Source organism: Macaca nemestrina, chromosome 10 (assembly GCF_043159975.1).
Source record: "Macaca nemestrina isolate mMacNem1 chromosome 10, mMacNem.hap1, whole genome shotgun sequence".
Lineage (NCBI taxonomy): Eukaryota > Metazoa > Chordata > Mammalia > Primates > Cercopithecidae > Macaca > Macaca nemestrina.
This window is the reverse complement of record NC_092134.1, coordinates 87,171,848-87,243,936: the sequence shown is the minus strand read 5'-3', so window position 1 is coordinate 87,243,936 and position 72,089 is coordinate 87,171,848. Positions and strand designations below refer to the sequence as shown.

General features: G+C 40.1%; 1 protein-coding gene and 1 long non-coding RNA gene across 4 annotated transcripts; one reads left to right on the top strand and one right to left on the bottom strand.

Moving 5' to 3' along the window:
- Nucleotides 1–34,553: 34,553 nt before the first annotated feature.
- LOC105470085 (solute carrier family 38 member 2) lies at nt 34,554–46,435 on the bottom strand. 2 transcript variants are annotated; one of them, XM_011721826.2, is made up of 16 exons: nt 46,132–46,435; nt 44,796–44,996; nt 44,390–44,471; nt 44,126–44,241; nt 40,895–40,968; nt 40,699–40,791; nt 40,483–40,564; nt 38,721–38,803; nt 38,265–38,323; nt 38,011–38,178; nt 37,526–37,605; nt 37,328–37,428; nt 36,639–36,763; nt 36,106–36,250; nt 35,898–35,995; nt 34,554–34,820 (listed from the first exon to the last, which is right to left on the bottom strand). In XM_011721826.2, exons 2-16 carry the CDS (start codon nt 44,909–44,911, stop codon nt 34,722–34,724), a joined length of 1,521 nt encoding a protein of 506 aa, XP_011720128.1. In that variant the 5' UTR covers nt 44,912–44,996; nt 46,132–46,435; the 3' UTR covers nt 34,554–34,721. The 2 variants fall into 2 exon arrangements, with proteins under 2 accessions (XP_011720128.1, XP_070927929.1); XM_071071828.1 differs by lacking the exons at nt 44,126–44,241; nt 46,132–46,435 and having other exon boundaries at nt 44,796–44,927.
- A 10,894-nt stretch (nt 46,436–57,329) lies between these two features.
- LOC139356786 (uncharacterized) lies at nt 57,330–66,358 on the top strand. 2 transcript variants are annotated; one of them, XR_011609214.1, is made up of 2 exons: nt 57,330–57,557; nt 62,056–66,358. It is a non-coding gene; the product is annotated as an uncharacterized lncRNA (long non-coding RNA). The 2 variants fall into 2 exon arrangements; XR_011609213.1 differs by lacking the exon at nt 57,330–57,557 and adding an exon at nt 57,567–58,537.
- Nucleotides 66,359–72,089: the final 5,731 nt, after the last annotated feature.

Sequence of the window (72,089 nt, the reverse complement as noted above, 5' to 3'; positions counted from 1 at the left end):
CGGGCAGGGGCAGGGGTCACAATGTGCTCAGTGAGCTTTTGAGCCAAGATGAGCCAGGAGAAGAAATTTCACAAGGTAATATCATCAGTTAAGGCAGGGACCAGCCATTTTCACTTCTTTTGTGGTGGAATGTCATCAGTTAAGGCAGGAAGTAGCCATTTTCAATTCTTTTGTGATTCTTCACTTGCTTCAGGCCATCTGGACCTATACATGCAGGTCACAGGGGATATCATGGCTTAGCTTGGGCTCAGAGGCCTGACATTCCTGCCTTCTTATATTAATAAGAAAAATAACATAAAATAGTATTGAAGTGTTGGGGTAGCATGGAGAAATAATGGACAATGTTTCTCAGGGCTGCTTCAAGCAGAATTAGGGATGGCATGGGAACCTAGAGTGGGAGAGGTCAAGTTGAAGGAGGATTTTGTGGTAAGGGGTGATATTGTGGGGTTGTTAGAAGGAGCATTTGTCATATAGAATGACTGTTGATGGCCTGTATATGGTTTTGGATGAATTGGGCAACTAAACGGAAGATACAAGGTCCAAATAAAAGAAGGAGGAAAAATAGGTATTAAAGGGCTAAGAATTGGGAGGGCCCGGGACATCCAATTAGAGAGTGCCCAAGGGGGTTCAGCATGATTACTTTCTTGGAGTTTTTGGGCTCTATCCTTGAGTTTTTTTATGTTGTCATACACCAGGTCAGATTGATTTAGGTTAAAACAACGCTCTTCATTTAAAAATATACAGAGTCCTCCTTTTTCAGCAGTGAGTAAGTCAAGGCTTCGGTAGTTTTGGAGGAAAACTGCAGCTAAAGAGTCAACTTGGGCCTGGAGGACTGATAAAGTTTGTGATATGTCTGTGATGCTAGCAGAGAAGTCATTAGAGAGGCTACAGAAGGTTGTAACAGAGGTTGAAATGCCTGCTATTCCAGTACCCAGAGCAATAGTGGAGGCAGAAAGTCCCAAACTGACAAGCAAGGAAATTAGTGGAATAACTCTTTTTTGTCGTGTCCGTGTTATTAGGGGAACAGAGAGCTCTTCAGTCCCATTTGCAAATTGAATTTTGGGAGTAAGGAAAACTAGTATGCATGTGCCTGTCCAATAGCAGGTAGACACATGTAGGTAGGTAGAGAGGAAGAATAGACCTTGTGCAAGGCAAAACTGGAGATGCAAAGTAAAAAGATGAGAAGGAGTGCTGAAAGGGGTGTCTTGTACTCGGACTCCTAGGGATCCAGCCAGGGAGGCAGCCATCAGAGGTTGTAATGGGGACTGATGGGGTAACTGCGTAGAGGGGGAGGTTCGATTTTCATGGTGTATGAGAAAACGTTGAGTGTCTATGAGCAACTCTTCACTGTTATTTATGGGGCTGGGTATAAGTAAACAAGAAGAGGGCCTGCGGGGAGAGTCTGACGAGCAACGGGAAGGTAGCCAAGGATGGAGTGAAATACAGGGTAAGTGTCTTCCTAAGCAATAATTACTGCGAATGTTTTTAAGTTTGCCAGTATTGATAGAGGGCTTATCTGTAATACAGAGCTGGAAATCTCCAATTGTTTCAGTGATGTGTGAGTTTGGCTTTGGTGATGAAGAGTGAAGGAACATTGAGAAGGTGAAAAGTTACCCAGGGGAATTCCAGTGGGTCTTTGCCGAGAGATACATAAAGGAGCAGCCACAGGAATAGTAGTTTGATTGTGAGGGCTCCAAATATGGGGAGAGTAGAGTTGATACAAAGAGAAAGGTTTTTTAAGTAAGTGCAGAGGAGGGCGGCAGCTTGCTGATGTGAAATGTCTGGGGAGGTCTTGCTGGACCTGTCTAGAAAGTAAAGAAGTTCTTCAGGAGGGTAAAGGTGAGGGCTGTTAAAAGAAGTTCGGAGGTGTAGGGAGACAGGAGATGTTGCCCAGTCTGTATGTGAGGTGGGGACAGCTGTGTAGGTGCTGGAAGAAAGGGAAATGCAAAGCCAGTGATTGTTCACTAGGGAGGGATTAGAAATGGCTAGGAGAGAGAGAGTGAGTAAGATTGACAGCGTGCTGGAGATAGCTGGGGAGAGGTAGAGTGTGGCATAGGAGTGGGAATGAGAATAAGAGTGAGTATAAAAGTAAAGAATACAACTTCATCAGGGTGGAAGTATTGGAGGGTGCCCTGCCAGAAGAGATCATCTATCCACTCTAAGAGGGAGTTAATAGTGATGGTTTGGGGATAACACAAAGCGATATCAGCTGTGGTGGCTTGGATAAACAGTGTAAACCAGCGGAGGGCATTTATGAGTAGTTGAGAACGATGAATAAGAGTATGACTAGACAGAAGATAGTAGGGATGACTAGTTTTTAGGGCTCAGTCCAAGTAGTGGGGGTGACTGCGTAAAGCCCTGTTGCAAAAAGTAGGGTAAGGACGAACAGACCTAATAGAACGAAGGGATGTATTAGGCTCATAAGGGTTATTACTATTCTTCAGAAATGTGAGTGAGTTTAAGGGAAGTGACTCCCAGGAGGAAGAGGAGAGATTAGGCTGGCTGTCTGATGGACACAGCTTTATTCTGGAATGGTGAACCCAGTGGGGAGAATCCTGCAGGCGATGGCAGTTGAGGTACTATAGATGACTAAGTAGGGTCTGGTCCATCAAGGTTGTAGAGTTTGAGGGGTCGGATTCTTAACAAGAACTGATTGTCCAGCTAGGGTGTCTTCAAATGGCTGGGAATCTGGAGTAGTCAAGAGAAGATTAGCAGCCTGAAGAATTTCCTGTCTAGCCTGCTGGAAGACTGGAAGATAGTCACTTAGAGGGCTGGTGTCTGGGATGAGGTTGGGATCAAGCAAGAAAGTGCGTCCATATAAAAATTTGAATGGACTGTACCCTGTAGCATTTCGAGGACAGTCTCTAATTCTGAGAAGGGTAAGAGGTAAAAGTACTGTCCAGTCCTTTTTAAGTTGGAGGCTGAGCTTGGTGAGGTGTGTTTTTAAAAGACCATTAGTCCATTCTACCTTTCCTGAAGACTGAGAATGGTAATGGATATGAAGGTTGCACTGAATACCAAGAGCCTGAGAAACTGCTTGGGTGATTTGATTAGTAAAGGCCAGTCTGTTATCAGACTGTATAGAGGTGGGAAGGCCAAACCAAGGAATTATGTCTGACAGAAGGGAAAAAATGACTGTGGTGGCCTTCTCAGACCCTGTAAGAAAGGCCTCTACCTATCCAGTGAAAGTGTCTACCTAGACCAAGAGGTATTTTAGTTTTCTGACTTGGGGTATATGAATAAAGTCAATTTGCCAGTCCTGGGCAGGGGCAAATCCCTGACCCTGAAATGTAGGAAAGGGAGGGGGCCTGAACAATCCCTGAGGAGTAGTAGAATATCAGATGGAACACTGAGAAGTGATTTCCTTGAGGACAGATTTCCATGATGGAAAGGAAATGAGAGGTTTTAAGAGACGGGCCAGTGACTTGTAACCTACATGGAAGAGGTTATGAAATGATGACAGAATAGAATGGGCCTGTGAGGCTGGAAGGAGATATTTTCCTTGGTCTAAGAACCATTTGCCTTGTGTAGGAAGAGATTGATAGGAGGAAGTTTCATTGGAGGAGTAGGTGGGAGTGACCAATGAGGAGAAAAACTGGCCATGAGGGACAGAAGTTGGAACACTAGCTGCTTCTTTAGCCACCTTATCAGCATAAGCATTGCCTAGAGCAATGGGATCTGACTCCTTTTGATGACCCTTGCAGTGAATGACTCCAGCTTCCTTTGGAAGTAAAGCGGCCTTGAGAAGAGTTTTTGTTAAAGAGGCATTAATGATAGAGGACCCTTGTGTAGGGAGGAAACCTCTTTCTGCCCATATAACAGCATGGTGGTGCAGGATATGGAAGGCATATTTAGAGTGAGTATAAATACTGACGCATAGTCCCTTTGCAAGAGTGAGGGCCTGAGTTAAGGCAATGAGTTTGGCTTGCTGAGAGGTAGTGGAGGTAGGGCAGAGTGGTGGCCTCAATGATAGATGTGGAAGACACTATAGCATAGCCTGCCTTTGCTGGTGAGTGGTAATTAGGCATGGTGGAACTGCCATCAATAAACCAAATGTGATCAGGGTGAGGAACAGGAAAGAAGGAAATATGGGGAAATGGAGTGAATGCCAGGTGGATCAGAGAGATACAGTCATGGGGGTCAAGTGTGGTATCTGGAATAATGTGGGAGGCCACATTGAAGTCTGGGCCAGGAACAATGGTAATTGTGGGAGATTCGACAAAGAGTGAGTGTAGCTGGAGGAGCCAGGGAGCACAAAGTATATGCATCAGGTGTGAGCAAGAAAATAGATTTTGGAAGTTATGAGAGCTGTAGAGAGTGAATTGAGCATAGTTTGTGATTTTGAGGGCCTCTAAAAGTATTAGGGCAGCAGCAGGTGCTGTATGGAGACATGATGGCCAGTCTAAAACAGTAAGGTCAAATTGTTTGGACAAAAAGGCTACAGGGCGTGGTCCCAGTCCTTGTGTAAGAATTCTGACTGCACAGCCCTGCACTTCGGCTGTGTGTAATGAAAAGGGTTGGGATGAGTCAAGGAGAGCTAGGGTGGTGGCAGTCTCTAAAGCTGTCTTCAAGGAATGGAAAGAGGAGTGGAGAAAGGATTTAGGATCTATGGGGTCAGCTAGGTTTCCTTTTATGAGTTTATATGATGGTTGTGTTAGAATGGCAAAACCAGGTATCCAAAGGCAAAAGTATCCAACCGTGCCTAGGAAGGAAAGGAGTTGTTGTTTGTAGAAGGTGTTGGGGTTTGAGAGATCAGTCGGACACAATCAGCAGGGAGAGCACATGTGTTTTTATGAATAATTATGCCAAGGTAGGTAACGGACAGAGAAGAAATTTGAGCTTTGGTGGGGGATACCTGATAGCCTTTGGAGAATAAATGTTGAAGGAGCAGCAGGGTGTCTTGTTGAGAATTCCTCAAAAAGTTAAAAATAGAGTGCCATATGACCCAGCAATTCCACTTTTAGGTGTATGTCCCATATGGCACATGGAAAATTATACATGGATATTCCCTGTAGCATTATTTGTAATAGACAAAAAGTGGAAACAACCCAAATATTTACCAGCTGATGAATGGATGAACAAAATACAGCATATCAATACAAGGAATATTATTCAGCCTTAAAAAGGAGTGAAGTATTGAGATATGCTACAACATAGATGGAACTTAAAAATGTTAGGCTAAGTGAAAGAAGCCAGTAACAAAAGGCCACATATTGTATAATTTCACTGATACAAAATATTCAGAATAGGCAAATTTATAGAGACAGGAACTAGATTAGTGGTTGCCTAGGGCTGGGGAAAGAAAGGAATGGGAAATGACTGCTAATGGGTATGAGTTTTATTTTTAAGGTGATAAATGCTCTTAAAATTAGATAGTGGTAATGGTTGTAGAACCTTATGAATATGCTAAAAATTACATAATTTTATACTTTAAAAGAATGAATCTACGCTGAGTTACATATCAATTATTTTTAAAAGATGTTAGATTCCTGGTGACATGTTGTTTAGCTCTAGCACCTGATTCACTGAGAAGAATTTGGGCCAGAAGGAAAAATGGAGCTACCTCCAACTGCAGGAAAGTTTTGGAATGCATTAATCTTAGAATAAATTAAGACTGTCCATCCATGATCTGATGAACCGGAAAAGTACCAGCCTAGACTGACGGAAGTTGCATCCATGTAAAAGTCAGCTATGGATGACAGTTCCTGTCTCATGTATTTGCTCACCTACCTTCCCCTTTTTCTCCTCAACCCACCTGTGCTGATTAGTCTCCATTTTCCCTACTCCCAATCTTTGTCCATTATGTTCTCTTTTCCACCTTGAACTATGATTCCAGAGAATAACTTTCACCAGTGCATCTCCTGGGCTCTCCTACCTTTTGGAATCCATTTGGGTTTGGCCAGTGGAAGGCACCAAATGTTTAATTGGAGGGTGAAAGCAAAGAGGTTGAGATATTTATTCTTCTCTCTTCTCCCCACTCCCCTACTCCCAGTGCTTGCCTCCTTACCACCCTGGCAGTAGCCTCATTCCTCTGCAGTTGTGGCTCCTGTCAGGCGATCCCTCTTCCACATCTCCAGTGTTCACCAGGCTCTACTTTTCCCCTCCTTTGCCTTTTCAGATCAAAGAGTGATAAGGCTTCCTCCTTGTCATTTACTTTCCTGCCCACATCAGTTTCTTGTTGTAACAAAGGTTGATATCCTACTCTAACTCTAACTCTAACTCTAACTCTAACTCTAACTCTAACTCTAACTCTAAGGCTTCTTGAGAAAACTGCTGATACCCACTTCTGAGCTCCTTGTTTATTCTCTAGGAATAACCACATTGATGGATGGGGGAGTGAGGAAAGGATTTCATATTTATAATTCTTTTCCCTCTATTTTATTCTTCAAATATTATTGAGAGATAGCAGCTACCTGGGACACAGTGTAGGATTTGCTCTATCCAGGGTCTTAGTGTCTTAAAGATATGGAGACAGGAAAGGGCTCACTGGGCAGCTTGGCCATGCACCAAAGGGATTTTTAGAGATGGCCTGGTGCCCAAGTTGCCCTGAAGCACTGAAGACTTCATCTTTCAGCCATTGTTATTTCTAAACACCATAGCTTTTGTGAGTGAGAATTCATGTTATATAGACCAGCTGGTTTCAAGCTAGAATAGTTTAGGGTCAAGGCAGAGCCTGAAAAGAAACTATAATTATTTTATTATATAGAATACAGAACTTCTGACATCAAAAGTTTATAATGAGTTCAGTCTGTCTGAGTCTGTTCAGGCCAAAACCACTAAAAATGAACCTTTTGTCAGGCAAAATCAGATATATTGACCCATTGCAATAAGGGAGACACACATACTAGAGGAACCATGAATCATCTCACCAAAGGGATAGATAGAGTTAGGATAGACAGAATTGGGGAGAAGAGTAGAATTTAGGTGAATTTCAATGCAGGAGTGTTTTTGTAGGCTCAAAGCAAAACAGGGCTGTGTAAAGTGGTCAACATCACATCCAACCTGCAAACTAGACCCAGGGTTTTGTTGCTTTGGAAGAAAAGAAAGTTAAGATAGATGTGGAATTTTGCATGCAGAAACCTCTTATCTGAAGCTCTGCACCTGGGTTGTAAATGGAGACTATTTCTATGTGTCAGAGTAACTTAGATCTCCAAGGCAGCATGGGTTGTTTCATTTTTGCTGATTATACTTTCAAACAACAATTTTAATCAAATCATTTAAATTTCTGAAAGTCTCAGATTTTAGAGAACAAAGTTTCTCAGTGCCTAAGAAAATAGTAGACACTTAAAGAGGGGAGTTGTTATGACAGCTTCAATGTGTCCTTGGGTGAAAATATTGTTTCCTGTTAACTTTGAAGCTCATTTTATCTGTGTTTTTTATTCCAATCTGAAGAACAGTAGGGCAGATTTTTATAGTCTGAGCTAATTTTTACTTTCTTATTACCTTGATGAATTGCACTAGACATGTAGCATAAGTAAAAAAGAAGCTTTTGTGAAATTAAGATGCTGAGTTTCTGAGGTGTTTTTTTTTTTCATTTGTTTTTGTTTTGTTTTGTTTTATCATAGCATAACCAAGCCTACCCTGGATGTCACACAAATTTCTCTTTTATTTAAATTTCCATAAAATGAAGTACTGGCTTAAGAGCTGGTAGCATGTGGCAGAAAACTGTTATTGGAGGATGAAAAGATGTATATCCATTATTATACAGTGGCCAAACATTTGGTAAAACTTGGAGGACACATCATGTTCCTCATAAATTTATAGCCTTAGAAGAAGAGGTTGAAAAATAGAATGTTGGTAGCCTGTGTTGGCTACTGATGACTATACTTGGCAAGGTAATATAAGAAATAGATGGACTCAGAAAAGAATTGGCTAATTTAAAAGCAGGAAAGAGAATAGAAAATGTCTACAAACTTGGAAATTTATCGAGTTGCAAAAGGCAACCATTTCTGAGCCCCAAGCAATAAAAAGCAGCATTAAGAAATGCCCTGATTACAAAGTTTGATTAAAACTTATTCTGTAATCCCAGCACTTTGGGAGACTGAGGCGGGCGGATCAAGAGGTCAGGAGATTGAGACCACAGCGAAACTCCGTCCCTACTAAAAATACAAAAAATTAGCCAGGCGTGGTGATGGGCGCTTGTAGTCCCAGCTACTCCGGAGGCTGAGGCAGGAGAATAGTGTGAACCCAGGAGGCGGAGCCTGCAGTGAGCCGAGATCGCACCACTGCACTCCAGCCTGGGCGACAGAGCGAGACTCCGTCTCAAAAAAAAAAACAAAAAAAAACTTGTTGCTGAAGCAAGGATCAAATCAAGGTAAAATCAGTGGACATATTGTTAAAACTTCCGTATGGAGTAAGACAGTACCTGTGATATCTTTTTAATTGGCTGAAATAGTTCAGGGTAAAAAACTAAAGATGCAGCCCTCCCACCAAAGACATTCCCAAAGTAACTGCAACTGAGAGAGGGAGAGGAAGAGGCAAAAATAAAGCAAAGAAATATAGCAAATTGCAAAGAGAAAGGAAAACGTATGTTCATACAAAAACTTGTACACAAGTGTTTATAGCAGCATTATTTATAATAGCCAAAATGTAGAAAGAACCCAAACATCCATGAACTGATGGATAAATATAATGTGGTATATGTGTACAATGGAATAATATTTGACAGTATAAAAAATATTAAGTACAGATATGTGCTACAACATGGATGAACCTTAAAAACATTGTGACTAAGTGAAAGAAGCCAGTCACAAAGGCCATATACAGTATTGTATGATTCACTTTATATGACATGTCCAGAATAGGCAAATCCATAACAGGAAGCAGATTGGTGGTTGCCTAGGCCTGGGGATAGAATGGGGTGAGGTGGGAGAAGGTGGGGAGAAAGGGAGAGTGATTGCTAGTGAATATGTTGTTTCTTTTCGGGGTGACAAAACTGTTCTGTAATTGGTGGTGATAGTTACACAATTATATAGTCATATATCACTTAGCAATGGGGATACATTCTGAGAAATATGTCACTAGGTGATTTGTTCTTTTGGGAACATCATAGAGTGTAATTACACAAACCTGGATTATATTCCCTACCGCCCACCTACACTGTATTACATACCCTGTTGCTCCTAGGCTACTACAAATCTGTATAGCATGTTTCTGTACTGAATACTGTAGGCAATTATAACACAGTGGTAAGTATTTGTGTATCTAAACATATCTAAACATAGAAATGCTACAATGAAAATACAGTATAAAAGATTTAAAATGGCACATCTACACGGGACATTGTATTAGTCCGTTCTCATGCTGCTAAAAAGAACTGCCTGAGACTGGATAATTTCTAAAGAAAAGAGGTTTAATTGACTCACAGTTCTGCAGGTCTGTGGAGGCCTCAGGAAACTTACCATCATGGTGGAAGGGAAAGCAAACATGTCCTTCTTCACATGGCAGCAGGGAGGGGAAGAATGAGAGCTGAACAAAGGAATAAGCCCCTTATAAAACTATCGGATCTCATGAGAACTTACTATCATGAGAATAGCACGGGGGAAATCACCCCCATGATTCAATTACCTTTCACTAGGTCCTATGACATGTGGGGATTATGGGAACTACAAATCAATATGAGATTTGAGTAAGGACACAGCCAGACCATATTAGGCATTTACCATGTTGGAGCTTGCAGAACTGGAAGTTGCTCTGGGTAAGTCAGTCAGTGTGTGGTGAGTGATTGTGAAGGCCTAGGACATTACCGTGCACTACTGTAGACTTTACAAACACTGTACACTTAGGCTACATGAAATTTATTTAAAAACTCTTTTCCTTCAAAAATAAATTAACTTACTGTAACCATTTTACTATATAAACTTTATTTTTTATTTCTTGAGACAGAGTCTTGCTCTGTCGCCAGGCTGGAGTGCAGCGGCACAATTTCGACTCACTGCAACCTCCGACTCCCTGGTTCAAGCAATTCTCCTGCTTCAGCCTACCAAGTAGCTGGGATTACAGGCACGTGCCACCACGCCCAGCTAATTTTTATGTTTTTAGTAGAGACAGGGTTTCACCATGCTGGCTGGGATGGTCTTGATCTCCTGACCTCACGATCCGCCCGCCTCAGCCTCCCCAAGTGCTGGGATTATAAGTGTATGCCACCACACTCAGCCTAAACTTTAAAATTTTTTAACTTTTGACTCTTTTATAATACAATTTAGCTTAAAACACAAACACATTGTACAGCAATACAAAAATATCTTCTTTCTTTATACCTGTATTTGGTAAGCTTTTCTCTATTTTTAAATGTTTTAATTTTGTTTTACTTTTTATGCTTTTTTGTTGAAAACTAAGATACAAACACATTAACATAGGCCTACACAGGGTAAGGATCATAAGTGTCACTGGTCTTACACCTCCACATCTTGTCCCACTGGAGGGTCTTCAGGGACAGTAGCACATAGAGCTGTTACACCTATGGTAACAATAACTTTCTCTGGAAGACCACCTGAATGACCTGGCTGAGGCCATTTTGCAATTAACTTTTTATTTTCATAAGTAGAAGCAGACTCTAAAACAATAAAAAAGTATAGTATAGTAAGTGCATAAACCAGTGACATAGCATTTATTAAGTCTTATGTATTTTATATGCTAAACTTTAATACAACTGGAAGCTCAATAGGTTTGTTTATACAAGTATCACCACAAATATGTGAGTAATGCATTGTGCCAAGACTTCATGACAGCTATGATGACACCAGGCGATAGTAATTTTTCAGCTCCATTATAATCTTATGGGGCTACTGTCCTACATGACGTCTGTTGTTGACTGACACCATTACGTGGCACATGGCTGTACTAAAAACCACTGAATTGTACACTCTAAATAGATGCATTGTGTGTTTTATGAATTATATCTAAAAAAATAAATGGATAAAATTACGTCTAGAAAAGAACTGTAGATGTGACTATTGGCATATGGAACTGACTGGAATCAGATGAGAAGATTACTGAATTTTTGAGAGAGTTAAACTGCTAAAGGGATCGCTAGCTTAGAAAAAAAAGAAGCTGACTGCACAGAATTTTACACAAGCCTTAGCCCCAACCTTCTGAGTAGGAAGTGGGCTAAGATATCTTTCTAACCTCTAAAGAAGACATATTCATTAATTCCCACTTCTGATGAGGCCAAACATGATATCAGAAAAAGAAGGTACGTGCAAGGGCTATGGAGATAGGTGGGTTGAGGAATCCCTTGTGGTGGAGGGGGCAGAATTGGAGCCTAATTAAGGAGCTTATCCCTCTTCAGTGTAGGAAGTCCTTCTAAAGTTGGCCCAAAAGGGTTTTAGAATTGCTACAGACCCTGACTTCCAAATGGCAGCATTTAGGGCACATATCCTGCCCTGATCCACTATTGTATGATATATTGAGGGCTGGTAACTTGTCTTTTTAGTTTGTAGGACTTGGAGCAAAAGGCGTCACATCCAGACTTTATGTGGACATAATGGTGTGTCAGCCCATGATGCAGAGACTACCACACATCTCCTAGGGGAGCTAGACTTTAAGTTTAATACTGAAGAGGAGACTTTTGGGTTGTCTCCCTCAGGAAGAGTGTATTTTAAGTGCAGGTGGGAGAGGGAACCAAATATTTGGTGACTAGAAAGGTGGACCATGATGTCATCAGTGATTTTCAACAAATACTCTGGTTCTCCCTGCTTCCGGCCACATGTTGCGATCACAGTTCTCAGGTACATTGTATAAGACCATATAACTTATCTCATTGCCAATGTAATGCAAGCAGAAGATACTCGTGTATTTCCCAAGAGAAATTTTAAGAACCAGTGCACAATTCACTTCATTCTCTTCCTTTTTCTAAGGGGAGAAGCATGAGCTGAGACGGAGCTTCAGTAAGCCTGAGTCCACCCTATTGTCACACATTGGATATATCACATGAAGGAGAAAGAAACCTTAATTGTGTTAAGCCACTGAGATTTGGAGTGTTTTGTTACACAGCATAACTTATTCTGTCTGATATACATAGTAAGATCAATGCCTCAGGTAAGCAAAGTGCATGCTGCCAGGTGTACCTTATATTATTAACTAGATATAAATAATTAAACTGTCTCCAAGAGAGGTTATTTATTTTCTTTCATTCCATCACAAAGTCATCTAAGCTTTCCTCTAAGCAGAACCAGTAGAAACAAGAGTATCCATACTCATTAAACTACTCACATACATACGTAAAAAGACTCATTGATGTTTGATTCCTTAATCTTTGATACATTGTGCTGCCATACGACTGTGACTTCGGGTAGTCCAGGAATGCTCTTCTCCACTTGCACCAATGCCTATAGAATTCATTTGCACATTAAAATTTTGAAAGTGGAGATAGGGCATGAAGTATTGATTTAACTATTTATCATTTAGTTCTGGAGATTAATTCACTCATTCATTTAATAAATATTTATTGAACATATGATATGGGCTGCTCCAGAGATATTTCTAAATATGAATTTCTTATTGTCAGCCTCCTTTTTAAACCCCTTTTGATGATTTTCCAAGTACTGCAGCAAGATGTATTTTATTAGCAGCACAGGATTTTGCAGCCTGGAATCCAATTATAAAAGTACATGCAAAATGTAGTGTATTTGGATTGTTCTGGGAAGAAGATATATAGCACATCAGATTGTCAGCTCAGACGTCTCTGTGGGCTGCCTCTCCAGACACTCTTGCTGAGTTAGCTAACCCTCTTTCACATTCCCTGGGAGCCCGGTGCTTTTCTCTACTGCAGCTTCTATCACACTGTATGGTAGTTGATGGCCCACTTATCTGTTAGCCTCACCAGAGTGTGAGTTCTTTAATTTTAAATTTTTGTGGGTACATAGTAGGTATATCTATTCATGAGGTATATGGGATATTTTGATACAGGCGTATAATGTGTAATAGTAACCTCAGGGTAAATGGTGTATCTGTTACCTCAAGCCTTTGTCCTTTGTGTTATTAACTATACAGTTATATTATTTTAGTTACTTAAAAATGTACAATGAAATTATTATTGACTACAGTCACCCCGTTGTGGTATCAAATACTAGATATTATTCATTCTTTCTAATGATTTTTGTACGCATTAACCATCTCCAATTCCCCCCATGCCCACTACTCTTCCCAGCCTCTGGTAACCATCATTCTACTCTGTATTTCCGTGAGTTACACTGTTTTAATTTTTTAGCTCCCACAAATAAGTGAGAACGTGTGATATTTGTCTTTCTGTGCCTTGCTTATTTCACTTATCATAATGACCTCCCGTTCCATCCATGTTGTTGCAAATGACAGGATCTCCTTCTTCTTCATGACTGAATAGTACTCCATTGTGTATATACATCATGTTTTCTTTATCCATTCATCTGTTGACGGACACTTAGTTGCTTCCAAATCTTGGCCATTGTGACTAGTGCTGCAATAAACATGGGAGTGCAGATATCTCTTTGATATACTGATTTTCTTTCTTTTGGGTATATACCTAGCAGTGGGATTGCTGGATCATATGGTAGCTCTATTTTTAGTTTTTAAAGAACCTGCAAACTGTTCTCCATAACGCTTATACTGATTTACATACCCACCAATGGCATACAAGGGTTCCCTTTTATCCACATCCTCACCAGCTTTCACTGTTGCTTGTCTTTTGGATAAGCCATTTTAACTGGGGTGAGATAATATCTCATTGTAGTTTTGACTTGCATATCTTTGATAATGAATGATGTTGAGCGCCTTTTATATGTGTTTACCATTTATGTGTCTTCTTTTGGAAAATGTCTACTCAGGGCTGGGCGCAGTGGCTCATGCCTGTAATCCCAGCACTTTGGGAGGCTGAGGCGGATGGATCACCTGAGGTCACGATTTCGAGACCAGTCTGGCCAACATGGTGAAACCCTGTATCTACTAAAAATACAAAAAATTAGCCAGATGTTGTGGTGCAAGCCTGTAATCCCAGCTCCTTGGGAGGCTGAGGCTGGAGAATCGCTTGAACCTGGGAGGTGCAGGTTGCAGTGATCTGAGATAGCGCGATTGTACTCCAGCCTGGGCAACAAGAGCAAAACTCTGTCTCAAAAAGAAAAAAAAAAAAGTCTATTCAGATATTTTGCCCATTTTAAAATAAGATTATTAAATGTTTTCCTATAGAATTGTTTGAACTCGTTGTATATTCTGGTTATTAATCCCTTGTCAGATGAATAGTTTGCAAATATTTTCTCCCATTCTGTGGGCTGTCTCTTCACTTTGTTGATTGCTTCCTTTGCTGTGCAGAAGCTTGTTAGCTTGGTGTGATCCTATTTGTCCATTTTTGCTTTGCTGTGGGGTATCACTCAAAAAATCTTTACCCACTGTAACGTCCTGGAGAATTTCTCCAATATTTTCTTTTAGTAGTTTAATAGTTTGAGTTCTTGGATTTAAGTCTTTAATCTGTTTTGATTTGATTTTTGTATATGGCAAGAGATAGGAATCGTTTCATTCTTCTGTGTACGGATATCTAGTTTTCCCAACATCATTTATTGAAAAGACTATCTTTCCCCCAGTGTATATTCTCGGCACCTTTGTTGATAATGAGTTCATTGTAGATGTATGGATTTGTTTCTGGATTTTCAATTCTGTCCCATTGGTCTATATATCTGTTTTTATGCCAGTAACATGCTGTTTGGGTAACTAGCTCTGTAGTACAATTTGAAGTCAAGTAATGTGATTCCTCCAGTTTTGTTCTTTTTGCTCACGATAACTTTGGCTTTTCTGGTCTTTTGTGATTCTGTATATGTATTAGGATTATTTTTTCTATTTCTGTGAACAATGTCATTGGTAGGTTGATAGGGATTTCATTGAATCTGTAAATTGCTTTGGGTAGTATGGACATTTTAACAATATTGATTCTTCCAATCCATGAACATGAAATATTTTTAATTTTTTTTTGTATCCTCTTCAATGTCTTTCACCATTGTTTTACAGTTTTCCTTGTAGAGATCTTTCACTTCTTTCCTTAATTCCTAGGTATTTCATTTTATTTGTAGCTATTATAAATGGGATAACTTTCTTAATTTCTTTTTCAGATTGCTCTCGATTGGCATATAGAAATGCTACTGATTTTCATATGTTAATTTTGTATCCCACAATTTCAGTGAATTTCTTTGTCAGTTCTAACTGTTTTCTAGTGGAGTTTTTAGGTTTTTCCAAATAAAAAATCATATCATCTGTAAACAAGGATAATTTGATTTCTTCCTTTCCAATTTAGATGCCCTTTCTTTCTTTCTCTTGTCTAATTGCTCCAGCTAGGACTTCCAGTACTATGTTGAATAACAATAGTGAAAATGACCATTCTTGTCATGATCCAGATCCTAGAGGAAAGTCTTTCAGTGTTTCCAATTCACTATGATACTACCTGTAGGTGTGTGGTATATGCCTTTTATTATATTGAAGTATGTTCCTTCTATACCTAGTTTTTTAAAGGGTTTTTACTTGAAGGGATGTTCAACTTTATCAAATGCTTTTTTGGCATCAATTGAAATGATCATAGGGTTTTTGTTATTCATTCTGTTGATATGATATATCATATTGATTGATTTGGATATGTTGAACCATTCTTGTATCTATAGAATAAATCTCACTTAGTCATGATGAATAATCTTTTTAATATAGTGTTGAATTCTGTTTGCTAGTATTTTATTGAAGATTATGCATCAATATTCATCAGAAATATTGGCTTGTAGTTTCCTTTTTTTGATATGTCTTGGTCTGGTTTTGGTATCAGGGTAACACTGGCCTCATAGAATAAGTTTGGCTATATTACCTCCCCCACAATTTTTTAGAATAGTTTTAGTATGATTAGTATTAGTTTTTCTTTAAATGTTTGATAAAATTCAGCACTGAAGCCATTGGGTCCCGGACTTTCCTTTGCTGGGACACTTTTTACTACAACTTTGATCTTGCTACTTGTTATTGATCTGTTCAGGTTTTGGATTTCTTTGTGGTTCAATCTTATATAAAAATTTATCCATTTCTGGCCAGGCACTGTGACTCACTCTTGTAATCCCAGCACTTTGGGAGGCCGAGGCGGGCGGATCACCTGAGGTCAGGAGCTTGAGACTAGCCTGGCCAACATGAGGAAACCCCACCTCTACTAAAATACAGAAAAGTTAGCCAGGCATGGTGGTAGGTGCCTGTAATCCCAGCTACTCTGCAGGCTGAGGCAGAAGAATTGCTTGAACCCAGGAGGCAGAGGTTGCAGTGAGCAGTGATCATGCCACTGCACTCTAGCCTGGGTGGCAAGAGCAAGACTCCATAAAAAAAAAAAAAAAAAAAAAAAAAAAAAAAAATTGTTCTAGGTTTCTCATCTTATTGGCATATAATTGCTCATAGTAGCCTCTAATGATCCTTTGAATTTCTGCAATATCAGTTGTAATGTTTCCTTTTTCATCTCCGATTTTATTTATTTGAGCCTTCTCTCTCTTTTTCTTAGTTTGGCCAAAGTTTGTCAGTTTTGTTTATGTTTTCAAAAAAACCCAACTTTTTGTTTTATTGATCTTTTATATCATTCCTTGTTTCAAATTAGTTATTTCTGCTCTGATTTTTATTATTTCTTTTCTTCTACTAACTTTGGATCTGATTTGCTCTTGTTCTTCTAGTTCTTTTTTTTTTTTTTGAGACAAGTCTCGCTCTGAGGCCCAGGCTGGAGTGCAGTGGTGCAATTTTGGCTCACTGCAACCTCCGCCTCCTGGGTTCAAGCGATTCTCATTCCTCAGCCTCCCAAGTAACTAGGATTACAGGTGTGCACCACCACGCCTGGCTAATTTTTTTGTATTTTCAGTAGAGACGGGGTTTCACCATGTTGGCCAGGGCTGGTCTCGAACTCCTGACCTTAAGTTAACCACCCACCCACCTCGGCCTCCCAAAGTGCTGGGAGTACAGGCGTGAGCCACCACGCCTGGTCCACCCTTCTAGTTATTTAAGATGCATCGTTAGTTTTTTTATTTCCAGTGTTTTCTTCTTTTTTGATGTAGGCACTTATAGCTATAAACTTCCCACTTAGTACTACTTTTGCTGTATTCCACAGATTTTGGTATGCTGTGTTTCCAGTGTCATTTGTTTCAAGAAATTTAAATTTTTTTAATTAGTTTATTCATTGACACACTGCTCATTCAGGAGTATATTGTCTGATTTCCATGTGTTTGTATAGTTTCCAAAATTCCTCTTGTTATTGATTCTTAGTTTTATTCTATTGTGGTTAGAGAAGACACTTGATATTATTTCAATTTTTTGAACTTTTTAAGACTTTTCTGTGACCCAACATATGGTCTATCCTTTAGAATGATCCCTGTGCTGAGGAGAAGAATGTGTATTCTGCAGCTATTGGATGAAATGTCTGTGAATATGGATTTGGTCCATTTGGTCTATAGTTCAGATTAAGTCTGATGTTTCTTTGTTTATTTTCTGTCTGTAAGATCTGTCCAGTGCTGAAAGTGGGGTGTTGATGTCTCCAGCTATTCCTATATTGGGGTCTATCTCTCTCTAATAATATTTGGTTCATATATCTGGGTGCTCCAGTATTGGGTGCATATGTATTTACAATTGTACACTCTCTTGCTGAATTGACCCCTTTGTCATTGTATAATGACTATCTTTGTCTGTTTTTATAGTTTTTGTCTTAAAATTTATTTTGTTTTATATATGTATAGCTACTCTTGTGCTTTTTTGGTTTCCGTTTGCATGGAATGTGTTTTTCCATCCCTTTATTTTCATGTGTGTCTTTTTTGTATTTTGTTTTTATTTTTGTATTTGTTATTTCCATAGGTTTTGGGGGGAATGGGTGGTATTTGGTTACATGAGTGAGTTCTTTAGTGGTGATTTGTGAGATTTTGGCGCACCCATCACTCAAGCAGTATACAATGAACCCAATTTGTAGTCTTTTGTCTCTCACCCCCTTCCCCCCACCCAGTCCCCAAATCATTTGTATCATTCTTATGCCTTTGCATCCTCATATATTGGCTCCCACATGTGAAGTGAGAACATATGATGTTCGTTTTTCCATTCCTGAGTTGCTTCATTTAGAATGGTAGTCTCCAATCCCGTTCAGGTTACTGCGAATGCCACTGATTCATTCCTTTTTGTGGCTGAGTAGTGGGTGTGTATATATATACCACAGTTTACTTATTCACTCATTGATGGATGGGCATTTGTGTTGGTTCCATATTTTTGCAGTTGGGAACTGTGCTGCTATAAACATGTGTGTGCAAGTACCTTTTTTGTATAATGATTTCTTTTCCTATGGGTAGAATACCCAGTAGTGGGATTACTGGATCAAATGGTAATTCTAGTTTTAGTTCTTTAAGGAATCTCCACACTCTTTTCCGTAGTGGTTGTACTAGTTTACATTTCCACCATCAGTGTAGAAGTGTTCTCTTTTCACTGCATCCATTCCAATATCTATTATTTTTTGATTTTTTGATTATTGCCATTCTTGTGGGATTAAAGTGGTATCACTTTGTGATTTTGATTTGCATTTCCTTAATCATTAGTGATGTGGAGCATTTTTTCATATGTTTTTTGGCCATTTGTATACCTTATTTTGAGAATTGTCTATTTATGTCCTTAGCCCACTTTTTGATGGGATTGTTTGTTTTTTTCTTGCTGATTTGTTGGAGCTTCTTGTAGATTCTGGATATTAGTCTTTTGTCGGATGTACAGATTGTGAACATTTCCTCCCACTCTATGAGTTGCCTGTTTACTCTGCTGACTGTTCCTTTTGCCATGCAAAAGCTCTTTAGTTTAATAAAGCTCTTTAGTTTAATTAAGTCCCACCTATTTATCTTTGTTTTTGCTTTGTTTGCATTTGGGTTCTTGGTCATGAATTCTTTGCCTAAGCCAACGTCTAGAGGGTTTTTCTGACGTTATGTTCAATAATTTGTATAGTCTCAGGTCTTAGATTTAAGTCCTTGATCCATCTTGAGTTGATTTTTGTTTAAGATGAGAGATGAGGATCCAGATTTAAGTCCTTGATCCATCTTGAGTTGATTTTTGTTTAAGATGAGAGATGAAGATCCAGTTTTATTCTCTTACATGTGGCTTGCCAGTTATGCCAGCACCATGTGTTAAATAGGGTGTCCTTTCCCCACTTTATGTTTTTGTTTGCTTTGTCAATGATCAGTTGACTGTAAGTATTTGGCTTTATTTCTGGGTTCTCTATTCTGTTCCATTGGTCTATGTGCTTATTTTTATACCAGTGCCATACTGTTTTGGTGGCTGTGGTCTTATAGTATAGTTTGAAATCTGGTAATGTGATGCCTCCAGATTTCTTCTTTTTGCTTAATCTTGGTTTGGCTATGTGGGCTCTCTTTTTGGTTTCATATGGATTTTAGAATTGTTTTTTCTAGTTCTGTGAAGAATGATGGTTGTATTTTGATGGGAATTGCATTGAATTTGTAGATTTTTTTTTTAATTTTTGTGCATCTCTTGTATGCTTTTATATTTGAGGTTACCATGAGGCTTACAAATAATATCTACAACCCATTACTTTAAACCAATGAAAACTTAACATTGATTGCATAAACAAAGAAACTAACAAGTAAGCAAAAAGAAAACTAATAAAAACTCTCTCCTTCAACTTTGTCTCCACACCTTCAAACTCTTTGTCGTTTCTACTTATATCTTACTGTACTACGTCTTAAAAAGTTATAGTTATTATTTTGATCAGTTCATCTTTTCATCTTTCTACTTAAGATATGAGTAGTTTATATACTACAATTACAGTGTTTTACTATTCTGTGTTTTTCTCTGTACTTCATATTACTAGTGAGTTTTGTATCTTCAAATGATTTCTTACTGATCGTTAATGTCCTTTTCTTTCAGATTGAAGAACTCACTTTAGCATTTCTTGTAGGACAGGACTGGTGTTGATAAAATCTCTCCGCTTTTGTTTGGGAAAGGCTTTATTTCTCTTTCTTGATTGAAGGATATTTTTGCTGGCTATCCTTTTGTAGGATAAAAGTTTTTTGCCTCCTTCAGTACTTTCAATATGTCCTGCCACTCTCTCTTGGCCTGTAAGTGTTCTACTGAAAAGTCTGCTGCCAGATGTATAGGAGCTCCATTGCATGCTATATATTTCCTTTCTGTTGATGCTTTTATGATCCTTTCTTTGTCCTTGATTTTTGGGAGTTGAATTATTAAATGCCTTGACATAGTTTTCCTTGGGTTAAATCTCCTTGGTGTTCTGTAACCTTCTTGTACTTGGATATTGATATCTTTCTCTAGGCTTGGGAAGACCACTGTTCTTTTCCCTTTGAGTAAACTTTCTGCCTTTATCTATCAACCTCCTTGTTAAGGCCAATAACTCTTAGATTTGCCCTTTTGAGGCTAGTTTCTAGATCTTGTAAGTGTGCTTTATTCTTTTTTCTTTTTTCTCTTCTGACTTTGTATTTTCAAATAGGCTATCTTCAAGCTAACTAATTCTTTCTTCTGCTTGATCAGTTCTGCTATTAAGAGACTCTGGTGTATTCTAGAGTATGTTAGTAGCATTTTTCAACTCCAGAGTTTCTTCTTCTTGTTTTTAAAAAATTATTCTATTTCTTTATTAAATTTATTTGATAGGATTATGAATTCCTTCTCTGCATTATCTTGAATTTCTTTGAGTTTCCTCAAAGTAGCTACTTTGAATTCTCTGTCTGAAAGGTCACATATCTCTGTCTCTCTGGTATTGGCCCTGGGTACCTTATTTAGTTTGCTTGATGAGGTCATGTTTTTCTGGATGGTCTTGGTGCTTATGGATGTTTGTCGGTGTCTAGGCATTGAAGAGTTGTGTATTTATTGTAGTCTTTTCATTCTGGACTTGTCTGTACCTGTCCTTCTTGGGAAGGCTTTCCAGGTATTTGAAGCGAATTGGGCATTGTGATCTAAGTTTTTGGTCACTGCAACCATATCTGCATTAGGGGGCACTCCAAGCCCAGTAATGCTATAATTCTTGTAGCCTAATAGAGGTACTGCCTTAGTGGTCTTAGATAAGATCTGCAAGGATTATCTGGATTACCAGGCAGAGATTCTTGTTATCTTCCCTTGCTTTCTCCCAAACAGAATCTCTCACTCTCTATGCTGAGCTGCCTGGAGCTGGGAGTGGTTGTAGTGACACAAGCACCCCTGTGGCCTCTGCCACTGGGACTGTGCTGAGTCAGAACTGAAGCCAGCACAGAGCTGGATCTTGCCCAAGGCCCACTGTAATCACAACCTGACTACCACCTATATTTGCTCAAGGCCTCAAGGCTCTACATTCAGCAGGTGGTGAAATCAACAAGTCTTATGTACTTCTCTGCAGTGCAGCAAGTTCCCCCTGGGCCCTGGGTGAGTCCAGAGATGATGTCCAGGAACTAGAGCCTACTGTCAAAAACCTTAGAGATCTACCTGGTGTTCTATTCTACTGTGGCTAAGCTGACACTGAAACTACAAGACAAAGCCCTTTCCACTCTTTTCTTCCCTTTCCCCAAGCAGAGGAGTCTCTCCCTGTGTCCACCAGCACTACCAAAAGCCCAGGGAGTACTGCCATGGTGCCACCAATGTTTACTTAAGGCCCATGTGGTCTTTAGTCAGCTCTTATGATGAATGCTGCCAGGCCTGTGACTCACCCTTCAGGGCAGTAAACTCCCCTCTGGCCCAGGGTAGGTCCAAAAATGTGATCCAAGAGCAACACCTGAAATTGGGGACCCCAGCACCCCACTTGGTGCTCTTCTCCACTCTGGCCTATCTGGTACCTAAGATGCAAGACAAAGTCCCCTTTATCTTTTCTCTCCTTTTCTCAAACAGAAAGTGTCTCTTCTTGTAACCACAACAGCTGTGAGTGTGCTGCATCATACCCGAAGCCAGTACATCTCAGAGCTTCGCCCATGGGCCACAGTGAGTACTACCTGTTACCACTGCTGATTATTCAGGGGCAAAGGGCTCGCAGTCAGCAGGTGATGAATTCTTCCAGGACTCAGTCTTTCCCTTCAAGGCAGCAGGCTCCTTTCTGGCCTGGTCTAGAAATGACATCCAGGAGCTAGGGCCTGTAATGGGGCCTTACAACTCTGCCTGGTGCCCTATCCTACTATGGGTGAGTTGGCATCCAAGTTGCAAACATGAAACACAGGCCTTTTTGACTAAGGTCTTTAACGTTACCAAGCATCATCAGCATGAAGCAATTAAAATGACCAAATTTCCACACAAATCTGAAGGGAAACAAGCAGTAGGTTGCTTGCAGAACAACAAACAACATCAAATTCAGCATTAACCAGAATATCTCTGAGAGAATAATTTAAAACTGTCAATAGTAGTTGCCTCTGGAGAACGGAACTAGAGGTTGGGGGATTAGGAGTAAAAGGTGGGCTTTTAATTTATACATGAGCTTATATTGCTTTTCTCAAGTAAACAAAATACAATTTTAAAAATTGTTTTAAAAGTATTACTAAAGTTTGTTCTTCTTAAAAGTTCCTTGACCAATCTTATACTCTAAAACATTCCTCTGGCTGCCTCTTGTAGTATCTCTTACAGTAAGTGTCTCAGTTTCCTGCTGTGTAGCTGGGCCTTCTCCTTCCCTCCTACTACCTCTGCCCTCAACTGTCATTTTTTTTCTTTCTTTTTGAGATGGAGTCTCGCTTTGTTGCCCAGACTGGAGTGTAGTGTCATGATCTCGGCTCACTGCAGCCTCTTCCTCCCTGGTTCCAGCAATTCTCCTGCCTCAGCTTCCCGAGTAGCTGGGATTACAGGCACATGCCACCACATCCGGCTAATTTTTGTATTTTTAGTAGAGATGGGGTTTCACCATGTTGACCAGGCTGGTCCTGAACTCCTGACCTCAGGTGATCAGCCTGCCTCAGCCTCCCAAAGCGCTGGGATTACAGACATGAGCCACTGCTCCTGGCCTCCTCAACTCTTTATTGTCCACAACCCCCACCTCTTTTTTTATTCTTTCTTAATTTTATCCTCTTCTCCAGCTTTCCAAACCATGCCCAATAGGGGGCAAAAAGGGAAGCTTTATCTTTTATGTCCAAAGAGGTCATCCTATAATTCTTCTCCATGAATTATACCATCAAATTTAGGAAGGTTCAGTTAGTTATTATTTTAAATCACACCTCCTAGGATGTCTGTCTGTAATTAAAAAATAAAAAACAAGTGCTGGCAAGGAGGTGGAAAATTGAAATCCTTGTGCCTTGCTGGTAGCAATGCAAAATGATGCAGTGGCTATGGAAAATAGTTCAGCAGTTTCTCAAAAAGGTAAACACAGAATTACTATATGTCCTGGAAATTCCTCTCCTAGGTATATATCCCAGAAATCGATAGCAGGGACTCAAACAGGTATTTGTATACCAATGTTCATAGCAGCATTATTTATAATAAAGTGGAAACAGCTCAGTGTCCATCAACAGATGAATGGATAAACAAAATATAACTTATACATACAACAGAATATTATTCAATCATATAAAGGAATGGAATTTTGAAATATGTTACCGCATGGATGGACCTGGAAAACACTGCTTAGTGAAATAAGTCAGACACAGAAGGACAAATATTACATGATCCCATTTATACGAGGTACCTAGAAGAGGAAAATTTATAGAGACAGAAAGTAGAATAGAGGTTATCGGGGCTGAAGGGAAGGGGTAAGAGGAGCTACTTTTTAATGAGTACAGAGTTTTTGTTGAGGATACTGAAAAACTTTTGAATATGGATAGTGGTGATAGTTATGTGACGTTGTGAATGTATTTAATGCCACTGAACTATATATTTTGGAATGATTAGAAAATGATAAATATGATATGAGATATATTTTACTATAATACTCCCTTCCCCAAAAATACCATGTTTTTTCTAATTGCTGTGTATTATTTCCCTTATGCAGAGTTTTAAACTCTAGGAAAGTAATATTCTCAAGTCCGCACTGCAAGGGCAGCACCGCAATTCAAATCCAGGTATGGATTCAAGCCTTCTCTCTTAATCCTATACTACCCTAAATCATTATTCTATCATTTACTGTACTGCTTTATGATAGCACTTCTAATTTTTAAGTTATAGTTAACTATTTTTCCCCTACCTTGATTGTGAACTTCTTAAAGGACAAAAAAAGCCTTCTCCGTTTTTGGGTGCTTAATGTTTATTTCAGGGTCTGACACGTAGAGTCATCTGAAGGCATTGCTAAGGGTTAGGCCAAGACTCAGCTGAAGGCTTGGTCTGAAATGGGGCTGTAATGGATTCCATCTAGTAACTCAGCAAACATTCGTGTGGCAGCTATTCCTAGCACTGTTAGGTGCTGGGGTGCAGGAAAAAAGAGCACACAGTCTCTGACCTAGCTTCAGTCTACTGGGTTAGGTGGACGGGGATAGTCTACCACTAGCTTTAGTCTAGTGGGTCAGGTGGACAGGAAGACAAAGTCAGACATGTGCTTGGCTAGAGCACAGGAAACCCTGGGAGCCCACGAGGAAAAACACAGGCGGGAAGTTAGGGGAGGCTTTTTGCAGGAGGTGGTGCTTGATTTGTGTCTTGACTAAAAATGGGTATTACCCAGCAGAAGAGCAGGAAACAGCATTCCAGGCAGAAGACAAAGCATGTACAAAGGCATGGAGGTGTAAGAGGATGGTGGGTCCAGAGATCTGCAAATAATTCTTTGTGATTGGGACATGAAGTAAGAGGTGAGAAAATGCTACGATGCAGAGCTGGGGAGGAGAGAAGAGTTCGGGTCATGAAGTGCTGTGAAGATTTGAAAGTTTGTACTGAGAGATACGGGAAGCCACTTTAAGATTTTAATGGAACTGACATGATCACATTTGTTCCATGGAAAAAATCAGCCTGACTGCCATAAGGGAAATGAATTGGAAGGTGGCAAGGCTGAAAGTCAAGAGTAGATTGTAGAAATGCCAGTGGCCTGAAACTAACTGAACAGGGTTGCAAGCCAAGGGCTACAGGAAGGGTCCTGTCTACAGATGCCAGAAATGGAAACAGCCTCAGAGGTCAAATATAAGGTCTAGGAGTAAGGCTGACTAGGAAGGCAGAAGTGGATGCTAGCATGGGGTATGGATTTCAAGATTAGGTCCTTGGAGGACCTGCAGAGCCTTTAGCATCTTAGAGGAAACCTCAAAGCAGCAAGGCATATCTCCTTGTCACAAGGGACACGACTAGAAGGCGCCAACTATTTAGGCCTGTGATCTTTTCTAATATATTTCTCTGTGCCTAGACTTCTGAACCTATTCTGTATCTAATGTAATCTTTTTCTTCTCTCATTGAACTACTTTGAGATTTTGAGTGATCATTGATTCAATAATTATTCAGCATCCTAGATGAACCTGTCCCTTTGACGGAACCTTTGGGACTCAGGCCAGTAATTAGTATTGGGATTGGACATCACCTATCTGACTCGTAGCCCACATTGGGGAAGCTGATGCGTTCAGGGCACTGTGGAATTATGTAGGCACCTCATTATGTCAAGCAAGCTAGAGAAAGGGTTAGTAGAGGAAACCAATATTTATTAATACATATCAGGTCAAACCATATAAAATTTCCAGTTTCATAGGTCAAAAAATGATAGAAAATTGGAAATTTCTTATGATGCAGCCTGAATAAAAGTCACCTTTTTGTCAACTTCAAAAATATGTAATTGGAGTAATCAGTCTGCTTCACAGCACACTCATGATTGGTCCATATGGGTTCTCTTTTGTGCGTCTGTTTTTTCTCCATCTTTCCCCTAGGAATACCAACAAACTACAACATTGACAGTAACTTGCATCTGCCTATGCACTCTCCCACCATACACTTTCTCCCCCTCTCCAAACTAACCACTATCTTGAATGCTGTGTACACCTTTCCTTTGCTTTTTTCTCTAATTGTTGTATCAAATATGTAAGTATGCTAATAAAGATATCATTTCATTTTAGTTGTTTTGAACTTTACAAAAAGGACATAATACTAGATGTTTGTGTTATTGTGGGACTTGATTTTTTTTTTTAATTTTGTTTATTACAAAAGTGAACTGTAGTTCACTCATTTTCGGTGCTGTATAATACTCCATTGTGTGGTATACACAGTGAAAGCCACTTTCTGGGTTGCTTCATTTAATATCCAAAATAACCCTGAAAATGGCTGTTTAATATTCATACTTACTTTTATTTTCTGATAATTTCTTTTTTTTTTTTTGAGACGGAGTCTCGCTCTGCCGCCCAGGCTGGAGTGCAGTGGCCGGATCTCAGCTCACTGCAAGCTCCGCCTCCCGGGTTCACGCCATTCTCCTGCCTCAGCCTCCCGAGTAGTTGGGACTACAGGCGCCCGCCACCTCGCCCGGCTAGTTTTTTGTATTTTTTAGTAGAGACGGGGTTTCACCGTGTTAGCCAGGATGGTCTCGATCTCCTGACCTCGTGATCCGCCCGTCTCGGCCTCCCAAAGTGCTGGGATTACAGGCTTGAGCCACCGCGCCCGGCTAATTTCTTATTTTTATTTTTATTTTTAAAAATCTGTAGTCTTTTATTCCTCACTCCCCTCCCACGGTTTCCCCCAAGTCCCCAAAGACCATTGTATCATTCTTATGCCTTTGCATCCTCATAGCTTAGCTCCCACTTATAAATGAGAACATACGATGTTTGGCTTTCCATTCCTGAGATACTTCACTTAGAATAATAGTCTCCAATTCCATCCAGGTTGTTGTGAAAGCCATTATTTTTTTTCCTTTATATGACTAAGTAGTATTCCATGGTATATATATATATATATCTCCACTCACTGATTGATGGGCGGTTGAGCTGGTTCCGTATTTTTGCAATTGTGAATTGTGAAGTGAGTGGATTAAGAGCGTGGGATAAGGACTAGGGCTTTAGTTTCAGCTGTACCACTTTCTAGGCAAGTTACCTAACCTGTTAAGGTTGAGGCCTAAACTAAAAGCTTTAGTTTCTTCTTCAGTAAAATGTTGATTAAAAAAGTACCTGCCTTAGGGGATTAAGGTGATTACCTTCTGTGCAGTACCTGAAGCACTAAATCATGTGAGTTACATTAAATTTTATTACAAAGTGAAGCAACTGAAGCATGAGTAGGTTAAGGAACTTGCTGGAGATCACACAACTAATAATTGCAAACCAGAACTTGAATCCATCTCTGCACAACTACAGATCATTCTCTTTCCCCACGACCAGGAGAGCTTTCCAGAAATAGTGTGGTACTGTGAAAACTAGTGTGGAGCAATTACTGGCATTGTGGATAATTAACTCCTTTACCGTAAATATTACAGTAAAATCTGTGATAGTTTATTGGGAAATATAGGCTTCTAAGTGTATTATTGTTTACATGTTTTTTTTTAAAGAAAAGAAGAAAGAATGCTTGTTTAAAATATTTCATTGTCTCTCCCCCACAAGAAAGAAGCAATGTTCTGTTGCTTCATTGCCTTCAATATAGGCTGTAAGTACTAAACATTTCTTTTTGGAGCAGTTTATGAGAGAAGAATGTTTCCAAATTTATGAGGCTCTCATGCATTTTGAGAAGAGATTTTCATATTCCACATATTTCCTTCTTTGGATCTTTCTATTTAGGGATCAGTTTAAAAATACAATTTCTCTATCTGAAGCAGAAGGGTTGTGAACCATGAGTTCCACATCTCTTGAGACTTTCAGTCACTTTAAAGGGAAATACAGAGAAAATGAAAGGAAATAAAAAGAAATACAGCTTATTTTTGGTTTAGAACATACCATGATACCATGATAAGATATAAACTGGTGACACTGGAAGAAAATTTATCACTTACCAAAACTTAAGGGGCATATTTCCCTTTTAGAAAAATAAATAGGTCATGCATGGTGGCTCATGCCTGTAATACCAGCACTTTGGGAGGCTAAGGAGGGCAGATCACTTGAGCCCAGGAGTTCAAGAACAGCCTGGGCAACATGGCAACATGGCAAAAAAGAAAAAAAAACCAACTCATCTTTACAAAATTACAATAATTAACTGGCCGTAGTGGCATGGGCCTGTGGTTCCAGATACTTGGGAGACTAAGGTGGGAGGATTGCTTGAGCCTAGGTGGTCCAGGCTGCAGTGAGTCGTGACTGTGCCACTGCACTCCAGCCTGAGTAACAGAGTGAAACTCTGTTTAAAAAAAAAAGGAGAAAATAAAAATAAATAGTTGCTTGTTGGAATTGTATCCTCAAAATGGGCATCCTTGATATATTATTTGGCTTCTTTCATTGCCTTATTGACCAGATATCTCTCATTTTAAAAATGATTGGTGTGCAATTTTGCTACATTTTCAGGAAGAATATACAGGAAAGGATACAGAGTAACAGGAAAAATATATGAAACAGTGGAGTCTAGCTTTAATACAGGCTTTAATACCTTTCTTGTCCAAGATCACACAGGTGTGCTCTTTTTCTAGCAGTGAACTATGAGGACATGTGTGGATTTTCTCTGCTCAGGTAAGACCAAATGGCTCAGGGATCCATGGCTTTTGGAAGGGTAGGGGGGTGGGGTGCTAGTTAACATAGGCATATCCAGCTGTGCAACCATCCTTGGCCACCCAAAATCAGGACCCCAACAATGAAACCATGTGCACATGATTAACCTTGGTGTTTGTGCAAAGCAACCTGACAAACCAGTTCAGCATGGTCCATTGCTCCAGGTGAATATAACAAAATCATCAGTCACTAACATAAAGAACCTTCTGAGGGCCACATTCCCAGGAGTTAGTCAAGGGTCACTCATGGTTCCCTTGAAGACATAGGAGGGAGCCACTAGACTTGCTGTGTTAACTCTTTCCTCACAATATGTAGGGGAGAACCAAATCTAGCTAGAATTTGAAAAAGAATTTCACTGCCACAAAATCACTTATGTGGTAGAGGTTAAAGAATGGCTTTGCCACCTGGAGGCCGATCACACGTGAACTAAGAAAGCCTTCCTGTTGTGGGCCTCTGGTTGAAGGTAAGTGAGCTATATTATATCTTTTAAGTCAAAGTGTCTAATTTCATGGCACAAGCAGTATTTATCTTGCAAGCGTTTAGTAAATTCTTGCTTAAAAGTTGGAGCCTCACCTCCACTATACTATAAGAAACTGTAAGAAATCAAGGGTACGTTTATTCATTCAACAATTATATTGAGTACCTGTGTAGCATTTGCTAGATACTGTTCTGAGTGTCTGAGTGTTGGGGATTCTTTTTTTTTTTTTTTTTTTTTTTTTTTTTTTTTGAGATGAGTCTTGCTCTGTCACCCAGGCTGGAGTGCAGTGGTGCGATCTCGGCTCACTGCAAGCTCCACCTCCCAGATTCATGCCATTCTCCTGCCTCAGGCTCCCAAGTAGCTGGGCCTACAGGCGCCGGCCACCACACCCAGCTAATTTTTTGTATTTTTAGTAGAGATAGGGTTTCACAGCGTTAGCCAGGATGTTCTCAATCTCCTGACCTTGTGATCTGCCCACCTCAGCCTCCCACAGTGCTGGGATTAGAGGCGTGAGCCCCTGTGCCTGGCTGTGTTGGGGATAAATTGATGAAATGATAGACAGATGTCTGTTCCTATGAAGCTTATAGTTCTTATGGTGGGGAAGTCAGAAAAAATGTGATTTGAGGAAGCAATCAATCATTGAGTGGGGGCGAAGTCATAAAAGAAGGTTGGTGTCCTGCATGGAAGCCTAGAAAAAAGAAATTCAAAGAAAATAAATGTATCGATATCTCTGTACTGCTTCATTAAACATTTTGGTGGTTGCCTTCTTAGCTAGGGTTACCAACCATTCCCAGTTTGCCTGGGACTAACGGGGTTTTCAGGATGCAGGTCTTTCAGTGTTAAAACCATACAGTTGGTCCCAGTTTTCTAGCCTATTTCTAGTGCATGATCACTGTACCTCTCCTCTGAAAACTATTCTGTCCACCATTCAGGTAGGTCCTGGCAGCTGTTTGTACTGTGTTACCCTGCCCACCTAACTACATTTGAGATTAGGGTGGGATCTTGACCCATTCCTGACCGATTTGTTTATATTGAGAAATTGAACTGAAAACAAGAAGCTCAGAATCTAGTCGCATAGCTCTATAGTGAAATTTCACACACTTCTGTCATTGAGGTCTCTAAAACAAAGACAATTTTTGATTTTTGGAAGCTGTTTATCTTTTAATTCTCTAAGGCATCCCAATCTCTTAAGGAGTTCTCTCCATCTGACATTCTTGCTTAAATTAAATGGATTTTTTTGTTATCAGAAATTTGACTAAGCCAACTATCCAGGTGTATTTCTAAGTCAAGACAAACAGCTCTGGTTCTTTATTTAGAAATGTTCCTGCAATATTCCTCAAGCTTAATGGAAATCTCTCTGGAATAGCCGGCTCCCTGGTTAGAGTACCATATTTTTATATTCAGTGGACCTGTCAACCCACTTCCTTTCCTTCCTTACTCCCTGCTTTCTTTCACTCCCTTTTTTTTTTTTTGACAGGGTCTCACTCTGTCACCCAGGCTAGAGTGCAATGGCATGATCACGGCTCACTGCAGCCTTGACCTCCCTGGGCTTCCAAGTGGCAGGGACTACAGGTGCATACCACCTGGCTAATTTTTGTATTTTTTTGTAGAGATGGGGTTTCACCATGTTGCCCAGGCTGGTCTCGAACTCCTGGGCTTCAGCAATCCACCCTCCTTGGCCTCCTAAATTGCTGGGATTAGAGGTATGAGTCACCATGCCTGGCTTTATCCAGTCTATTTCTAATTGTAGATAAATAAATTTGCATTCTGGTTCACTTTGGTAATTTTTTCTATTTTATTTGCTTTGTTTGAGACAAAGAGTTTCACTATGCTGTCCAGATTAGTCTCAAGCTCCTGGGCTCAAGTAATGCTATTGCCTAAGCCTCTGGAGTAGCTAGGATTACAGGTATGCCACCACGACCAGTTGGTATCATTTTTTTCTAAAAATTATCACATTTGAAAGTGTATGGATTTTGTTCGAACTCATCTGACACATAACCCTACCCTCTTTCCAATGAGCATGTTAGTTCCATAATGGTAGGTATTCAGTTAGAGCTTGCCTATGAATACAAGAAAATTCCACAAGTCATTCTTCAATTGATTTGTTGCAAATTCTGCTGCCTTTCTTAATCCTTCTCATTTGACCGTCATTAAATTTCTTGGAGACGTTTCCTGACTTTGGAACTACCATCGAGCATACTTGGCTATCCCAAGGTGTGGTCTTTTGTGTTTCAGCTCTGTTCACAAGCCTCAAGCTTTTCAGACTTATCAGTAGGCCATACCTAAAGTAGCCTGTGTATCTTAGTAACCTTCCCACTTCCACTGTCACTCAAGTAAAACCATGCTGTTACATACATCAGCTTGTCAATTAATTCCTCTTTTCCTGTGGCTTTTTCACCAAAGCTGAACATATCCCAACTTCTTTCTAGGCCACTTCATTGCTCCTGGAGTTTGTGCATCAGAATCACCCGAGTGACCTTCTTAAGTAAAACAAAAACCAGATCCTGGGCCACCCTACAGCTGGACCTTTGCAATCAGACATATTAGGCACCTTTTAGAAAGCTGTGGTTTTAAAAGGCTCTCCAGTTGATTCTGATACATTATTGGCCTATTTATTTCCATCAGCAGGGCTGAGCCTGGGACCTTAAGATTGGCATCTTCCCCCAGGTCTCCAAGACTTTCCACTCCTTCTCACTTTGGAAACTTAGAATCTCTGGGAACCTAAAGTAAAATAAACTTTTTTTCCTGACCATTCTTTTGTTCGTCACAAACATACGGACACCTACTAGGTGCTAGGTACTGCAGTTACAATGCAAATTGCATTAGACACTGCCTATCCCATTCCCTGAAAAAAAAACAAACAACAAAAAAACAAAAACACTGCTACTTAAGATTAAGCATGTATTTATTTTAGTTCAGTTAAAACAAACATACATTGTTTCATTGAAACGGTGTAGCACTCTTTGCCAACAAGCCATACTAGAATTGTTGGTCTCTAACAGTACAGTAGGGATATTTACATTATATACACAAAGTTAATACACCCAGGTTCTCAAAGGTCTTCCATTACACTAGATCACACTTTATTTCATTACACTAGATCACATTTTGATTACTGCATTTTGAAAATTTATACCTTATTTAAATTTTAAATAAGAGATCTGAATTTGCACCAAGATTTCATGAAAAAATTTAATGTTGAGTTTATTGCAAATACAATTTAAACACTTTAGTGTTTGTACACAATTTGTCAATTTTTCAATATTCAATTTTCTGTACAGGTACTTTTGGGACAATTCTTATAGTTACATAATATGAATTCATCAAAATGCAGTTAAGAAACTTATAGGAATATATACACTTGAACCCAAGACCCAAACCTGACATTATATACAACCTATTTACAAATACATATGGACAGACAATATATGTACATAGATTATCATAAATATTGAAAAATAGGTTAGCTTTAATGGATTAATGTTGTTCTATAAATAACATTACAGTTATAACTGAAACATCCACGGAAGACAGTAATGCAAAATGAGGTGACAAGACAGTGGTTTTAATACTGAAGACTGCTCATTAATGGGAATTCATTGTTTAGGAACCTCAAGGCAGACAAGATAGCTCCAAGAGAATCATGCATTGCAATTTTCCCTAGGCAGTTGATTTTGAACCTCAAATAACCAGATGATTGGAGGAGCTTCCTCACATTAATTTGTTGTAAAGAAAAGAATTTTTTTTTCCATTCCTTCCTGGTTGCCACAGTATCTTCTGTAGAAACAACTCTTGGTATTCCCTGGCAGGTCTTAGATACAAAGTCAGCAACTTATTCCAGGAGCTCATGCAAATGTGCCAATTCTTGGTCTCAACTAGAGGTGAGGTTCTGCATTCGAGTGGAGTGTCTAAAGCCCAATTAAATGAAAGCAGTGCTGTAGAATCTGTCTTCCCACTGCCTATTTGTAGATGGTCCCCAATTATTTTATCTTCATAGGAACAGACAAAAGTGGACCAATGGTTTCACCCAATGTAGCACTACAAGACGTCTTCCAGTTCCATAAGGGTCCTTACACATGTATCTTGTTTGTTAATTTAGTCACATATAATACAAGAATGCGTAACAAAAACCACGTCTGCCGTATTTCTGGCCCTTGCCCCAAACTCAACATTTTTAGTTCAAGGGCAAACCTTAGAGCCAGATGACCAATCGACAATTCCATTATTTGCTTCCCTCAACCACTTAATGGAATTATGTATATTAGATTTTAGACATTTATGCCTGATGAGCAAAGTACCACGTTATTTTAATAATATATTCACCATACACTGTGACATAAGATAAATGTGCTCTTAAAGCCAAGTTTCAAAATAATTATTTTCACTTCTAACCAGGATTGAAATGGAAGGGTTGACATGCAGTTGGACCAAAACGACTAACACTCAGTTTGCACTGTTTTCCCTAGCTAACAATTTGTTGGATGTAAACAAGTAATTCTACGTTGTACAAGAATGAGATGACAGTCCAGTGCAAATGAGTTTTTATAAAGCTTACTGCATGAGAAACCCAGTGGCCTACACAAAGAGAACTTATATCTTACCAAACATAGGTGTACCCTGTGGATTAGACCTCTACTGTAGACAAAACATGAACACAACTAAGCCATACATTGTCAAGTAATTCACACTTCCAGTAGGTGAGCATTTTGAAAAAAAGTGTACTCTCTGGACACAATAATTTTGGCCTATTGCCATCAAATGCCCATTTTCCACTGCTGGAAGCAATGTCAAAAAAGGGCTGGCCCAAAAAAATACCCAGAGCTGTCAATACAACACTGGAGACAGATGCAACTGAATAAACCCTGTTTTACCCAATTGCACTATTTGGTACCTCAAAATTAGTTATTTTATTTCCCACAGAAATATCTGTATTATCTTCCATTCTAATATGCTGAAGACACAAACATTTCAGTCTCAATGAACCAAATTGTTTGGGGACAGAGAAGAAAAGTGATGAACAGAGTTCATCTGATTTGGTATAGCAATAATCAATCAATCATCTTTTAAGTAATGGTGACATTTAAATGGAAAAAAACTACGCTCCTAATTCATGGTACAATTTTTCATTACATCATTTTCTCTAAAAATTATTTTGGGTAAAAAAGTATTTGGCTTATTATGCCTACAAAAAGGCAAATCATTTCATTATACTAATATTCATTTTTAAATACCAATGAAATTATTTTATGGAATTTATTGATAACTGCTTCTGAATAAAGTTCAAAAAAAGCAATTTTTTAAAAGTAAAAGAGTGCTTCTGAGGTCTTTAAGTATTTTTGGTACAAAAAATAATAGTGTTTTTCTCAATGGTTATTCAATACTTTGCTGTAAATTAAGAAGAATTATTTCTCACATCGAATGGTTCCATTAGGCACATTCAAGTAAAATCATAAAATATCCAAGTTAAACAATGACACAGCCAAGCATGTGGCTTGATAAAAGTTAAGAGTTCGTCCATTCTCTGGAATGGAATAAAATTGTCACTTCCCTTAACCCGAGACTCGTGGTTTTGTTGTTCATATCCATTTCTAACATACAGATAAGTTTCTTTAAGAAAAAAAAAAAAAAAAAAAAAGTTCACTTATTCTGCACTCAGAAGAACCAGCGAGGAATCTGCACTTCAAAAGGAAGTGAAACTGAAAATATTAGGTGAAATTTCATAGTAGTTGAGTTTACTCAACACTGGCATCAGATGCACTGAGTTTGAGTTTGAGTGGTGCCAATTAATGACCACCTCCAGGTGCATTGTGTACCCAATCCAAAACAATCAAGGCCATGCTTCCGGTCATCACCAGTATGCCACTTAACAGGAAGAACAAAGCCTGCAATAAGCATAGAGAAAATTGATCAATAAGTAATAAAACATATATGCTAAACATTTCTTTTTCTACTTTTTGAAATGTGCTTTAATTACTGAAGTTTATCTACTGCATCATGTTCTACAGAATGAGTATTTAACTTGCTAAATATAAACTCCTAAGTGATCAGTAAGTTATCTGCAGTACAAAATAACTACCTTTGAGGCCTTCTGAACTTTTTCACTTTTCCATTCCTTTGTCTCAAGTGAAAAGGGAATTTTCTTGCTAAACAAACTGCTTCATATAGAGGTGGACTGGATTTTTTGCAATTTTTTAGAGCAAAAGTAAAGTCACAAAATCAAACCCAAAACATCCTAAAATGCAGCAAAAGTCAAAGCCAGAGGTCTTTCCAGGAAATACTAATTCCTAAATCCTACCCTTCAATACTGCCACTATGTAATTTAGAGTAAAACAAGATGACAGTTGTTGGTTTATAAACAATTCTAGTACTTTAATCACAGCAGAATGAAGGTGGAAAATAATGACTAAAAAGCAGTCTTTTTCCTAAACACCACCCACCAGGATTCTGGTACTAGGAACCACATCATTTGTGGTTAGCACATCATTCTCTGTCACCAGCTGGTACTACATTTTAGAGTAGGTACATAATAGTAAACACTATGGAGAGATGGCCTCCCTGAGAGCTTCACTCTGAAGATGGTCAGTCTCATTCAACTAAACGCCCTTCCTTCTCTTTTATATATTCAATGCCCATTTAAGTCCCTGTCACACAGTAGGCAGTCCAATGAAAACTGGTTGAACAAATGTTGAAAGCTTAATATCTCACACTAGTCTTCAACCCTATTCCTATCTCCAAAGTATCTAATAACTTTATTGCAATTAACTTAAGTATTTATTAGATGGCAAACTATCTTTCCCCTTCCCTCTGCAATCTTCCATCTGTGAAGTATACCATTACAGAAATGTTTACTGGAAACTTCAAAGTGAAACCACAACAAATAACAGCTACGAGAATAAAATTAAAATCAGTTAGAGAAATTTATATTACTACTGTTTCTATGGTGATAATCTTTCACTCACCCCAATCTTTTGTACAGATTTCATAGGTTCTTTCTTCACCAACTTGATATAGAAGGCAGAAGGAAGAATAAAAATTAACATAGCAGCTGCAGATGCACCTGTAAAAGAACATTTGTTTCTTGAGGATTCAATGAACCACTTGTCATTCATTCTTTAAATCTTAAAATCCCTGATGTTTGAATCAACTTTGATACTTTCTAAAACTTACCAATAAAACCAAAGATATCCCTAATAGTTGGGACAAAGATGACAAGTAAATTGGTAAATGCCAAGATAGACACTGTAATGAGACTATGACGCCACCAACTGAAATCTTTTGATGCACACAACAAGTGAGTTACAGAACTCCGGATCTGCAAAAATAAATAAATAAATAAAATGTATTTTAAAAATAATAGCAATATAAAATTTAAAAATCCAGCTTCAGTGAATGAAAGGAATGCCCAAGTAACAAGGAATCTATCCAAAATAGTAACTATTTCTAAATAAAACTGTGCCTCTTTCTCTGCTGTTTCCTGAACATCTGAACACTTAAAAGATCATTTTATATCTTACGGTGAAAAAAAAGTCCCCAGGATATTTTGAAAATATACACTGTATTTTTTAAAAGTCCCTTCAAAACCACCACCAACTTAGTATTGTTCTACTGGTGTTTCCCTTCTTCCAGAAGATGAAAATCTCACAAATATTCACATGTTTAAAAACTCATTCCTACTGAAAGCAGAGCAAGTGATTACTTACTGGGAAAATAACTACTGGTACTGTCAGGGTCACAGCCACTAACACAGCCAGACGGACAATGAGAAGAAGAATATCAGTTCCCAAGATAGTAGAGTAGGTATGAAGCAATTCTGACTCAACATGTTCTACAGGGAAATACCAAAAAAAACTCTTGAGTGTCTGTTTTCATTGAAGACCAAGTAGAAAATTTAACAGCAAAATGTGCACCAGTTATTTAGCTACTCACAAAACGACTATAAACTAAGAGGCTAATAAGATTAGTTTGGAATTATGGTTAATGCAATTAAAGTAACATTGAAGGAAAATTTTTCTAAATACCACATAGAGATTTAACCACATGACTCCCATTAAAAGCAACAGGAGTTAAACAGCTAAATCTCCTGGCTTGGCTTATAATTTGTGTTTGTGTTATACAGTCTGAAGGTGATGGGAGAGGAGACAGGCAAGATGAACTCAGAGGCTGGCATATCATACAAACATGCCATCAAATGATTAATGATGTTTTCAAAACTGGATTCTAGATATTACTGATTAAATACACTACAGAAAATTCTAAGTTCTAAATATAATTTCTCATCACAAATATGAAATATATTAAGACTATTTTTAAAGTGATGGAGCTATACATAGAAAAGTAGCAGTTTCATTTCAATAAGCTTTTTTTTTTTGGTAAAGGAGGCATTATTTACCGTAAAATGTTAGGTATCCAAAGAGGGCGGCAAGCAGATACATGAGAAACATAGCAAAAAATGAAATCTTGGACACATTCATCATTCTTCTACGGCTGCGGCTATATAATTCAAAAGAAAATTCAAATGTGTATTTCAGCAGCAGTTACAGCAGTTGTCTAATATTTTCTCAAACTGATATAAAAATGAAATACTCACTCTTTCAGTTCTTCATAGATGGGAAGAATAGCAGGATGACAGACAAATGAAAAGGTCAGAATTGGCACAGCATAGACAGTCTGAAACAAAACGTAAAAACCTACTTAATCTGATGTAACAAACTCATGCTGTCATATTTCTACAGCATATATTTTATGTAAACAATCTTAGAATCAAAGCCTGAAAGTTTCCTTTGTGTAATTAGCTTCCATTCCTCTAATCTGTTCATGAAGTATGATCAATATCCTCACTTCTGAATGTGTCAATTATTAGCACCATGTGATTATCTCATTTTTCGATCTATTTTAAGATGTAAACCAAAACTTTCCTCACAGTCCTCAATAATTAGCTAATCACATGTTTTCTAAGAAGCACCTGTTATCCTCCTCTCTTTACCCTGGGAGTTATTTTTAAATTTCCAGTGACTAGCTTCCCTCTTTTCTTCCCTAAACTCTTCTTTTGAGAAAATAAGCATATTTAGTTACCTGTGAGTTGAAAATAAAATAGTGAGGTCTGCAAGAGTCATTTTCAGTCACGTTATGTGACAAATCAGGTACGAGAGCTGTTGGCTGTGTTAAGGTGGTGTTTATTGTTTCATTAATTATCAAAGCAGCTTCCACAGGACACGGAACCTGAAATTTCTTGCAAATGACCTAAAAAGATATTATTTTGCATATGTTAAACTAAGTGACATGGTAGGGTTTACAAAAAATATTTTCTAAAGAAAAATCATACCCACCACAATCAGAAAGAACACCATACACAACAAGGAAAAGCCACTGGTATATCCCAAATATCCTAGAAGGGGGGTGGCAGGAATCAGTATTAGTTTAATGAAACAGATTTAAAGCAAATATCTTTTCCCCACTGAATAACTCAATTCTGCTGGGAAGACTTTAGGCACTAAAGTATGGCTACACTACTAAATTTCTAATTCTTATGATACTAAAATATAGAATTATTTAAATATACTTGTCATAACCCAAGCTAATAAAAACTATCATTTGCATTATTTCTTACAAAGTACAATATATAGTGTCAATTAAACATTTTGGCTCCTAAATGTTGTATGCTGTGAGTCCCAAAGATATACCTTTCTAGGGCTTTTTCATTCTGACTAATTTCTATTAAGAGAAAGCCCAACTAACTGGTGAGAGGCTCATTTCAATTCTCTTTTAGAGATGAGTTTGCTCACCTAAATTTCTAAACAGCGACAAAGGAAGAATGAGTATCAATGACACCAACAGAACCAAATAGTCACCGTTCAGATACCACAATCTAAAGAAAACAGAAACAAGGTCAAAACAGTCACAAATATCCTCAGAATAATATATATTTCTTCTAACAGGACTCATTTTATAGAAATACCATAAAAACAAACACAAAAAAAGACATGTTTGGAAAAAGTTTCCCTTGTTCAAGATAGGAATAACTTTTTAACTTTGTGTGCTAGATGAATATTTACTCAGGTTAGAAGTTGGGTATGAAACAGTGTAACTTTTGTCCCACTACTTGCTCTGGGAAAGCTGCCAGCTGATTCATAACACAAAATGCTTCTCAAAGACTTGATACTAACGCAGGGAACAAAGCTGCTTTGTTAAGCCAGTAATCTTATCTTTAAGCACTTTCAGAAAAATTGTACACCAACTTTGGTACAGCTTTAGCATGTAATTTCTAATGCTGGAAACTAAAAAATTTTAAAACAAGTTTTTTTTCCAGACGTGTTACCAAATATACTTATTAAACATTTCAATGAGGAAAAGTTTTCATAAAATGCATAGGCAAACTGCCTCCTACCCCCCCGAAAAATTATAAAACTCAGTCCCCCAAACCAGGACTTATTCCAGGTTATCAGAGTATATTGTGACATCTTGAACCACCTTTAACTCCGAAGACAGCCAAAAATATCCCTTTTGAACTTACAGAAAACATTATGTATGTCCCCTAAGCCTTTTCCTTTTTAGGTAAATCATGAATTGCACTCTCTTCTAAATCACTATTTTCAAATTCTAATTGCCTCATAAATTCTGTTCACTTCAGCAGTAAGTACTCTGTAGAACACTAATACTTAAAGATCAGCTTAAAAAATTAAATTTCTAAAGCCACATCTTTGATAACGGCACTTCTCTATTTTGACATAATGAGCTGCACGTAGGGTGGGAAGTAAATTACCCTTCCCCATGTTTACTTTAGATAAAAACCTGTGAGTTCACTGGGATGAATAACTTTGCTAGAAGAAAATGGTTTCTATAGCATGCCCAAGCATTTTCTGGCACAGTATCCCTTATCCAAAATGTTGAGTATCCCTTATCCAAAATGCTTGGGACCAGAAGTGTTTTGGACTTTGGAGTATCTGCATATACATATTTGAAGTATCTTGGAGATGGGACTATAGTCTAAACACAAAATTCACTTATGTTTCCTATACACCTTCTTAAACCCACAGCCTAAAGGTGATTTTATGCAATATTTTAATTAATTTTGCACACCTGTCACGAGATCAGGTGTGAATTTTCTACTTGTAGCGTCATGTTGGCACTCAAAAAGTTTTGGATTTCAGATTAGGGATGTCCAACCTGTATTTTGCATTGAACAGATTAAGTCTTAAGAATTCCAAACTTACAAAAATAGGACGGATTAATTTTTAATGTAATTCAAAGCTTCAATCCTCACTTAGGACATATATTAAAAACAGCTATAACTTCTTTAGGTATGAACACAAAGACAGAAAGCAAGTTCTAGAAAACCTGTTTTAGAAATTAAGATATCCAAAATTGTGGGGCTAGCTACTATCTTTTGGCCTTTCATTCTCCAAAATTCGAACCAGTTTACGGGTCAGTTTCAAAAGGAACATGTATGGATAACTAATAATCATTTTGTATACAACTTTGATAAAAATATATCCAACCACTTTTGACTATAATTGTTTCTTATGAGTAACCTTACTTAGCACTTACCCAGTGTTATCTTCAATGTCCATTAATGCCTGGATCACCAAAGGCAACTCATATTTCACTATGAAGAGGTAGCTTGACATAGCTAGAGGAAAACAAAATTATACCATTACAAGTGCAAAATGCGGCACGTGACACTAAAACGCGTATGTCACCACTCTGTGCTATACAATGAGCATAAAGTCTATCTACCCAAATTGTCTTTTGAAAAATTCTTACCTCCAATGTTCTGCATTGTAATTGATCCAGATGCTGCAAGCTTTCCAACTAATCCAAATGCCTTATATCCCAATTGTTCATATAATAAAGACCCTACAATTTAAGAACACAGAAGCATGAAGCCAAGGATTTTAAAAGAGAAATAAAATCATGATAGGTATACATTGTTTTAGAAAAATCAAGAATGCTATCATACCTCCTTCATTGGCAGTCTTTAAAAGGAGATGAACAGAATACAGGGAAAATATTGACACAAACGTCAAGAGAATTCTGATGAGAGAAGGAAAAGGCACAGGGTTATAAATAAGCATGGCTATATTTAAAGACAACTCTTTCTGGTTGTTTAAATAACATTATGTGTGAAACTTGTCCTATTTGTGTCAAAATGCCCTGAAGAACTGGCATTTCCTCTCCTGCTAACTGGAGTGTCAACATTGTCTCTTGCCTGACAGTAAAAACTTGCATCATTTCTCAGGTGACAGTTCTACAGCATTGGTTAGGAACAAGGATGTCTACCCACTGAGCCAAACACAGCATGAGACACTGGAAAGCTCAACTTCCCAGTGGAGTTTGAAACTTGTACTTTGATTCTGGCACCACAATAATGAGCTGTATGCTTGCCACCTTTCTGCATTTCAATAGTTCCCTTTATCTGTAAAATATCAGTAATATCCGCTACTAAACCTAGCCCACAAGATTCTTATGAAATTCAACTGAGACAGGTTCAGGAAAGGTTTTAAAACCACATGGACCGTATACATATAAACAGGAATGAGAGGCCAGGTGCAGTGGCTCATGCCTGTAATCCCAGCACTCTAGGAGGCTGGGGCAGGATGACTGCTTGAGGCCAGAAGTTCAAGACCAGCCTGGACAACATAACGTAGGGAAAACCCATCTCTACCAAAGGAAAAAAAAAAAAAAAGCCAGCTGTGGTGGTGTATACCTACAGTCTCAGCTACTCAGGCTGAGGTAGGGGGATCACTTGAGCCCAGTAGTTTGCCACTGCACTCAGCCTGGAGGACAAAATGAAATACTGTCTTTTTTTTAAAGAAAAAAAAAAAAGGAAAAGAATGTAAGGGGGAAATGACACTAACATGATACTAACATTTTAAGAGTGAGGCACTACAAGCTTTACTAACAACTGGGCACAAATCAGAGAACTAATCATTGTAATGACATACTATATTGCACCCCATGGCAAGGAATACAGGCCCAGTATTGTCACAGTTAAAACAATGTCTGTGCTAGAATGAGTAGGGTACCAGCTTGACTGTCTAAGCCTTTCCTCCCTTGATCTTTTCACTTGGATTCAGCAAGAGAAAAAAAAAAAAAAATAAGGTAACATAGAGTGACTAAAGGGACCCTAATGTTACCTTATTTTCCTTTAGGGTAAGGGTTCTCCCTCATTCCAGCTTTACTTTTCTTCCACCTAGGAGAGCCCAGAGATACAGACTAATTTTTAAAAGAAATTAAATAACAAAACAGGGAAACTCATAGAAAACCCTGCAAAAGAGAAGAGTTGCATATTTTTTGATTCCGTGTGAGCAAATTGCACGCAGTACCATGTAAGGTGCTGACAAAGAAACTGATGTCTATTAGTTAAACAGAGGAAGTGGCTTTACACTACCATTCTAAATGCCAGAAGTTTTACAGGGCCTAGTCTGAGGTGACACTATCAACCTCACTTCTAACTGGAGAAAAGATGTCGATTTAATTAAAAACAAACCAAATTAAGTCCTTCCATGTCTTACACTGAAATGACGAGCGGTAAATAGACTTTGTAACCTTTGAGGTCACTTTCAACCTTGAGATTGATTCTACTTAAAAAGGTTAGCTATAGAGTTGTTGAAGTGGACCGTGGCAGCCATGTGGTTTTTGGCCCATTTAACTCTATACCTCTAAATATAAAGTACATACTGATGAATAAAATCACACTTTAGCAATCTTATTTAGCTATTTAGTAAAATGGTAAATCAATGACATAAGCACCTATTAAAGTATAATTCCAAGAGTACAAGGGTTACATCAGAATTTGACCTTCACTTATGAAACAGAGGTGCCATTTAATCTCCTTTAAATTCTTTCTTTAACTACACTGGCTGTACTCTAAAACTGCCTAGTTTTTATGCCAAGCGCTAACAAGGATTTCAAATATTCAACAGTGATGCCATTCAGATTCTCTACTAAAAATTCCTGAAATTCTAGGATTCTATGTAAATTGCTGGTCCTTCACCTTAGTAAGGGTTCTCTCAAAAAGCCTCATCCTAATTGAAGCAAGCCAGAGTGAATCCTAGCATCTAGTACTCAAAGCCAGGCTTAACCTCAGTGTGGAATTTCACAAAGCAGAGATTTGCAAAGGTCTGCTTTTCTTTTCATGAACGTTCTATCCTGCTGGAGAAAATAACTTGAGTAGAAGGCACCAGTCAGCTAAGTAAAACATATCTGTCACAAAGGGACAATTCCATGTTATATACGTGTGGTTTCCTTATCTGTACAATGAAGGCATTAAGTTACACAATCCTCCACAGAAATTGCCTTAGCCAGGGGTCCACGGGTACTTAAACTTAAGGGCTATGACACAAACATCACTGAAAAATACATGCTTAAGACTGCATGTATTTTTGTTTTGTGCTTTTTCCCTGGAAATAAGATCCACATTTTTCCATCATATTCTCCAAGAGTCAGTGACGCAAAAATGGCTAAGAACCACTGCTCTGAAGTCTTCTGTACCTCCAAGAGTCTATCCAGGTATTTATGCTGGAAAGCACAGGAGTAATTAAGTCTAACTGTGCAACTGTGGGGGGAACCATTTAAAAACAAGTACTTAGTAAAATACTCATTTTTTTGCCATAGCATGTGGCAATCGAACAGGTCTGACAAAAGCAAACATTAAAAAAACATGTATGGATTGCTTTTCAGGGTCCAGAAAATTATGACTCCTCCGTCTTAAAACAAACATGTTCCAGGCTGGGTAAATACCACCACACCTTGTATGTTTACAGGAATTTTCTTTTCCTTATTCATGTAAGGGGCCACAGGTCCGTAAGAACTGTCAATTTACCAAACTGATTTGGAGCTTAATAGGATTTTCAGCTTCTCAAAATTTATACCTACCCTGGATTTAGCCATAGTTCTTTTTCAGTATCTACCATCTGTTACAATTTTGTTTTAACTATTCCCACTGACTTAGAAGACTTCTGGCTTAATTTGTCAGTTTTAAGGACTGCCCTATTTTTTTCTAGTTGGCTTTCTTGATATTGTGCAGTATGTAGCAGAATAAAGAGATTTTTGGGGTTTCTCATACTTTTAATTTTAAGCAAGTAACTTGAGTCAGCTACTGCAACTGTAAACTCAGTTTCCGGAGCCAAAATATGTTTTATCATAGTAACTGCCCTGCATGGCAGACTCACTACTTACACATACTTACATAAAAAGAGCAATTCCAGTATTAGCCATGGCATAAGAAAGCCCAAGGATTCCACTGCCCACAATCGCATTGCTCAGATTAAATACTGACATTCCAAAGGAAGTAGTACCTGGATGCTACATAGAGGGAAAACGATAACCAAACATATAACAATAATTAAATGGAGAAAACCAGGTTTGGGCAAGTTAGATTTGAATTCTAAAAGTAAAACTATTCTTTTACTCCATAAAGCCACTGACAGACAAATTATTATTTTTAACTTACAAATTCTGTTTCATACTTCTTCTTCCCCATATTCGATTCAAGTAAAAAGTTCTGGTTTTCAGGATCTACATCTGCATAATGGCTACAAAAAATACAGACATATATAATTGTAAACTGGATTGAAATATCTATCACTACACACAAGACTGCTTGAACATAAAATACCCCCCACCAGCATAGTTCTGATACAACACCTTTACTTAAATGTATAAATATTAACTAGGAGTTGACTTTCACACCACGAGCTATCTTGTCATTATAACAAGATAATCGGATACTCTTCCAGAGATGACACACATTCTCTAAATGCTATAGCGAATTAAAGCAATGGAAGCAAATTCCTAGGTAACTCCCTGAACCCAACCCATGCAAGCCGTTTTTTCAGAAGTGTCACAACTTCTCCCACCTTTTCAGAGCAGCTTGCTTGGTGGGGTAGGAGTAGTTGAAGTCGCTGTTGGAACTGTAGCTGCTGCTGTCTTCATCCGGGGAAATATTGAACCGTCCCATTTCGGCCTTCTTCATGCTAAGCACTGGGAGGAATCGGATGCAGCTAGCAGCGCTGGGCTCCTTTTGTCCTTGGCGGTGGGTGCACCGGCCGCGAGTCGGCCTGCGAAAGTAGAGGCGGCGCGTCAGGACTGCAGCGCCCGCCCGCCGTGGTCAGGTGACGCCGCCGGGAGGCGCAGCGCGGCTGATTCATCCCAGACCAGGCGAGTGGAAAAGTACCAGCCGCGCGCGAGGGGCGGGGGCGCGCCAAGGGGCGGAAAAGTACAGACGGCTGAGCCGCGGAGAACAAAGATGATTCCACCGCTGTGCTGCGGCCGCCGAGGCCCCCTACTCCGGCAGATTTCAGTATTTCACCCTCTCTATTGTCCCCAGTCCGAGTGGAGGGGGCGAAGAGGGCTCTGTTTTGCTTTTTCCCAGCCGCTGCAAACGTGCACAGGCACTCAGGGCACACATCCAGCCCCGACCCTGGCTCGTGTGCATGCAACCTAGGCGCATGGCTTCCCGTTTCTAGCATTTGGAACAGCAATGCTGCGTAATCTGTCCTTTACTGCCTGGAGTCCCCACACCGGGAAATGCCTCTGCCGCACACAGCCTTCCCCAGAAGGAGGCGGAAAGGGCCGACACTACTCTCTCGAGGGGGGCGAACGCCTGGGCCCCGGGAGCTGGGGGTTTATTTACACACGCGCGCGCCAGTGCCCTTAAGCACACCCGTCCACAAGCAGCTGGCCCGCGAGTGCTTCGCCCGCCCAGCCCCTCCTATGTCTGGAAAGCAAACTGATGCAATATCGATCGTCGATATTGTCAAATGTTCTCAACTTGTCTTCCCCAATCTTGGCCTCTCCTATAATACATGCCCAAGCCCACCTCCGCCGCCCCCAGATTCCTGGTTCCCTGGACTTAATTTTTTTTTTTTTTTTAATTAAATGCAAATCAGTCACAAGACTTGCCGCAGCAGAGCCGCGGGCCAGGCTGGCTCCCCTCCCCCTAATGGGAAGATGCGGCTCCGCACCGGGCAGACACGCGGCCCGGGCCCAGCGCCTGCTCTCCTGCCCACGTCGCGGGCGCGACCCCTGCGCGGCGGGCCAGGATGGAAGGCTGGCCAGGCCAACCGACAACGCCCGCCTCGAAAGGAAACGGACCCCGCGGTCGCCTTCCCGCGCGGCCCCTCCCGGAAGCCCCTCCCCCACTCTCGCCCGGGTCCCGCGCCCTCCCCACAGACACCCCCCCGCACGCGTTACCTCGGTGGTCTCTGTTCTTGTACCCCGGAAACCTCACGCAGACGTCTTCAGTGGGTTTCTCTCAGTCAAATACAAATCATAAAAAACAAACAAAAAATTTCCCCAAATCCAACAACAGGCAGGAAAAATAATTTTAATAAAAAAGGAAATGACAAACTGCCGCCCCAATCCTCCGGCGTCCGCCGTGTCAAAGGAAAGGCGCGAGTGTGCGGTAACGCGTGGTTGGGCTGCTGCTGCTGATAGCAGTACTGGAAAGGCGTTCACTAGGGCGGCGGCGTCGCGGGGCTCTGTAGCAGCCCTTTGAGCGGCGGGTTATAGCGGCACCCCGGGACGCGTCAGTGGGCGGGGCCGCGGCCGCCCGGGCGCCTTCTCTTTGTGTATCAACACCACCTGGGCCCCACCTCCGACCCGCCCAGCCCGAGGCCCCGCCTCCCTGCGCCTCCCTCTGCGGCCCCCGCCCGCGGCCCAGCCCCGCCCCAGGGCGCCCCCAAGACTCTCCCGCAAAGCCAAAGCCCACTCTCTCCAGCTTCCTAGATAGTCTGGAAAGACCCCCAGATGCTGCCGCTGCCTATCCTTTTCAGCCCGGGTTGGTGCTCAACACATGCGGTTGTCTTTGAGGAGCCATCTCCTTAAAATTTTCTCCTGTCCGATTCACCAGCAGTCCTTGCTTTGGGGGCACATATCAAGGCTTTTCGGGGACACCACCCTCCCACCAAACACTTTCTTGATTGTTATTTTTGTGATTTACAATGAGGTTTTGTCTCACAAACTTGAGCCAAGGCAGCAACGTTGTCCTGATGGTTTGTTGTTGTTTCTTTTCCACCTAGACCTGCTTTCACTCTTCAAAACTAGCCCGAGGTCGGCTAGCAGCTCCTTTTCGGGATGACCTTTTTGTACGGCCATGGAAAACCAGACTAGCGGAAAGGCTACCTTTTGGCCAGCAAGCCAGACCCCTTAGAAGGAGGTCCCAGTAGGGAGCCCGGCGCTCCTAAGGCTGCTTGGGAGTCCCCAGTTTTCCATTCGCTGACACGTCGCTTCTCTTATCCCACCACCACCGCCCCCTGCAAGGGCACTGTCTTGTCTGAATGCGGGTCTGAGGCGCTTTCTGCAGAGCCTGGTCCTTTCCCTTCAATGGTGATGTGGTCTTGCTGAGCCAGGCAACTAGGGGGGCCCCTTCACTGTGGAGAAATTGGTGCTGCGGGAAAGGCAAGACTCACTCCCTTGCTGGAAACAAAGACCCCTTAGGAGAGAGAAATGTTCGTGGAATGAATGAACAAACAAGTTTGACCTACTGCTCTCTTCCTTATGGGGACGTGGGAGAAACTGGGCAGGGCACAAAGCAAAGGGCTGGGTGTGATCACAATTTTTGCTTTCAATATTTTACTGAGGAAATCTGTACAACTGCCTATTTCCGCCGCACATGAGGCTTCGGGTGCCCTCGCCTGCACCAGTGTTTATGATTGACAAGCGAGGGCCCGATTTTCCCCATCACACTCCTGTGTTCCCTACCCCAAACCTTCTAACCTTCTACTCCGCTCAGGCCAGTCTTTTTTTTTTTTTTTTTTTTTTTTTTTTTTTTTTTTTTGAGACAGAGTTTCGCTCTTTTTGCCCAGGCTGGAGTGCAATGGCGCGATCTCGGCTCACCGCAACCTCCGCCTCCCGGGTTCAAGTGATTCTCCTGCCTCAGCCTCCCGAGTAGCTGGGATTACAGGCATGTGCCACCACCCCGGCTAATTTTGTATTTTTAGTAGAGACGGGGTTTCTCCATGTTGGTCAGGCTGAAATAATAGCCATTCTTGCTTTGGTGGCCAACCTCCTCTCACCCCCTTAAATGCCGCTATCGCACAAGGCTTAGCCTTTGAGCCGCAGGAAAGCACCCCGCATGCCCCATAGCGTCCCTCCCTACTCTGTCCTCTTTTTGCAGGTACTATTTTCTTTTTTTTTTTTTTTTTTTTTTTTTTTTTTTTTTTTTTGAGACGGAGTCTCACGCTGTTGCCCAGGCTGGAGTGCAGTGGCGCGATCTCGGCTCACTGCAAGCTCCGCCTCCCGGGTTCCCGCCATTCTCCTGCCTCAGCCTCCTGAGTAGCTGGGACTACAGGCGCCCGCCACCGCGCCCGGCTAATTTTTTGTATTTTTAGTAGAGACGGGGTTTCACTGTGGTCTCGATCGCCTGACCTTGTGATCCGCCCGCCTCGGCCTCCCAAAGTGCTGGGATTACAGGCTTGAGCCACCGCGCCCGGCCTACTATTTTCTAAAACAATATGGTGATGGACTTTTAAAAACCCATGCTGTCATGCACTCAAAATCATTCCAGACTATTTGTAGTATCATCTGCCCAAAGAGATTGTGAACTCCCCAAGGGCAGGTTTGGAATTTGACACACAATTAGGGCTGAAAAAACTATCTTCCTTCAACATACATTCCCCACTAAAATCAATCAACTCTTCTTGTCACAACAATCTTGGTAGTGGTAGGTTAGAGAGGAGTCCCAGGAAGTTTCTTTAGATCAGGTTTCAACTGATAACAATCAAAAGGTCTTAAACCACTTTTTCATTCCAGATGAATCTCTGGTCGTTTCCTCTGCCCAGTTAGAGGTGCTAAGGAGGCCCTCAGGGTTGGTAGTTATGGGTGGCAAGTTGCACTATAAGTAAATCTCATGTCCTTTGGACTTTTTGGTGGTTCGTATTGCAACACATATTTAGGAGAAGCACAATACCTGTACAGCTGAGGGCAAAGTGGTGGGAGGGGCAGGGGGGGCTGCAGTAATGATCTGGTCTCTATGATCAGAACTTGAACAGTAAATGACAAAAAAAGAAGAGGGGGTAAACTTCCATTTTTTATTGACAGTTTGATTTGTCTTTCCGAGGGCCAAACTGAGGCACGCCTGCTAACTCCATCAGGCTTCCAGCTGAGGCCTGATGTGCTCTGAGCAATTGCTGTTATGCTTTGGGCTTGAATGCATTGGACACAGTGTCCTCATTCAACTTCTGGGAAACGATATTGCCAAATACCTATTGGTCATAATTTTGTTTGATTTCTAAGCTACTGTTCTAGAAGAGCAGCATTTTTTAAACTTTCAGAATGGGACCAAGTGGTGGATAGTGATGAATTCAGTGGATTACTACTAGCTTTTTATTTCCTTCAATGCAGTAGAACAGAATACTTTTTAAAAAAAATCAGTATGCCATATGTACTATTATTCTGCAAATCTTTTATCTTGATTATGCGTGTATATATATATGTGTGTGTGTATATATGTACATATGTATATATTTGTGATTATCTGTGTGTTCATATATATGTGTGTGTGTGTATTATGAGTTGTGATGTAAAACAGGTCCCCAACCCCTGGGCAGCAGACTGGTACCAGTCTGAAGCCTGTTAGGAACTGGGCTGCACAGCAGGAGATGAGTGGCAATTGAGCAGCATTCGGCCTGATCAGGGGTGGCATTAGATTCTCATAGGGGCACAAACCCTATTGAGAACTGCACATGTGAGGGATCTAGGTTGCATACTTCTTATGAGAATCTAACTAATGCCTGACAATCTGAGTTGGGACAGTTTCATCCTGAAACCATCTCCAATTTTTTGTGGAAAAATTGTCTTCCATAAGACCGGTCGCTGGTGCCAAAAGGTTGGGGACTGCTGATGTAAAATGTATTTCTTGCTGCGGGTTGGGGTATCAAAGAATTTTGAAAGCTACTGAAAGTGAATTTTATTTCCTATCCTAAGACAGAAAAACTGTCACAAATATCAGTTATCAATTCTGGATTTTCAGGAATGCATTGTCAGGATACAGTGTTAGAACTATTTATTGAATGTAGGTGGCTATCTTCTGTACAATTTTTTGACCACTATTTCCTGATAAAATAGAGTGGTTCTGTTTCCTGGAAGCTGTCATTGGTTGACATTTTCTACTTGTTGTTAAACAACTGGTTTTTAAGATGACCCTCAAAATTCTATTTATCCAGCACTACAATTTGCCAAAAATAGGCTTACACATAAAATTTGCTTCTATCTACCCTCCATTTCCAACTGTATAGTTTCATTCGCAGATTAGCTTCTATGGCTTTCTTTGATCTGGCCCAGTCTATATTTCCAATCTTATTTTCCATTATTCCTTGTGGTAGGCAGCTTCTATGATAGGCCCCAATAAATCACCACCTGCTGGTATTCATACATATTTGTAATCCCCTCTCCTTGAATATGGGCTGGACCTAGTGATGCACTTCTATGTGGCAAAAGTGATAGCATGTCACTTCTGAGGCTAGGTTACAAAAAGACAGGCCGGGCATGGTGGCTCATGCCTGTAATCCCAGCACTTTGGGAGGCTGAGGAAGGTGGATCACCTGAGGTCAGGAGTTGGAGACCAGCCTGACCAACATGACGAAACCCCGTCTCTACTAAAAATACAAAAATTAGCTAGATGTGGTGGTGCATGCCTGTAATCCCAGCTACTCGGGAGGCTGAGGCAGGAGAATGGCTCGAATCTAGGAGGCGGAGATTGTGGTGAGCAGAGATCACGCCATTGCACTCCAGCCTGGGCAACAATAGCGAAACTCTGTCTCAAAAGAAAGAAAAGACTGTGGCTTCTATCTTGTTCTCTTGTTCACTTCCTCTGGCTCTCTTCTTCATTTGCTTTGAAGGAAACAAGCTGCCATCTTGTGAGCTGTTCTATGGAGAGGCCCATATGTCAAGGAATGGATGTTTCTGGCAACTACCAGTTAGAACCTGTGGCCTGCCAACAGTCATTTGAGTAAGTGTGGAAGTAGATTCCGCCCATTTGAACCTTGAAATGAATGTAGTCCCAGCTAATACCTTAGCCAGAGGACCAGATAAGCTCAGCCCAGATTTTTGACCCACAGAAACAAGTGATAATAAATGTTTATTGTTTTAAGCCACTACAGTTTGGCACATTTTATTACTCAGCAATAGATAACCAATATATTCCCCTTCACATACCCTATGCTTTTGCCAATATATGTTGCTCAGTGTTCTCAATATAAACCGTTTTCCATTTAAACCATTTCTACTACTTGGAATGTTCTTCATACCTCCTCTTCCCTGCCACTATATATTTAAATTATATCTTTCCTTTGAAGCCCAGCTTAAATATCACAACTTGTATCAACTCTTCTTTATTTGGTGATCCCATTTGAAACTGATTTCACTTTACTTTCAACTTAGTGCCTTATAAATATCTTTTTTTTTTTTTTTTTGATGACACTTCTTTTTCTGTTGTCTACATACTAGATTTGATGTTAGTGTCTTTTCAGGGCAGTCTCTTGCTAATCACATCCAGTCTAGTTACTTGTAAAAATAAGGTACTTTTTGAATATGTAAAAGAATTAAATACTTTTTTCTTTATAGTACTGATCACCACCTGAAATTATGTTAAATATGTTCATTTATTTACTTTTTTATTGTTTGTCTCCCTCACTAGAACATAAGCGCACAAGGGCCAGGATTTAATCAGCTTTGATCACTGCTAGTTCCAGCACCTGAAGTAGTGCCTGACAATACATTTGCTGAATGAATAAATGCAAGGTAAATAGTTTTGAGTTTCTCAAGAACCAGGAGAAACCTATTATATGTTATGTCTAAAGGGCATATATCCTATCCCTTACTTCCTAAAGCAGAACTCTTGATTTCTCTATCAAAACTATTTTTCCTCGAACCTTTCCAAGTTAGAATAACACCATGATTCATAAGGGAGCTCAGGCCCCAAACCAAGGAAGCATCCTGAGTCCTCCTTTTCCTCAAATAACCAACCCATCAGCAAGTCATGAGGGCTCTGCCTCCACATATATTCAGAATTCTGTTACTTCTCACCATCTGCATTGCTCTGGCCCTAGTGGGACTATCATCTCTCTCAAGACATCTCCTGAATCATAGCCTAGCTCATGTGTGGGTTTCCATTCGTGGTGCTCACAGTCCATTCTCTACCTGTGAGTCATTTAGTAGCCATCTTGGTAATCAGATTGAAGAAACAGTACATAAAGGGTTTGGTACTATCCGCAGTTTTAGGCATCCACGGAGGGTCTTGAAACGTATCTCAAGCAGATAAGGGAGAACTATTGTATCTTTATGCAGCTCCCTTCTTATCATTTAGATCTTATCTTTTTTTTTTTTTTTTTTTTTGAGACGGAGTCTCGCTCTGTCGCCCAGGCTGGAGTGCAGTGGCGCGATCTCGGCTCACTGCAAGCTCTGCCTCCCGGGTTCACGCCATTCTCCTGCCTCAGCCTCCCGAGTAGCTGGGACTACAGGCGCCCACAACCGCGCCCGGCTAATTTTTTGTATTTTTAGTAGAGACGGGGTTTCACCGTGGTCTCGATCTCCTGACCTTGTGATCCGCCCGCCTCGGCCTCCCAAAGTGCTGGGATTACAGGCGTGAGCCACCGCGCCCGGCTCATTTAGATCTTATCTTAAATGTCACTGACTCAAAAAAAATCTTCCTTGGCCATTCCAGCAAAAGTTGCTCCTTGCTGTCCTATTCCCCACTGTCCTATTTTCTTTTTTAGTGCAATGTGTGAAAACACGTTATTTGTTTGTTTGCTTATGATCTTCTGCAACATTAACTCCATGAGGAAAAGACTGGTTTGGCTCATTATTAAATGAATCTTCAGTGCCTAAAACAGTGCCTGATACATAAAAAGTGTTCAGTAAGTGCTTGTTGATTTAGTACTTTCAACCTTTTCCCTCAGTGCCTAGCACAAAATAAACTCTGAATCCATATTTGTTGCAATGCCTTGTTGGTAGAAAATACAGTGTTTTTTTCTCTCAGACCCAGTCTTGTCTTTTCTTCCCTCCCTCCCTCTCTCCCTCCCTCTTTCTTTTTTTTTTTTTTTTTTTCTTTTTTCTCTTCTTTTCTCTCTCTTCTTTCTTTCTTTTCTTGCTCTGTCGCCTAGGCTGGAGTGCAGTGGTGCGATCTTGGCTCACTGCAAACTCTGTCTCCTGGGTTCAAGCTATTCTTGTGCCTCAGCCTCCCCGTAGCTGGGATTACAGACATGCGCCACCATGCCCGGCATTTCAAACCCAGTCTTATGTAAGACACAAGCATGAGAATGAATTGCAAACCTTGCTTTCTAATGACTTTGTTTCACCTAATTAAATGCCCCTTTGCTATGTATACAGTCTCACTCCTTTGTCTTAGGACAATATCATTCAGAATTCAAGTATGAACACTGGCATTGGGGAGAGACAGTGAAATTACTTTTCCTTTCCTCCATCTCCCTTCAAACCACACCTTTCCCCTTATTCCAATGACTTCCATATTTTCTTATTTTATTTTATTTTTATTTTTTTAAGAGACAAGTCTCGCTCTGTCGCCCAGGCTGGAGTGCAGTGGCGCGATCTAGGCTCACTGCAAGCTCTGCCTGCCAGGTTGATACCATTCTCCTGCCTCAGCCTCCTGAGTAGCTGGGACTACAGGCGCCTGCCACCATGCCCACCTAATTTTTTGTATTTTTAGTAGAGATGGGGTTTCACCATGTTAGCCAGGATGGTCTCGATCTCCTGACCTCGTGATCTGACCGCCTCGGCCTCCCCAAGTGCTGGGATTATAGGCGTGAGCCACTGTGCCCGGCTTCTTATGTATTTAACTTTTTTCCTCACATAGTGAAGACTGGAGAATAATTAAATGTTTAAAATTAACTAATAAAAATTGTATTTATCATATACAACACCATGTTTTGAAATACGTATACACTGTGGAATGGTTAAATTGAGCCAAATAACATATGCATTACCTCATATACTTACTTTTTGTGGTGAGAACAGTTAAAACCTATTTTCTTAGCAATTTTCAAAATACAATACATTGTTATTAACTATAGTCACCATGTTGTACAATAGAGCTCTTGAACTTATTCCTCCTATCTAACTGAAATTTTGTTATCTTTTGACCAACATGTCCCCAAACGTCCTCTCCTCCACTCCCTCAGCCTTTGGTAACCATCATTCTATTCTTTACTTCTATTAGTTTGACTGTTTTAGATTCCACATACAAATAGGATCATGTGATTTGTCTTTCTGTGCCTGACTTTTTTCCACTTATCATAACGTTCTTGAGGTTCATCCATGTTGTTGCATTTCCACATTTTTAATGTTAATCTTTCCAGGTGCCTGAGGAAATTCTTGTCTCAACTCTTCTTTTTATGATTTTGTATATTTTATTCTTGGGATCATAAATAGAAAGTGCTTGATAAATGAACGGTTGTATTCAATCTTTGTAAGATAGCTCTCAAGTCTAAAGCAACAGTATGGACTCTGTGAGCACTTTGCTGACTTTGTCATGTTTTTCTGGTGTTGACAGATACTCTATTAGATATCAATTGCTATGTAACAAATTATTCCAAGACTTAGTGTCTGAAAGCAACAATAGTTTAAAATCTTTCAAAGTGTCTATGAATCAGGAATTCAAGAGCAGTTCAGTTGGGTGTTCTGGCTTTAAGTCTTTTATGAGGTTGCAGTCCACTGTGAGAGGGCTGTAGTCATCTGATGGCATGACTGGGGCTGGAAGATCTTCCAAAGTCACTCACATGTTGGCAAGTTGGTGCTGGCCGGTTGGTTCCTCTGCAAGAAGGTGTCTGCACAACCCTGACTGAATGCTTTCAAGACATGGCAGCTGGCTTAACCCAGAGCGAGTTTGCCAAGAGAGAGCAAGGCAGAAGCTGCAATGCCTTTATGAACTAGCCTTGGAAGTCACTCTTTATCATTTCTGCCATATTCTATCAGTCGCAAAGGCAAGCCCTAATTCAACATAAAAGGGGACTATACAAGGGAGTGAATACCAGGAAGTAAGCATCACTGGGGGCCATTTTGGAGGCTGGCTACCACAGAGGTTGTCAGCAGAAAGAATTCTATTCTATTCTATTCTATTCTAATTTTATTTTATTTTATTTTATTTTGAGACAGGGTCTCACTCTGTCGCCCAGGCTGGAATGCAGCAGTCTGATCAGAGTCCAGGTTCAGGTGATCCTCCCACCTCAGTCTCCTGGGTAGCTGCGACTACAGGCACAGGACACCACGTCTGGCTAGGCTAATTTTTTGTGGAGACAGGGTTTCAGCCAAGTTGCCCAGGCTGATCTCAAACTCCTCAGCTCAAGCAATCCACCCACATCAGTTTCTCAAAGTGCTGAGATTACAGGTATGAGCCACTGTGCCCAGCCAGAAAACTTTTTTTTGGCAATAAACACAATATGCAATTGAAAGTGGCTTAAATAATGACACTATCTCACATAATAAGAAGTATGTAGAGAGTGCAGTTCTGGGGTTAATTATTGGCCCTGATACCTCCCTCCAAGACAAAGAGCTCATTATATTTTCACTTTGCCTTCTTCAACATGCTGGAGATCTCTCCCATCATGGTCACATGTTGGCTGCAGTGGTTTTAGGGATCATAGGCAGACAGAACCACATCCATTGCAAAAGAAAGGAGCGTCATTTTGTGAGTTAATTTTATTATGAGAGATAACATTTCCTGGAAATGCTGTTATTGTTATCTCAGATCCCACTGGCCAGGACTGGATAACATAGTAATGCCTAAAAGACATATTATATTGTAAATCCATATATTTCCAAGCATCAGTATTTTGTAAATGCATACCTCATTTTTCAGCAAGAAAAAGAAAATTAAGAGCCCAGAGAAACTCAATCTTAAAAAAATTTAGAAATATTACTGGGCGCGGTGGCTCATGCCTGTAATCCCAGCACTTTGGGAGGTCAAGACGGGTGGATCACCTGAGGTCAGGAGTTTGAGACCAGCCTGGCCAACATGGTGAAACCCCATCTCTAGTAAAAATACAAAAATTAGCTGGGTGTGGCAGCAGGCGTTTGTAATCCCAGCTACTCTGGAGGCCAAGGCAGGAGAATGGCTTGAACCGGGAAGGCAGAGGTTGCAGTGAGCCGAGATCGCGTCATTGCACCACAGCCTGGGCGACAAGAGCAAAACTCCGTCTCAAAACAACAACAACAACAAATTTAAACATATTTAGATAGTTTTACAGATACTTTAGTACAGACATACTCAATTCTGTCAAGACTGAAGAACTTTCCAGGGACCTAGTATCAGAACTCTGTTTCTTTCATCTCCTTCCCAAATAAAAGAGGGGAAAGAATGGCTTGACTAATGACCTTCTTGTGATACTTACCTGTTGGCCTTTTCATTTGACCCTGGAATGTTCTGTTTTGCTAGGTGTAGTATATGCCAATGAATGGGAAAGAAAACAGTGGCAGAGAGATGAAGGATTTATTGACAATGGTTCTTTGGCTAGGTAGAATGACACCTGCTAATTACCAATAAGTGTCTTGGAAAGTGAAATGTTACAGCAAAATCACAGATGTGATTCTCATATATATGCTTAAGGTTATTCAGAATGTGGTAAGGTAACAGAAACAATCAACAATTAAGCTAGAAAACAAGCTGTGTATATTCTTAGTAAAGAAAGTAGAAGTTTTATTGAAGTGCTCTATTGTTTTAAAAAATTAAAAATTTCAGATCCTTACAATTTTCCAAAATAGGATCATTAAAAAAAACCTTTATTTTTATACTTGTTAGACATCTTCTTGTCTAGAGAAATGACAGTGACTGAATGTATGTGTTGTACCCAAAGCACTCATAGGCCACGATGGACCTACATTCCTAGCCTTCAGTCAGTTTCCGGATCTTTCTTTGCCCAGGGCTAAGATACTTAAATAAGGATTTATTAAAATTAACATACCTGCAATTCTGGTTCTTAGATGGGAAGCATTTAATATATGGGCTTGGTTCTGAGATCTTTACTTGATAAAACTCCAACTGTTTTGGCTGACATCTTTGGCACTTTGTGACTGATTAAGGCACCTGCCTCCGGTTCCATGTCACTTCGTCTTGGGACACGTGGCGCTAATGCCACTTTTCAACCCCCACGCTATTCAGCGACATTAACCCGGGCGACAGTCCAGGGCTAAACAGTTGCTTAAACAGTTAAATGTGTGTTTTCTTGAGGTGAACCACGTACACAACAACCCCCTTTGAGTGAAACAATTTTGTTGTGTAACGATTTGTCACTTCTACATGGATGAGGTCAACGAAACCCTCAAAGTTGCTGTCTCAGGAATATATTTTGTTCGTGGTTGGGAAAACGAAATGGAGAATGTTACGGCATAGGGAAAATAGCTTGTTTATTTTCTCAGTGGTTAAGTGGGAGTGGGTAAAACACAATTGGCCATGCATGTGCTTTGTTTAAACGGCGGTGCAGTAATTCTAAATGAGAAGACAAGAATCCCATCGTCACCGTCTTCTCCCTTTGTCTCACATTCCGCCTGGAGGTGTGGGGGGTCTCAATGCGGAGGTGGCGGGGCTGGGGGGCGGCGCCCCAGAGGCGAAGGCGGAGGCGCCAGGCGCCGCTCCTGGCCTCTCAGGATACCACTCGGCTACAAGCAAGGTCGGGGGCAAGGCCGCGTGGCGGCTTGGAGCGGCGCGAAGGAAGCGAGGGCTGGCGGCCCCAGGGCAAACGGCTCTGGCGGCGCCAGGCTGGGGCGCTGCAGCGGGCGGGGCGTGCGCAGGGCCGCTCCCGGGAGAGAAAGGAACCTTCGCAATGTCGGAGCCCGGCTGTGGCCGGAAAACGGAGGGAAGAAGGAAAAGGAGAAGGAAGAGGGAGGGGGAAAAGGAGGTGGGGAGACGAAGGAGCGGGGAGGCGGCGGGCAGGGCCTGCGGCGCGCAGCCCCAGTAGATCTCCGGAAATTTTCCACTAACGCTCCGAGCGCCAGGGCCGCCCAGGCGCAGCCCGCCTCTGCGCGCCTGCGACCCACGTGACGGTGATTCACTAGGCGCCCCCTTCCCAGCCCGCGCGCGGACTTGGAGTTGAGCGGGGGAGCTGGGGTTGGGGAGGAGGAAGAGGAGAAGGAACGGGGAAGGGTTCGGGAAGAGGGAGGAGAGGAAGCAGAGGGGATGAGGAGGTGCGGAGGCGCCGGCTGGTACCTGGGCCCCGCCTCCCGGGTGTGTGGGGGTCGGGTCGGGGGCCCAGTAACGCCCCCTGCAGTCCAGCCTGGGCAGGCTGGGAGGCTGGCGGGTTCGCGCCAGCCACGCTCGCCTGCGTGGTGGAAAACCTAGAGAGCCCTACAGCGTCAGGGCTAATCCCGGGCCACCTCGAGGCCCCGCGGAGTTTTCGCGAACGCGCCGGGCGGTGCAGGGATGCCCTGCTTGGGAGAGTGCAGGGTGGGAAGCGGGCACGCCCTGTTGGCAGCTGCCCGCGCTTGTGTACGTGGCTGCTGACGTGGAGTACTGTAGCTGTGGAAAGCCTGCGCCCCAGGGAGGGACGCGGGGGTGCAGTCGCGGCCCATTATCTGTGCCCGGGAAGTCCTGAAGGCTCCAGGAGCTATCACATTAAACCCCCAGACCCACGAGAAAATCCTTGAAGCTTCGGTGAGCGTGGGATTTGGCGTGCTGCTGGTTCCGTATGGTTCCCCATTAAGACTTAGAAGTCGGCATACCAAGATTTCCTCTTACTCTTCGGCTGTGTTGAGTAGACATTGCACAGACACCCCGCCCATGACTCTGGTCTTGCAAGGAAACATTTATTTCATACATACTGCAACCGTTTCATCTTTCGTGTCCTTTTAGGTTCTTTCTAGTAATTGTGAACTTTTCCTCTCAAGTCATTCCATCAAAGTCTTGGAAGCAAATGAAAAAAACATACTGGCCTGAAACAGAGTTAAGATCTTTCTTTACCAACTGCCTTTCCGGGGAAGACAGCGTGGTGGGTTTGCAGTTCAGGTTTCCTCACAGCCTCTCCTGGGGGTCTTTTTCCCTCTCTGGTACCTTGAGGCATAGGACAGAAGGGAGCTGCTGAAGTTTCTGGATGTCCCTTGTTTTTTACATTTGTTTCAACTTCTTCTGGCCAGGACTGTGTGTATTGTTTTCTCATAGATTTCTGCAGTTAGAATTATTGTAATTAGTAAGAATAGTAATCTTCATATAAGGCTTAGGGTACACACTAAGGTCTTTATAAATATGTGCATATTCATTTCTCTCATCAACTGTGAGGAGGTACGGGCTATTCTTACCCCATTATTCACCTTTTACAAATGAGGACATTGATCCTTGGAGAAGTTAGATAACTTGCCCAAGGCCATTCGTTATCTAAGAGGAGGAACTGGAATTTGACCCCAAACTGTCAGGTAAATCCAATGCTTTGTTGACTATGCAGTATAAATTCTTTATTAATAAATTTAATTGTATTGAAATTTTAAGTTTACATTTTGGTGGGATTTCCCCCCTATTTTATTAAAGTGGCCTTCCTGAATTTTATTATGGAGGGATGTTTAAAGTTAGTTTGGGTAGAAAGCCACACACAATTTTAAAAAGGAAGTCTTATGAAGAAATCATGCATTCCAAGGCAGTGTGACATTTTTCTTACATGGTAGATTATTGAAATATTTGACCTAAGAACTTATTTTTTTCTCAGGAGAAAAGTTTGTCTTCATACACCTTTAGCCCTGAGCAAATGGTGAATCCTCCAGGAGAATGACGATGAGGCTTTTTGGTCTTCGATATATATCGATTGAAATGTACTCAAGAAGTGAATACCCTTGAAAGGACGATGACATAATGCCAAATGAAAAGGAAATTTCCCAAAGAAAGCTAGATAATGGATAGATTTGATAACAAGATACTACTGGTTTTTTCCTTCTGGAACCTTCTTTTCCGCACTTGAAACCTTCCCCATCCAGCCAAGACTGGGTTAGAAGCCCCTTTTGTGTGTTCGTGTGGCCCCCAAGGTCTGCCCCTGTAGTGGTACTGACCACGCTGTAATCTCGTGGCCTGTTCACCTGGCTGTGCTTCCCAGGAGAGTAGGTGCCTGGAAGAGCAGACATCCTGTCGGGCTCAACAGAGTACAACAGCGTGTCCCCAGGGCTCAGGACAGTTGTTTGTCCTAGAGTTATGGGAGTTATTGAGCTAAGCAATACTTGTTAAAAGCATGAGCTTACACAATTGATCAGCCATGTCTTGTTAGGATGTACTGAACTGGGATTTAGCAGAAACTGGGAGAGCAATGTACCCGTCAGGAGCTGTCTGTTCAATCTTGGTCTGTATATATCCCACTGACCCACATGTTATTTTGTACATAATAGTTTTTTGATGTTTATTAAGAACAAAAGCAGCCTCTTTAAAATTGTGTGTCCAGTTAGCTAACTTTATTTCAGCATCCAATTAATAATCAGAGGTTTAATAACTACAGCTTTAATTCTGGCTTCACAATGATAGAATGATAAAATCAGGATTTTTTTGGCTGAAGGAAACCTTATAACTGCTCTGTCCAATACACAACCACTAGCCACATGTCTATTTGAATGAATTAAACTTAATAAAATTAATAATTAAGTTCTTCAATAGGGCACTTTAATTGCTCAGTAGCCACATGTGACTACTTAAAAATAAAATTAATTGTATTCATCCAAAAATGGATAACACTGACATAGGTAGTTCCATTATTGTAGAAAGTATTATTGGACAGGGCTGATAAGTTACCAAAGGAAAAAAAAAAACAGGTAAAAGAAGATATTTTAGATAGCATTAGCATTCTTACATACAAAGAACATTACACTCATATTCCAGGTATCTTTTATTAGGTTGGTGCAAAAGTAATTGCGGTTTTTGCCATTTTAATGACAAAATATTTCATATATGATAAACATGTTTCCTTAGCAGTCATACCTAAATTAATGCATATTTAAACATATTCAGGAGAATGAATGGTTCAAAAGGATTCCTTTTTGCATTCCTTTAAAGTGAATACTCATTCCAGTTGATCCTTTGTGAGTCTTATTTTTTTTGTTTAAACATACTGAAATCAACTTGAGTCACTACACAACATTCATTAGATTTGGCTATGCTTTTTAAGCTCGCATGATTGAGAAACTAAAATACTCAGTAATGTTGGTAAAGGACAAATGCCAGATAGTTTTGGACAGACCAAATATATATTTAATGACATCACACATGCAATACAGACAGTTCTCAACTTACAAACACTCTATTGAGAAGCAGCCGTAGGTTAAATATAAAACATACTGGGTGTACCTTCTTTAAAATCCTCCTAAGAACAGTACCACCAGGGTATCCATTGTATAAATGAATTAGTATATAAAAAAATAAAAATAAGTCTTAGAATTAGAGAATGCTGTAGAGGCAATAAAGAGCGTGTGTAAAACTCTGGGGGAATTAGTTGAGGTTATTTCCACAGTAGAGCAGATTTGCTTAAGTAACCCCCTGACAAAAATAGCTTAGTTCCGCCTCCCACCAGCATGCCTGCTGTGTGCATTTCCCCCAGTCCTTCAGTCGTTAAAAAATTTTCCCATTTCATTTATACTCCAGTTTCAGTTCTGTTGATTCAAAGTTTTGGGACTCAGGGCAAGTTTGCTAGCTTCTCTGAGCCTCAGTTTTTTAAACTGTTAAATAGGAATAACAGCATGATGAGTGCCAAGAATTAAAGAAAAATTTATGTGAAAATATAGATTAGAAAGAAAACTAATATAAATGCAAGGGATTATGATCATAAATGCTCATAAAACTTCAGTACTCCCTGGGAAGAGCAAATGGCCATCAGTCATGTGCACGTGATCAGAATCTGGGCCGTCATATTTTTTTAAGCAAGTTGATGGCCTGAGGGTTCTTGGCCAGGTGGGAGGAGGCTGCTCTGGGATGTCCAAGAGAGATTTTAAAAAGGAGATGGAAGGCTGTGAAAACATAGTTCAAATTGGAGGGAGCTTGGGCAAATACCACCTTTTCCTTTAAGGAATGAATGTAATTGCTTGCATTTTCTATCTACTTCCATCCTCTCATTGATTTATTCCGAAGGCTAAAGTTTCTACTTTACATTCTAATTCATCTGACATAGCGTGTTTTTAAAAAACTTAGCATTGCTTGCTTTGATTTTCCAGTTGTCTTTTGCTGATGGAGCCTCTGTGAAGGGCAAATTCAAAGTACAGCTGGGTGCTGCAGTGCAGAAGTGGGAATGCGTGGCTGTGGTTATGAAGGAGCCTAGGCAGCTATGCCTTTAGCCCCTGGTGAAGCAGTGCCGGTCACATTTTGCCAGTCAAACGGAGAGGCAGCAGTAGTAAGACCAGACCAAATCAAACCAAACCAAGCAAACCACAGGGGAATGGAGGTAGGTGAAGAGCGCCAAAGAGAATGATGACTCACAACAGTTCTAAGCATGGTACATGTATCAGTTCATTTAAGCCTTATGATGATCCTATGGGGTCAGTACTATTATCGTTATTATCCCCAACTGAGGCACAGAACAACTGTGTGACTAAGCAACTGTGCTCAATGTCACACCACTCTTCAGTGATAGAAGTGACATTTTAACTCAGGCAGCTGGATCTCGAGTTTGTCCTCTTAACTACTATACTAGCAATTCTCAAACTTTCTGGTCTCAGGACCCCCTTGCAGTCTTAAAAAGTGTTGGATGTCAATGTATTTAAAAGTAATAACCAACTTACAATATGCTAATATAAATAACATTTAAAAGTGAAAATAGCTATGTTTCTCTATGTACAAAAGGTTGAGAATGGCATCGAAGAATGAAGAATCAAAGAATGGTATCACTTTATAGTTTTGCAAACTTATGCACTATACTGTACCTCCTTTGGTGTGACAGTGGTTAAGAAGAGAGGAAATGAGAGAGACTAAAAGGTGCAAGTGATGGGAACTCAAGACCTGTCTCAGTGAGCCCCCCACACTCTCGTATGAGGAAGAAATGATAACTAAAGAATCGTCTGGAAAGTGTACAGCAGCATCTGGATTTTCATGCCTGGTTTAATCTTCAATAGATTGTTTGGATTCATTTCTCTCTCTCTCTCTCTCTCTCTGTGTGTGTGTGCGTGCATGTGTGTGTGTGTGTGTGTATGAGCATACACACACATATTTGAGGTTAGGTTAAAAACTTTGTCATAAAATGTATGTAAACTGGAAAGGATTTTAGAGATTATCTGACAATTCTTTTTCTTTTATAGATGAATGTATCTGAGGCCAGACAGGAAAATGACTTATTGCTGGTTGAATTGCTGGTTAGTGGCTGGATTGGAGGTAGAACCCAGATCTTCTGCCTCTTTATTCTACTCATGTCCTGTCATGGAAATTAGTCAATCTAATTACTGTTATTATAGAAGTCTGTTTCACCGGAAAGTTTGTGAATTGACAACCATAAAATCTGTGGTAAGTTCACAGGCTTCATCAATGCCATTGTGAAATATTGACCCTCTGCTTCCCAGATTGCAGCTCCCTCAGTCTTGGTCTGTTTGCTGTTAGGATTTGTTACAACTTCTTGCTTATTGCCTTTTGTTTCACAAGCAGTGCTGAATATGGGCTGGGTATTGGAAAGAGGATAAGCAAATGAGAACCCACAGTTCTGTCATGTGAAAACACTGATTGGCCAGTCCCTGTTATCTGCAGGATGTGCTTTTCTTAAGGATGAACATATTTTGGTTCACAGGTTTCCAAGACAAGCACATTCCTGCCAGCATGATCCTTGGACAAACTGTTCTGGAATTTGAGCTCGCTACTGGAAGAGGGTTAAGTCCAGGACACACACACACATTTCAGTGGGGGGCAAGCTGTAGTTGGCTATGTTAGCACCTCATTATACAAGAGTTTCAAGATAAAGTGATTCCAGATGTGCTCTCAGCAAGTACCTAGTACTTACGATTTTTACCCATTAGCCTAAAATCTACTTTCAGAATTTTGGGGAAGCCAGAGTTAGTTAATTAACTAATTATTCTTCATAAAGTTGATTCTAAGTTGACTATAATTTGCAGTATGTTTCAAGTTAGAGGATACCCATTATAACCATATAAAACATACACATTTATAGACACACATATATATATTATCACACAGACTTGCCTTTGACAATTATTATAAGTTCATTTGAAGTACTAGTTTAATGATCATTAGGTTCCTTTGTCCTGGAAATTTCATTTAGAAACATTAGGAAAATATATATCTAAGAAGTAGTATTCTAGTTTCTTCTTATTGATGAAGCTGCAGTGACAGTCATTATTAGTCTGAAGCATAAATTTCATGAGTAAGTCCTGGTTAAAAGGCTCCCTCCCTTGTTTAAAAAAACAAGATTTGAAATTTTTTGCTTTGTAACCTAAATTTACGAAAAAGAGTTAAAGAGAAAAGATGATGTTTTCCCTGATAATTCGTATTATTGTTAGGAATATGGAATTTTTGCGTCACTTGGCCCTAGAAGGTGGAGAGCTAAAGGTGAACATTTCATTTTGCTCTCAAATATTTTAAATTTGTCTGCAGAAATTATGATTTCTGCTGAATACAATGGAAGCCTTTTTAGCTGGTCTTACTTGAGTTGAGAATATTACATCCTAATATGCTCTTTTGATTTTATTTTGCTCTAAAGTAAATTTTTAAAAATTTAGGTATGTTATCTGGCATCAAGGACAACACCATTTATTTGCCAAAGGGTGTAACCTAGGGCATTATACACTAAATGGGAATATTGGCAAACATACTCTTCAGAGGTACCTGTTTTGCTGTAGGGCAGTACCTACAGCAAAGCAGTCTGGGTATGATGGACTCTGGATCCAGACTGTTTGGTTTCATTTCTGCTTCTGCTTTTTACTAGCTGTGTGCTTTAATTTCAGGAATGTGAGAGATAAATAATAACTTATGAAGATTTAGTTAAGTCTGAACTTGTAAAGGAAGCACTTGGAACCATGCCTGCCATATGTTAAGTACTATGCAAGTGTTAGCTTAAACAAACAAACAAATCTCAAATTTTGTTTTTGTCATGTCAGAGAGGCTAATATCAAGTGATGGCTGAAGCAGCAAACAACTAATTAAATTTAAAAGGAAAATGATCTTTGGGATTAATCCTCTCTTGTGAAAAGTTTTCTAGAGCTTCCATCCAGCTGTGGCTAAACCTGGAGGTGAGGAAACTGTGGCAGAGTGAATGCCATTGATTAAAGAAAGGCCAGGACCTTGCTCTTAACAATTGTTTCTATTATTTCTATTTTGAGAGAAAGACCCTTAGTGTTACCCATCAGCAGGAGATGGACTGTAGTCTTTGTGTGGATTGACAAACATTTGTAGTTTAACAATGCGAAGGGCTTTCTTTACAGGAAATGAAAAAGTTGTGATTTTCCATAAGTCATTTAGAGAGTCACTATTGAGCCAGTCAGGCCGGGCCCGCTAGTCCATACAACGGTTCTGTGACAATTAGTCTTGTGCTGTTGTAGCATTTCAGACTCATGGAGCCTTTTTCTTAGAAGACCTCTCTTCCTTCTGGCTGACACAGTCCCATCCCAGGGTGCAGGGCCTGAAAAGTGGAGTACAGTCTGGATTTCAGCCCTAACCATCCCCTCCCCCCAGGACACGGTGCAGTACACAAATGGCACATTGAATGTGGTAGCCATGAAGACAGATTTTTGAATTTTACTTTCTGTGCTTCAGATCAGGAAATATGTTTATTTTATTGTTCAGTCATAGTCTACTTCAATAGCTGGATCTGGGGAAGGGATGGTTCAGTATTTTTTGTCATTGAATCCAGTGGTTGATTGTTAATTATTACTTAAGATTATCCACAAATCCTGCTAACAGTCCAAGACTGTTTTCTATCAGAGGTTTTATGAAGCCACTTAATTTAGGGTTAAGGTCCTGCTGAACCTTATAGGAGTCTTTAAAAGCAAGGAGAAAGGCATCAGAATATCACACCCTTTTAGCTATAAATCATATTTCTGTAATGCTGTTGCTACTTTTTTTCTACATGCTCTTGCAATTTAAGATGATGCATTTTATTTCCAGTGGTTTGCAAGCTGTAACTGAAAAATAGAATGCTCGGAAAAGCCTCTGGCTAAAAACCAGTCTATTGACATAGAATCATGTCAGGACTGGCCCCAGGATATTTGTGGATTTTGGCCTGTCTTGTTTCTTATCCAATATTTCTTTTCAGTATTATCACAGTTAAATTCCTCATTGGATATGCAATAGCTTAAAATCACATTAAAGTTTGGACTTAAATCAAGCATAGCAAAAAGTCTTGATTCTTTGACATTAGCTCCCAACATTCTTCTATTACGGTTTCAGTGGTCCTGAACTTTGGAAGATGCTGATCAGGTAATAACTCTACTGTCCCCTACAAGGAGAATGCCACCTGTAAAAAGGCACCGAGAAGTTTTATTGTCTCAAATATATTTATTCTGATTCTTAAGAAAACTTGAAGTAACTTGTGTTGTTTTGTTCTTATTTCTTTTTGTTTAGAAATCTTTAATTTTCATTTCCCCACCCTGAGTCTTTTCCATTCTGAAATGAGTACAAACTGCTTTTTAGTTCACACATATGCTCTAGAAACAGTTGTTTCGATTATTAAATTTTTATCTGACAGTAACATGCACTTAATACATTATAGTTTATAAAGTACTTTTTCAAATCCATTACACATTTAATACCATGATCTTTTGAGATGGACATTACAATTTTCTCCTTTTCTGCAAACTGGGAAACTAAAGCTCAGAGATCCACATACTGTGCTACCCAAAGAATATAGGAAGACAACCAGACTTTTTACCTTTTATTGATTAAAAAAGATATGTCCTCACAATTTCCATGTAATTAACCAGTCCTGAAATTATAAGACATCCTTTCCTCACTTAATTACATGTGGTGGTGTTGTGGGACTTTTTCTTAGTTCAGCTAAAGATGGGGTTTTTGTCACAGGGCCATGAAAATGTAGGCTCACAGACAATTTAAAGGGTGACTAAGGCAGGGTTTTATTGGGTGAAAAGGAAAACAAGGGGAAAGGGAGACTCTTAGCAAAACGAGACAGTGTGCTTCTTGCCCCAAGCTTCCTGCCTTGCAGATTGAATCCCAGGTTTCACCCAGGAAGAGGAGGGGCCAGACTCCTTCCTGCAGACTTCTGTGGCTCCACCCCAGTGTGCAGGCCCATAGGGGTTTTGCGGGGTAGCCTTTCCCACGTGACTGTCTCAGTGCAGTACATGTGATATGGCCTAAATTGGGAAATACCTAAATTAGTAGCTACCTGTGAATTTGTCCTAACTTATTTAGATGATCATTTGAAATGATTTAAAATTATTTGGGTTTTTAGCTCTGACCACACTCATACACACACACACACACACACACACACACACACACACACACACACACAAATTAACAAGCCCTCGAGCAAAATTAATGGTAGTGCATCTGCAGCTTTTCGAAGTAATCAGAGAACTTTGAACCCCAGCTTATTTGACATTTTCACCTTTTCTAACTTTTTTTCGGAGTGTGTTGACATTCAGGTCAATTTTGAGCTGCTTTTAAAAATACTCAGTGCCTAGTATAGTATAGGCATTTAATGCCTTTCAAATAAATGACTGAATTGTTCACCATATGGGCAAAAGACAATTTGTAAATAGGTATCCCTAAATGCAGAGTACCTAAATGCAATACAAATAGTAGTCACATTATGTTTATTGTTTTAAACTAGAAGATTTTGGTGTAGTCTGAAGTGGTATTATAGAAGGAGCAAGGACTTTGGAGTCTGAAAAGATCTAGAATTGAATCTTTGCCTTAGCATTTACTGCTGGTTACTACACCTTCCTTAGGCATTCCACATAACTTCTCTGATCTTCAATGTCTTCAACTGCAAATTTGAGATTATATTATCTACCTTACAACATCACTGGAAGGACCATCCAAATTAATATATGCAAGGTACTCTGCACAATGCTTAATGCATAAAATGTGCTCAAAGTTCATGCATTTTTAGAATTTATTTGTGTATACAACTTTGTAGCCAATTAACAGAGCCCCCAAGTAACAGATTGTATGTTTTCTGATTGACCTTTGTATGTAAAAATCCAGCTGCATAATCTGTAGTATAAAAGACCCATGGTGATAGTAGCAGTTCAACATGACTATTCTAAACTCTATACAAAGAATAAAGGGCCAAAAATAGTTAAGATAATTTTGAAGAAGACCAAGGTGCAGATATTTACATTAATAGATCTCAAGACTTACTATGAAGCTATAGTAATCAAGGAAGGACAATGATGGCAAAGGCATAGACATATATGCTGATGGGACAGAAAGGACAGTTAGGAAACAGACCCACATACAGGTGGAAACTTGTTATGTATAAGAGGTAATATAGAAGAACAGTTTGATGATTCAGTAATGGATTCTGGTACAACTAGTTATCCATATGGGAAAAAGTAAAATTATATCCCTATATCACACCATGTACAAAAATTAATCACATGTAGGTTGAAGACCTAAATGTGAAAAGTACAATTTTTAAACATCTAAAAGGAAATATTTTATCACCTTTGGATACCTAAGAATTTCTTAAACAATGTACAAAAACAAACATTAAAGAAAAAGATGGATAAACTTGACTATGTTAAAATTAGAAATTTCTGATGTTAAACAATACCTAAACAAGTGAAAAGTGAGAAAGATATTTAAACATAAAAAGTTTTATACACAGTGTGTACAAAGAACCCCTATAAATCAAGGGGAAAAAGACAACCCAATAGAGAAGTAGGTAAAAGATATAAACAGGCAGTGGACAGAAAAGAAAACCTGAATGGTCAATAGCCATATGAACATAGTGATCAGGGAAACACAAAATTAAACCACCAGAAAGTAGGATTTTACATTAGCCAGAGATCAAGTATTGGCGAGGATGTAGAGCAAATAAATTTTATCCACTGCTCATGGGAGAATTTCACTGGCATCACCACTTTGGAAAACAATTTAACAAAATCTAGTACAGTTGAAGATGAGCCTATCATATCACCTGCACCTACCTCTACTGCTGGGTCTAATCCCTACAGAAAGTCTCCCAGTACCTGCCACAGTTCCTAGTGCCAAGTAAGAGCTCAGTAAATAGATGTTAAAAGAAGGAAGAAAGGATGGAAGGAAGGGAGAAAGGATGATAGCAAGGAGAGAAGGAAGAAAGGAGGGAAGTAAGGAAGAAGGGAGGAAGGACGGATAGATGTAAGACTATTTGTGTCATTGGCTTCTTTTTTGCTTTGTTTTGAGTGTTGTGGGACTGCTGCTTTCTTGTCTGTATGGTCTCAAACCACCCTATAGGTTTGTCAACTCCAGTGGAACTTTGGGAATCTCAGACGATTCACCTCTGCCTCTCAGATTTTACTGTGAATGGCAGTAAGGATTTTCATAACCGATGAATACATTCTGTAAATACATTTCCTTACAGAATTCACAGTGGTACTTCTTTAAATAGTAAGCTCTGATTTGCATATTTGAAGTGAATCTATGTAAGGTATAAAATGAGATGTACTAGTATATTATGGGTAGCATAAAATATTAGTTATTACTGGATTTTTAAAATTCTTTCGGCAAAGAAAGATGAGGCCTGATGTCCTGGAAAGATAAAATACAATTTTTTTTCAGGCATATGAGTAATCAAAAAGCATTTCACTGGTTTGTGAAGAAATGGGTATTCTTTTTAAATAGTAAATATTCATACACACTAAGCCAATTTTTAAAATAACATATATTCCCTAGAGCATGGAAAACATGGCAGCTCTTCCCATAGCTGGAAGAATGTATGGTTACCCTGGCAACAACATTTTAGTTCCTGCTTCCAAGTACCACCTGGTGATTTCAAGTCTTAACAGCTGTGCAGCATCTAAATTTCCATTGAGGAAATAAAACACATTCATGCATCATCTAATGGAGAATTTAAGAAGAAACGAACTTGCAAATTTGGGAAACGAGGGAAACAAATAGCGCTACAGGGCAGCAAAGCTGATTGAGGTTTAAAAACCGTTAACTGCCATCTTGGAAGTGTTCCTGAAGCAGCTAAATCCACTGCATTGGGCTATGGGATTATAGGCCGATTTCCCATCAGAACTCTAACGTACACATAGGTTCAGTAGCCTAAGAACATTTTGTTGTCCCATACTCAAAATGTGTATTTGTAAGTGCAAATTGGCACTCTCCATCCTAACAGGCATTTTAACAAAATGGTTGTGTCCCCATCACTGTTAGAGGTACAGAAATATGAAGAAAACAGTGTCCTCAGCTTCATGCTTGTTTCTCAGTGCTCCTAATTTTACCTGAAGTTTTGGGACCTTCCTTAGATCTAGTCGTATTGAAAAAGCCAGATCCTTCAATAATTTCCAGTAGAATGAGTTTTTAGGTAGTTGAGTGCTGTGGGGAGGAATAACATTGCTGGGCTGTGAGGAGGACAATGGGCTAGGAAATAGTTTTCTTCTCACAAAATAGAAACCATAAATAAACAGTTTAATGTATATAAAGTTTTTCCTTCCCATTTTTCTCTTTGATTATTGTGATTTATATGTATATTATTAAAAGTTTAGTATAGAAGAAATATATAACAACAGGAAAATCACTGAAGATGCTGACATTAATATATTGGGAAATTTCTTCTCTCTCTCTCTTTTTTTTTTGAGATGGTATTTCGCTCTTGTTGCCCAGTCTGGTGTGCAATAGTGTGATCTCAGCTCACCGCAACCTCTGCCTCCTGAATTCAAGCAATTCTCCTGCCTCAGCCTCCTGAGTAGCTGGGATTACAGGCATGCACCACCACGCCTGGCTAATTTCGTATTTTTGGTAGAGACGGGGTTACTCCATGTTGGTCAGGCAGATCTTGAAGTCCCGACCTCAGGTGATCTACCCGTCTCGGCCTCCCAAAGTGCTGGAATTGCAGGCGTAAGCCACCTGGGGAATTGCTTTTAATCTTGTTTATGTATTTTTTTCACCTTTATGCATTTTAAAAGAGCTACTCAGGTTATCTATCCACATCACAATTGATTTTCTGCAGTACTAATTATGGTCTTTACTGCTTCGCAGGAGTACTTTAATTCTGGTATGGCATTTTGTGTATCGTTGTATTTTTTGCTTATTCCAGTGGCTTCATGTTCTTTTCTGTTTTCATTTTAGCCTATTCGTTTTTGAATTTTTTTCATCTTCATGGAGATTGTGTTTTCATACACCTCTGTTTAGGGCACCAAACAAATGTTACTCAAAAGTTTCTATGGTATTGTAGAATCTTTTCAGAGATACTGTGTTGACTTTGTCCTGCCTCATCCTTGGACAGGGAGCGGTCTTTCCAGCCTAATATAAATAGGGTGTACAGAATGTCCCTAGCACTGTCCACTTGTATTCTGAGAACTTCTCCTCTGAAGCAAACATTGAAGGCTGGTTATGTACCCAGTCTCTGTTCAGTTTCCAGGACTTAGGATTCCTTCCCTAGATCTCTCCATAAATACTTGACTTCCTACTATATGCCAAATACCATTATAGGTGCTGCCAATATAGCGGTGAACAAACCTAGCTTACATAAAATAAGTAAACCTGTGATTATATAACATAGATTATAATATGAAGCTCCTGGTAAGGGACATAGGAGGGAGTCTAGGGAGGCAGTAATTAATTAATTAATTAATTAATTTATTTTTGAGATGGAGTCTTGCTCTGTTGCCAGGCTGGAATGCAGTAGTGTGATCTTGGCTCACTGCAACCTCGGCCTCCCAGGTTCAAGTGATTCTCCTGCCTTAGCATCCCGAGTAGCTGGGACTACAGGCGTGCGCCACCATGCCCAGCTAATTTTTGTATTTTTAGTAGAGATGGGGTTTCACCATGTTGGCCAGGATGGTCCTGATCTCTTCACCTCGTGATCCACCCACCTCGGCCTCCCAAAGTGGGAGGTGGTTATTTAATATGAGACATTAGGGAAAGACCCACAGACCGATAAGGTAATATTTGAGCTAATAGAATTGAGGAATGAGTTCTGTGGTTATCTAGAGGAAGAGAATTCCTAGAAAAGAAATCAAAGAAAGCCTTTTAAGCCATTCTAAGGCTTTGGCTTTTATTCAGAGTGAGATGGGACACCATTTTAGGGTTCTGAACAGTGTGATGGCCCTGATGCCAAGTGAGCTAAGTGCTTTAAGAAAGA

Bases quoted from the DNA above. Each gene is read 5' to 3' on its own strand.
- LOC105470085 (XM_011721826.2), bottom strand. From the start codon at position 44,911: ATGAAGAAGGCCGAAATGGGACGGTTCAATATTTCCCCGGATGAAGAC. The intron at 44,242-44,389 runs GTAAGTTAAAAA...CCCTCTATGTAG, and splicing joins AGAAGTATGAAACAGAATTT to CATCCAGGTACTACTTCCTT. The intron at 40,565-40,698 runs GTAAGAATTTTT...GTTTTCCTCTAG, and splicing joins TACAATGCAGAACATTGGAG to CTATGTCAAGCTACCTCTTC.